This window comes from Malania oleifera, chromosome 5 (assembly GCF_029873635.1).
Source record: "Malania oleifera isolate guangnan ecotype guangnan chromosome 5, ASM2987363v1, whole genome shotgun sequence".
In the NCBI taxonomy this organism is placed as follows: Eukaryota; Viridiplantae; Streptophyta; class Magnoliopsida; order Santalales; family Ximeniaceae; genus Malania; species Malania oleifera.
The window spans coordinates 2981303-3053391 of record NC_080421.1 but is presented as its reverse complement, the minus strand read 5'-3'; the positions used below and the strand labels follow the sequence as shown (position 1 = coordinate 3053391).

General features: G+C 36.2%; 4 protein-coding genes across 9 annotated transcripts; 1 reads left to right on the top strand and 3 right to left on the bottom strand.

Annotated features, from left to right (window-relative positions):
• Window positions 1–15070: 15070 nt before the first annotated feature.
• LOC131156614 (uncharacterized) lies at window positions 15071–42555 on the top strand. Of its 4 annotated transcripts, none has more exons than XR_009137042.1 (5): window positions 15150–15529; window positions 27960–28655; window positions 28757–28939; window positions 42061–42147; window positions 42276–42555. XR_009137042.1 is itself a non-coding variant. In XM_058110428.1 (4 exons), exons 2-4 carry the CDS (start codon window positions 27969–27971, stop codon window positions 42079–42081), a joined length of 891 nt encoding a protein of 296 aa, XP_057966411.1. In that variant the 5' UTR covers window positions 15071–15529; window positions 27960–27968; the 3' UTR covers window positions 42082–42555. The 4 variants fall into 4 exon arrangements, 1 of the variants encoding a protein (XP_057966411.1); XR_009137041.1 differs by having other exon boundaries at window positions 42253–42555; XR_009137040.1 differs by having other exon boundaries at window positions 15151–15529; window positions 42268–42555.
• Window positions 42556–44093: 1538 nt separating this feature from the next.
• On the bottom strand, window positions 44094–49265 carry LOC131156613 (uncharacterized). Its single transcript, XM_058110426.1, has 4 exons — window positions 48912–49265; window positions 48538–48662; window positions 48290–48371; window positions 44094–44516 (listed from the first exon to the last, which is right to left on the bottom strand). The coding sequence occupies exons 1-4, from the start codon at window positions 49140–49142 to the stop codon at window positions 44403–44405; spliced, it is 552 nt and encodes a 183-aa protein (XP_057966409.1). The 5' UTR covers window positions 49143–49265; the 3' UTR covers window positions 44094–44402.
• Window positions 49266–50227: 962 nt separating this feature from the next.
• On the bottom strand, window positions 50228–53898 carry LOC131156611 (probable polyamine transporter At1g31830). Of its 3 annotated transcripts, none has more exons than XM_058110424.1 (3): window positions 53616–53898; window positions 53465–53534; window positions 50228–51974 (listed from the first exon to the last, which is right to left on the bottom strand). In XM_058110424.1, exon 3 carries the CDS (start codon window positions 51933–51935, stop codon window positions 50517–50519), a length of 1419 nt encoding a protein of 472 aa, XP_057966407.1. In that variant the 5' UTR covers window positions 51936–51974; window positions 53465–53534; window positions 53616–53898; the 3' UTR covers window positions 50228–50516. The 3 variants fall into 3 exon arrangements, with proteins under 3 accessions (XP_057966407.1, XP_057966406.1, XP_057966408.1); XM_058110423.1 differs by having other exon boundaries at window positions 53465–53523; XM_058110425.1 differs by having other exon boundaries at window positions 50228–53534; window positions 53616–53857.
• Window positions 53899–68615: 14717 nt separating this feature from the next.
• Window positions 68616–71552, bottom strand: LOC131156610 (pentatricopeptide repeat-containing protein At4g35130, chloroplastic). The gene has a single exon (XM_058110422.1). It carries the CDS (start codon window positions 71224–71226, stop codon window positions 68815–68817), a length of 2412 nt encoding a protein of 803 aa, XP_057966405.1. The 5' UTR covers window positions 71227–71552; the 3' UTR covers window positions 68616–68814.
• Between the last annotated feature and the right edge of the window lie 537 nt (window positions 71553–72089).

The window sequence follows — 72089 nt, the reverse complement described above, 5'->3', positions numbered from 1 at the left end:
ATATCATATACTATGAAATCATAATTTATCGTGTTTATCATGTTATTCCTGAAAATATTTGTAAACATGCTTTATTTTGTAAACCTAACTTAACATGGTATATTACACAAATTGAATAAAACCATATATTCCGTTCTGAAATCACATTTCCTGTACAATTGCAGTATTTTCCCAAACTTACATTTTCTCAATTATACTCATATATAATCATCACATGCTTTCTGAAAATTATTCTATGATTAAATAATGGTAATTTCAATGAAAAATAACTATTTTAATTTATCCCCTTACCTGGCAACTGAAAAGCCCCTCTATAATACTGGTCTTACACCCATAGGAAACCCTAAGCAGTACCCTGAAAATGATAATTCTCATAACTAAACTTTAGTATTTATTTGAATACATCATTTCCTTCAACCGTGGAAAGACCAAATTTCGAATAAAAAGCCTTACCTCAACTCGATGATGAATTTCAACTTGCTTCCACCAATGATCTGCTCCGGCAGATTCGGAGAAAACTTCCCTAGGACCATCATGGTGGCCTCAGATCGTCGATCCAGCGACTAACAGGGCCGAAATCGAAGAGAGAAGAGGGAGGAACCGTAGAGAGGAGAGAGAGAGGGTTAAGTGTCAAAATTCTGCTGGTAAAATGAAGTTTGGCCTTTTTATACACTGGCCCTCGTCGACAAGCCACGTCACCTCGTCGACGAGGTCAAGAGACAATTCGTCAACAAAATTCAGAGTCGCCCAAATATCCTCTCAGTATTTTCTTGTCGATGAAACATACCCTCGTCGACGAGACCCTATGTTATCCTCGTCGACGAATCCCCTGTATTCGTTGACGAGTCTTAGATTAAATTCCTCAGTTATTACCCACAAAGTGCACTGTCATGGATGAACGCCCTCCTTCTGTTTCTGTTTCCATTTCCCTCGCTCTTTATTATTTAAATACCATTATTCTTTGAGTCATTACATGTAAGAACCCGATCTGAGTAACATAGACTAAATAGGTAAGAAAAGGGTAAAAAGGTAAATTTAGCAGGCTTCGTTGACGAAGCCATTGTTCTCGTCGATGAAGGCCCTTATACTCTTCGTCGCCAAAATTCAGAGTCTCATCGACGAAGAGATACCGAACAAGTTGTAAAATATCGGAAAAGGGTTCGTTGCCGAAGGAGCCATTCGTTGACGAAATATGTGGATGATTCGTCGATGAAGGTGACGTTTCGTTGACGAGGTTGGTCAGATCAAATGGAATATATATATATATATATATCCTCCTTTATTGCTTAGTTTCTAAGAAAGCTAAAACTCTCTCTCTCTCTAGAACCAGCAGAATCTCTCCTTCTTTCTTCGATTCTTCGCTGTTCATCACTTAATTCAATGATCCGATGTGAGCGCGTGGATCAGGGGAGGAATCTCTACATTTTTAGCGGATCATAAATTTGTTTCGAGGATTTTCAGGTTTTGACCCAAAACCAAGGTAAGAGTCTGATTTCAGTTTTGTGTCGGTATATATGTAGTAGTAAGAATTATAGTAAAGTATAGTTCTTGGATATTTAGGATTTGGGAACTCGGTTCGTAGTTTTGGAGCCATAGAATTCGTATTTTAGTATTCGAGAAAAGGTAAGGGATTATTTATATAAGTTATTTTTGAAATCGGAATCAGTAAACATGTAGTTTACGATTGAATGTATGTTTTTGTTACTTATTTGGGAAAATCTATCGGATAAAAATGCGGGATTTTTGGGTTACAGTTTTTGAGAAAATTTGGGGTTTCAAGTATCATTTATTATTTCAGTTGGAAAATCAAATGTTGTATAAAATAGTAGTAATGAGATGACTGTACATGTATTTGTATCAAATTGTATTTCTCAAATTGAAAACGATATGATTGTTGTGCACTCAAATAAGTGTGGAATGAACTGTTGTATGTAAAATGTTCTAGGTTTTGGAAAACAACTAGAGGCGGTTAATTACCGTACGCTGATGGGTATAGGAACATGAGTTCCAAAATTGTTCCAGGTTTTGTGAAATTTTGCCACGTCTCGACTAATTACCGTGGGCATATGTCATGTCTCGGCTACATACCGCGGGCAAGAGTGTTCGGCTCTATATTTGAGGGTGTGAAATATCGCCTGCTTGTTCCAGCTGGTCATCGATGATTGTGAGTGGACACCGTATTAGCACGATATCGCTGTGAGGCTTTGGTTATTGCAGGATATCAGGTGCTTGAGTGTGACGACACTAACCATATGTTTGGTATCGTATGTACTGGAACTGGATTCTGAAAATACAGGAAATGCAAGGTATCAATTGCCATGGCTCAGTCCACCAGATCAGAGAAACTCTGAGTCATCAATGCCACCACCTGAGCGCGTATCCCCGACCTCAATCCTTTCTTAAACATTCGGGCTTTCAGTGGCTCGTCCAAAACCATGTGTGGAGCAAAACATGATAACTCCACAAACTTGGCCGCATATTGTTCCACCGTCATGCACCCCTGAGTCAAGTGTAGAAACTCCTCTCCTTTCGCCTTTCGGGTGCCAATCGGGAAGTATTTGCCAAAGAACACCTCATTGAAATGACTCCAGGTAATAGATGTATACCCTGGCCGCTGCTCCTCCACCAGTTTTGCCAACCTCCACCATATCTTAGCTTCCCCAATCAGTTTGAAGGTGGTGTATTATACCTTATGCTCCTCAGTACAGTGCATAATAGTCAGGAGTTCCTCCATCTCCTGAATTCAGTCCTCAACTACGATCGGATTTGCAACTCCTTCAAAAGCCAACAGATTCGTTTGGGTGAACTTCTGAAAAGTGCAGCCTCCAACTGCCAATGGGTGACCCTAATCTCTCCGAGCTTCTTTCCTAGGATGACATGTTATGCTACGCAGCACTGCCGTAACATCAACTTCATTCTCACTGGAGGTATCCACATGTAAATCTACTCCAACATCAACGCCCTTCCCCCTAGGATCCCTCGTGAAGACAAATTAGAAATAAGCTTGTAATTCCTCGTTTATCATATCTGAAACAAGTTTTAGCACACAAACTTACAATAACACATAAGTTCCAATCCACAATTCATTCATATCATCTCAATACAGAGTCATAACACCAACACAACTACGCGCTCAACCGACCTATCATTCCAACTTATGTGCCCAAATTCCAGTTTCTCAACCCATAAACGAAACCATTAATGGATTTACCATAGTTTTCCAGAAATCATCACCTATAGAAAAATACAGAAAACCATCAAGGGATTACTGTCTCCAAGTTTCCAAACCCCTATTCATCATAACCTACCCACTCTTATCCCTACCCTAACTCGAACCTATGCTCTGGTATTCATTATCCTTAAAAGTCCACATGACCGTTATGCTCTGATACCAATTGTAACGCTCTATACCTACCAAGTGGGGTCCAGGGGTCACGTGTCACATACACCTGCTTCTGATACCATACACCACAATTATGCAGCGGAATTAAAACATATAACCTCAAATTCAAATACCAGAGTCAACCTATATACATATATATACCCTATAAACATTCATCACCATTCGCTTATATTACATACTGGTATTTAAAAAAAAAAAACATAAACTTACATAACTTGTTTATATAGACTCTCCAAAATACTCAAAACTTTACCCTGCCCGAGTCCTAAACACGACCTCCTAATGGACCTGAAAATATAATCATCCACTAAGATGAGACACATCTCAATAAGGAAGAAGAAATCATAGCAGCGTGTGCGGTAGAGTGTTTAAATATTACAAAATATATATTTGTTTGCCATTCACCATCAACCGTAGCTAAGAAACACATCAATAATATCAATATTGGCCTCTGATTTCATACTCATATCTAATATGCATAAATATTGGTTTCTGATTTCATTCTCATATTCATAACTATTTTTAATAATATTACCTGAGAATAGGGAAGACTACCCGCCCATACAAGTAGCTCCCCTCTGCTCTAATACCAGTATTAGGGCACTCACCTTACTCGGTAAGCCCTTGGGCTATGTATATAGACAAAGTCTCTAAGAATAAGGAAGATTACTCACTCATACAAGTAGCTTCCCTCTGTTCTAGCATCAACTGAAAATACCAGGGCACTCGCCTTTCTCAGCAAGCTCTTGACAGAAAGTATCTCATCATATCACATTCCATATAAACGATACACGGTCTACACAGAACTGGTTCACGCAGGACAAACATCATCACATGGTCCATATAGGACTGGTCCACACAAGACAAACATCATCACATGGTCCACACAGAACTGGTCCATACAGGACAAGCATCATCACATGGTTCACACAAGACTGGTCCACACAGGGCAAACATCATCACATGAACATAACGTGGCTCACTAAGGCACCACTAACCACCCGTACAAATTCCCATGACCTACCCGTAGTATATCAGTAGAACAACCTCATCTGTCCTGCCAATAATCTACCCTAATATATAATGATAATATACGAACTCCTCAAGCCTGCCAACGTATATCGTGATTACATCTAGGCAATATAACGAACTCCTCGGGCCTACCAACGTCATATTGTGATACACATGAATAACCACAAAAAAATCCACACACGCATATCACATTATTTGTAACGTAGCAAACACAAGCAACAGTATTCACAATCAATCCGCATTCATCACCAATCAGTATTCAGATCATGCCAGAATCCACAATTAACCATTATTCTCAATCCAACAGTATATTCCATCATCCTGTTCTTACCCCAGCCAATTAAATTGTAAAAAAGTTGTATTCCAGCCACACTATTTTCTTTTCACTATATATATATATATATATATATATATATCAGAAGTTAATATTTTCCTAAATGTTCAGCTGTTCAAACAAATCATACTTAAATATATATCTTTTATATTCTCAAAGTAACCAGTTTAAACTTTAATAAAAATCCTACTATAATAAATTTCCCCTTACCTTTTCTTCTAAACTATGCCTGCGAAAACCCCAAAATGACGCCGACGGTACTCACCAGGACCCTAATTCAAAAAACCCGAGCTTATCAACCCAAATTTCAACAAAATGTTATGTTATCACTCCCTAAACCCTATACATTCCATATTAACAATATAACTTAAAATATCATACTTACCCTGATTTCGGAATGATTCTCAAACTCCTCAAACTGAAATTTTGTTATGGTTAAGTTGTAGAGAAACTCTCCAGGATCAACGTGGTAGCTTCTGATCGTCGAACTAAGGAGAAATAGGCTTGAAATCGTAGAGAGAAGGTAGAGGGGACAAATTTTAAAGAGAGAGACAGAAGAGAAATGTATTCCTCGCTAAAATTTTGATTTTTTCCTATTTATAAGCAACTTGCCCCACGGCCTCGCCGACGAGCCCAAGAATACCATTCATGGATGAATCCGGGAGCTTGTCGACGAAATTCAGAAATATGAAAACCTCTATCGATAAGTCCTCATCGATGAGACATGCATACTCGGCGACGAGGCTTAAAATATTGCTCATCGACAAGAAAATCAAGTTCGTCGACGAGCGCTTGCTTATTACCATTTAAAATTTCTTTTCCATTTCTTCTATTTCCCCCTTTACCTTTTATTTTCTTTCTTTATTATTTTAAATAGTTAAAATTTCCTGGGTCGTTCCACGAATGACATGATTAGAAACTTGTAGTGGCCATACCTAGTTCGAAAAGTAGTCTTTACCACATCCTCGGACTTAACCTTCACCTGATAATACCCTGACCGTAGATCGATCTTAGAGAAGACATGCGTTCCCTGCAGTTGGTTAAATAGATCATCTATACGAGGCAACATATATATGTTCTTAATTGTTACCTTGTTAATCTCACGGTAGTCAATGCATATCCTCATTGAACCATTTTTTTTTTTCACGAACAACACTAGAGCTCCCCAAGGCGAAACACTGGGTCTGATAAAGCCTTTATCCAGTAGTTCCTGCAACTGCTCATTCAAATTTTAAAGTTATGTTGGATCCACCCGGTATGGAGCTCTAGAAATCGATACCTTTCCTAGTAGCAATTCAATAGTGAACTCCACCACACGATCAGCAGGTAAACTAGGTAAGTCTTCTAGGGAATACATCTGGGAATTCATTAACCACTCGGATATCCTAGAGCTTTAACCCATCCCGCGGTGGCTCCTTTACACATGCTAGGTACCCTTGACATCCATCCAAGAGTAACCTTTTTACCTGCATTGACGATAGAATCTGTGGCGCCGAGCGCACGCACGATCCCACGAACTTATACTCCTGTCCATCCGGAGGTCTGAACACTACCTTTTTCCGATTACAGTCGTTGACAACAAAACTGGAGGATAACTAGTCCATCCCTAGAATAACATCAAACCCGTACATTTTGAATACCACTAGATTCACCGGTAGCGTCCTTCCCTGAATTTCTATAGGATAATCCCCCAACTTCTTCCTACATATCACCATACTCCCCGATGGTGTCGTCACAGACAATTTCGCATCCATCACTTGGGTTTCAACCCCACACAATTTCATTAAATTTGCAGATATAAAGGAGTGGGTTGCTCCATAATCAAATAAGACAATGACTTTATTTGAAAGCAATAACATGGTACTTGTCACCACATCGCCCGCGTTCTCCGCATCGGTAGGGGTAAGTGAGTAAACTCTCGCTTGAGTCATGTTTCTCTGCAAACTTCTCCAGGGCACTAGTTACCTCCCCCATATTGATTTAGTGCAGGTGTAGCACTCATCGACACACAACAGACTCATGCCACGTGGCCCTATTCGCCGCAACAGTGACAGTTACCCGTGAACGACTAGCACTCACCCTCATGCCACCTATGGCACCCGAAACACCGTGCTCCAAATGAATCCCAATGTGGACCTCGTGGTTCCACCTCCTGCCATTTACTAGCACTGTAGTTATTCTTCTTCCACTGCCCCTAATAAGCACCAGTCTGAGAACTAGAAGGCATTGGCCTCTTCTTCTGATCCTGGACTGCCACTTCCTCTTGAAGACTAGCTTCAGCCACAGTGGCTTTATCCACTAGTACAATGAATTCCCGAATCTATACGATTGCCACCTGCTTACGGATATCCTTCCTCAGACCCTTCTCGAACCTCCGAGTCTTCTCAAACTCATTCGATATCAAGAATAGAGCAAAATGAGATAGCTCGATGCACCTGGCCGCATATCTCTGCACTGTCAAGGTTCCTTGGGTCAGACTTGAGAACTCATTTGCTTTCACATCTCGAGTGGAAACCAAGAAGTATCGCTTGAAAAATACCTCCTTGAAACGGCTTTATGTCATATTTGAAGGCCCGGTCCTCTGCTCCTCTAGTAGACTCATAGGCGTCCACCATCTCTCAACTTCACTTGCTAGTAGAAATGTAGCATTGAGAACCCTCTATTCGTCTGTGCAGTGCAAAACTTTCAGAATCTTCTCCGTCTTCTCTACTTAGTTCTCGGCCACTATTGGGTCAGATCCTTTAGTGAACGTCAGAGAATGCATGTGGGTAAATTTCTTGATAGTGCAACCCGAAGTAGTAGGTGGACGTTCCCATCCCCTAACACTCTGCCCAATCTCCCGCAAGACCTGCTCAGTCAAGCCTCGAGGCATGGCAGGAGACCCATCGCTCGAAGTCCCCTCCGAGCTACCGTCCAAGTTGTTATCCTTGGGCTCTATTCCGAAAACAGGATAATAATAGATTAGTATTCCTATGTCATAACACAATTAACACAATCCTTGTAAATAATCATGTTAACATCTAAACTCTAGGGTCCAGGTCTGCCTCACCGCACCGACACAAAACTATCAATGGTTTGTCATGGTTTTACTGAAATTGTCATTTTATGAAAAACACATAACACCGTCAATGAATCCTTGTCTAACTACAAGAAAACCCTCGACCTATTCTACCCATATCTCAATCTGCCCATTCCTCACATTCCTATACTCTGGTATGTTCACCTAATCTAGCCTAACCAAGTCTACAAAACCTAACAATCTGGTTAGCTCAGATACTGAGCTATCACGCCCTAGGGTGTGATCTGAGAACCTAACCAGTATCTGTATCATACAAACATCCATGATACCAATAAATATAAGGGTCCAACCCGATAGGGCTCACGGATACCCTACTCATAACCACTATTCACATGAATAACGCAGTGGAACATATTTCAACCTATTACATTCATTCATACCAGAGTACTAAGTCTGTCATAATACAAAACATCAACCCAAGGTATCCAAAATAATTCAAAATGACATCCTGGCTACAGTTTAGTACTCACAACAGTACTTACAAAAATTAACAGAATACTACCCTCCATAACCCTCTAGAATGCTAGGTCCGGCTACCTGAAGGACCTGAAACAAATTTGTATGATTGGGGTGAGACACTTCTCAGTAAGGGAGAATTAGGTTATATCAGTGTGTGGGCACATGAGTGTTATTCCAATAAGAAACAAAGCATTTAGCATTTCCAATATTTTCACAAACAGTTCCAGTATATTTCACAATTATCGATATAATCCGGCAAACCAGCATGTCATTATTGACCCATGCTATTGAACCGGTATTCCACAACCCTCGATATTATCCAGCAAATCGGCATGTCATTATTGACCCCACGGCATTGAACCGACGTTTTAGTAACCATAATTCGGCAAACCGGCATGTCGGTATTGAACTAGCACAAATCTAGTGTTTTCACACTCTTCGGCATAAACTGGCAATTTACGACCATCGGTATTAACCCAACATGTCTTAGACCCCACAGTATTAATCTGGAATGTCTAGACCCCACCAAATCGAACTGGCATGTCATCATTGACCCTACGTAATGAAACTGGCATGTTAGTAACCACCATTCCTGAAAACAGTTTGGAACTCCAGCTCCTTTATTTCATTTCAAACACATCTCATCTCAACCATCACAAAATATCCTCTCATGCCACACCTATTTGGATAATTAAACAATCGTATGATAATTGATCCGAAAATACAGTTTAACATAAAATAAAGGTACGATCATCTTTATACTTTAGTTTTATTCAAATAAATGATTTTCCAAAAAAAAAACAAAGATGACACCCAAAGCCCTAATTTTCACGAAAACCGCACACCCGAAAAATCGGCAATCTCACTCGGTGAAATTTTCTAAACAGGTAACCAAAACATCCGTATAAACATAACCTACAGTTCAACCAGATCATATTTTAAAAATAACTAATATAAACAAATTGTAATGACCCGAATAAAATGATAGTTAAATAATAAAAGAAAAGGGATATGGAAACCGGAAACAAAAGGAGGCCGTCGACTTCGTCGACGAACGCGAAGGACTAAAGGAAAGGGGCTCAGCAGGGCCTCGTCGACGAATATAGGGGATTCGTCGACGAAGGCTTTAAAGATTTCGTCGACGAACACAGGGCTTCGTTGGCGGGAAAATACCGAGAGGGGTTTTGAGGCAGCCTGAATTTCATCGATGAATACAAGGTCTCGTTGATGAAATTTGTGAAGGACTCGTCGACGAAGAACGGGCTCATCGATGAAATCCCCTGTTTTATATATATATACGAAAATCCGGGAATTATTTCATTTTAAGAAACCTCTCTCTCTCTCTCTCTCTCTCTACGACTCTCTCTCCCTTCTCTTTTCGTTTTCGGCCCCACCAGTCGTCAGATCAACGATCCGAAGCTATCACAACGATCTTGACGGAGTTCTCTACAAGTCTGCCGGGGTGGATCGTTAGGGAAACGAAGTTGGATTCCATTCCAAACCCAGAGTAAGGCTTTTTACTTAATTTTTGGATTTGTGACAGTTGAAAGAAGTGTTGTACGCGTTAAAATATTAAAGTTTAATACTGGGAGTTTTCGTTTCCAGGGGTGTTGATTGGGAACGTTGAGAATCCTCCCTAAGTTGAGGTAAGGCTTTTAAGCCTAATTTGACTTAGTGATAGTTATAGAAAATGTTGTACGTATGAAAATACTGAACTTTAGTTCTAGTAAATTTCATTTTCAAGGTGTTGAGTTAGGAACCTTGCAGGTGCGGGGCAGTTTTATTAGGGGCTTTGCAGGAATCAGGTAAGGAAATAAACTAAGCTAGTACTGTTTTGGAAAATGCTTATATATATATGTATATATATATATATATATTTATCATTTGATTTATGGAAAATGTATATGTTTATAAATATATATGTTTTATATTTGCAAAATACTGTGAAAATGATCGTATGTTGAATATGTGGAAAATCTACTGTGTGGCATAAGTAAAAATGTTGTGAAATGCTGTTTTTCTGGGAATGTGGATGATATGGATTTTTATGATGGAAAATCGGTATACGGGCTGAGATGTATATATATATATATATATATATATATATATATGTGTGTGTGTGTGTGATTTGTCGGCGTACGGGCCGTGCTATGTGGTTTGCCAACGTACGGGCTGTGCTATGTGATTTGTCAGCGTACGGGCCGTGCTATGTGGATTGCCAGCGTACGGGCCGTGCTATGTGGATTGCCAGCGTACGGGCCGTGCTATGATAAAATGTGTAATACCGGCATACGGGCCGATGATTTTCATGATACACGTATATGTGTGAAATGATATGATTGATGTGAAAATGAATGATATGAGATATCTATGTATCACGATTTTAGTATATGTATATGATATCAGAATCTGGTCAGCTTGGTTTAGGCTAGCACTTGCACGGTACCGTTGCTATGTGTCCATGGTCCTCGTGATCATGATATCTATGTTAACGCCACTGTACGGAGTGGTGTGAGATTGGATGGTCGATGTGGTTATGTTCAAAAAGTGTGTTGTTATCGCCCCTAGTGTACGGACCAGTCTAGGTAGACCCATTGGACCTACAGACTAGACTATTGACTTGGTAGTGGTTGGCCAACCATTGTCAGGTCTCGCCTTCGGGCCACACAATCCAGTCATGTGGGGGTAATACATGACAACAACCAACTAACCTATCATGATTTTTTTATGTTATTATTATTATGATATGAGATGAGATATGTCATGAAAATGCAGTATGTTCTGCCATGTTGATTTATATATATATATGTTTTCCCAGATTTGATGAAACAGTACTAAATGTGTTATATGATATATGTTGAACACGAAATACTCATGTTGCCACACACTAGTATTAGTTTATTTCCCTTACTGAGAGGTGTCTCACCCCTAAATCTTATTAACTTTTTAGGAGCCCCGAATAGGAGAGCGGGAAAAGCCCCGCAGAATTAGTGTTGTTTTTCTGCCCTCTGCGAAGGGTACGTTTTTTATAGGGACAGTTAAGTTTTTGTGGGAATTGTCCCTAGATTCCATTTTTGGGATGTATATACGGAGAGATAGTGATTGTAGTACTCTGGTATGTGTTATGCACATTATGATGAGATGTATATGATTTTATACTTTCTGTTACGTAGGCTTGTGTTGTATGTTCTGATAAATCCTTGGTACCCACGGGGCCAGGTGGATTGTGACCTGCTGAACTGGAATGTGGAATATGAGATGTGTAATGTTGATATTTATTAATAGAAAAAAAAAATTTATGTGGAAAATATGCAGGTCGTTACACAAATCCCCTTACCTGTTCCTGAATACTGAATCACGATTCCAAATGGCTTGAAACAGCCACATGGATTCCCAAATCCTAAAACCGAAAGACCATAAGTTAATATCACTTTATTTAGTATAGATATACAAGTCACTAGGCTCATTTCGACCCTTACCTCAACTTTGGGGTAAAAGCCCGGAAATCCTCAAATCCAGATTCTACTTCATTGGACTTGTAGAGATTCACTTGCTGATCCATGTTGTAATGTTGGATTGTTAATTCGGGCAACGAGCTACCCGATATCTTAGAGAGAGAGAGAGAGAGAGAGAGAGAGAGAGAGAGAGAGAGTTATATAATAAACATAACTTAGCCCTTAAGTAATCTAAAAATATCTCCTTCAAGATATTTATATATAAATATATAAAAATATCTCCTCCAAGATTTTTTTTTGTTTGGGTTACTACACTAGGAATAAGGCAGAGATTGTGAATTTTATAGTGATATACTTAATGATCGCGTGATGGTTGAGAAATTTATTGTTGAGAACGATGGGGAGGGATGATTGTGAATTATGTGATGAGAATTATGATCATGTATTTTTTTAATTTATGTAAATTGCATTTTATGTTATAAGAACCTTAATGGACCAGTGGAAAGTTCGGTACTGTAGCTAGTGAGAAAGTCAGTGCAGCCACACTGTTGTGGAAGTGTAGGCCATGGAAAAATCGATTTGACCACAAAGAGTTGTTGTACCCTCCTAGAGCCCGGACCAGGTTGCGGTAAGCAAATCAAACTTGTAGACGAATTACTTTGACTTAACTTGGTGGTAGGCTAGTCAAGGTTAAGTTCATTATTCAGACTGCACAACCCGATCATGGGGATTATACATGATGATAGTCCAATCAGGGAGGTTCTTTTAGACATAATTGTAGATTTATATATATATATATATATATGGGCTATTATTGAGCCGAATGTTATAAACCTAGGGTAAATATATATTTTCAACTATACTAGTGTGAGCACAGTTTATAAACGTCATTTTCAGTTAAAGTTAAATTAATGAATGTGTTTTGCTTACACTAAAACTCATATTAGCCACACACTAATAATAATTTATTCCGTTTTATTAAGAAGTGTCTCACCCCAATAATTATTTCACATTTAAGGGTAAACAGGGAATCAAACTTAAGAGTTTTAGAGCGGGGTGTAAATAGTATTGTTAGGGTGAGTGTTTATATGAAACTTGACTAGTTATGCTTTTGTGTACCTTGGGATGTAATATTGTTTTTGGGAAAGTACCTATGTAATAATGGTTATGATTTTAGTACTCTGGTATGCTATTTGAGGTTTATTGTGTTTCTGTTGTTTGTTTTAAATTTTGAGATGAAAAGGTGCACCCTCGTACCCCACTGGGATTTAGGTAGTTACAATTGTGGTATCAGAGATACGTTACAGATGTGGTATCAGAGGTGTATGGTTTGGGGCGTTACAAAGATGGTCTTAGTTCAAGAGATCATAAATGTTATTACCATTTATGCTCTTAGGTCAAATCCAAGGTTTGAAATCAATGCTCCCAGATAGGGCGTATGAGTCTATTTGGATCAAGGATTTTGGTTGAGGAAATGAAAGAAAAGGAAAATAAGGAGGAAACTCATTTCCTCTTATATTTTCATTCTCATTTAAATACCATCAAAAATAAAAATTTGTTTTAATATGACTAAAAATAAATAAAAAACTAAATATTAATGATGTGCAAAATTAAAATTTTTTCTTCATATTTTGGTATATATATATTTATCTTATTTCTCATTTTCCTCGACAACCTAACATAAAAATGTGAACTATTTGATATTTTCTTTTAATCTCCATAATATTTTATGAGTTCAAAACGGGATCAAAAAGATAATTTTGAGAAGACATAGATATGGTACAAGGGATTTTTGGAAATAAGAAAATATTAATAGGAGTTGATTTGAATGAACACATTGAAAATGATACTAAAAGCTATGAAATGATACGTATAGGATATGAATACTGAGATAAAAATGATTCTCACTATATGATATTTAACTGTGCCTTGTCATATGATTGTAATAAAAGAGAGAAGAATAGTTGATAACCTTTAAGACATGACAAAATAAAAAAATATACTTAAAAAAAATTAATGCACTGAAGTCTTTTATACATGTGTAGGTAGTGTTGGACTTAATTGGATAGTATGCTTATTTTTTTTTCTTATATGAAGCCCATATATTCCACCAATTTTTTCTTTGCAAAAAATGACTTTAATAACCTTATTGAATTCATCAAATAATGTAAACAACATCCCACAAATTATATTATTTAATATCATAATAATTAATTTACTATAAATATAATAATAGCGTGTGATGTTACTGTGTTATCCCTTGTTCTCGTAAAATGCGAGATTATCATTATTTTACTTATTCATCCAAAGCAAACGTAAGGACTTAGCAATGTTAACACTTTAAAAGAGACAAGCTTTTGATCTCTAATGCACGTGGGATATTGACACGCTCTTGGCATGATCGACGACGTTAGGTATATTAAAGGACTTTTTGATATCATTGTAAACAATTATGAAAATGAAAATTAGAAACAAAAACTAAAAAATTAGAAAAAAATTAAAATAAAAAATCAGTATTCTGTTTTGTTAATATTTTTGGAACTAAAATAAAGTAAAAACTTGATTAAACAAATACTCATTTTTGTCTTTCAATCAAATAGTTACAAGATAAGATTAAACTAATATAATTAAGAAGTAATATAAATTAAAAATTTATAATAAAAATAAAAACATTATAATTATTACACTCAATAATTATATTTCAGAATTAATTTTATAAGAACAATCTTATTGTGCAATGACAATTGAAGTATAGTAAAATATTTTGCTAATAATTTTTATGAATTTTAAATTTTTTAAAAAATTATAGACCCTTTTATTTAAATTATATTTTAAATTCATGTGATTGTTTTATTTAAATTTTGATTAAAAAGTATGGAAAAAATGAGTGATTTAATTCAAAAATTTAATTATAAATATTAAAATATATTGACGAGAGGTTCTCAAAATAACTGAAAATTATAAAATTTAATTTAATTTTTGTTTACAAATAGATACAATCCATCAATAGAAGAAGACAATATAGACATATATATTTTCATAATTTATTTTTTGACTATATAAAAATAAAAATTAAAAATAAAAAACGACACCAAATTAGATATGACAAAATGGATAAAAATCCGTTAATCCAAACTGCATCCGACCCATTTTAACCGATTCATTATCAACCGCTTGCTAAATAAATTGAATATAATTTTTTATTTTTATATCTGCCTCCTTAGTGAGTCGGGTCGGATTTATCTGGCGGATACCAACATGCTTAAAAGCCTATTACTTATTAATCCATAAAAGCCCAACAGCCCACTGCTCAAGTGCCCAAGGCCAAATCCCAGTGCCCACACGTGACACGGCCCACAAGCCACTGTCGCCACACAGACGCAGCTGACAGCACCCAGCCCCGCTCGGCCCCAGCCACTCCCAGCCCCATGCCAGCCCAGTCCCACTGTCCCAGATTCTCAAATTGCCAGGCTCCAGAGCACAACGAGCCCTAGCCCTATTCCGGCACGAAACCCTTGGTCTTCCACACTTCGAACCAGCAGGAGCCCTTCGCGAGTTCGTCAGGAGCTTCGTGAGTTCGTCGTGGACCCTTCGAACCAGCAGCAGGAGCTTCGTGAGTTGGTCTTCCACAGTGCGAACCAGCAGGAGCCCTTCGCGAGTTCGTCAGGAGCTTCGTGAGTTCATCGTCGACATTTCGAACCAGAAGGAGCTCTTCGCAAACTCGTTTTCGAGCCTTCGTGAGTTCATCTGCTTCGAAGTTCGAACTTGTAAGTCTTCTTCTTCTTCTTCTTCTTCTTCTTCTTCTTCTGCAGATCTGCTTCTTCCGCGTCTCTGTTATTGCATATTAGGACATTACATATTTCTACAGAATTTTCTGCTTCTACATAAACAAGAAAAGAAGGTAGGGCAATGAAAATTAATTCTTTCGCTGGCCTTTATAATTCATAAATTTCATCTTCTCTTTCTGTTGGATGTTTTGGTGATACATGACATGGCTTTAACCAACTGCGGAAGCAGCAGAATGTAATGAATCTCCTAGTGTGAGCTAGATGATTGGATGAATTTCAATAAGAAAATGGAGTGAATGAAATGAATGGATGAATTTCAATAAGAAAATGGAATGAATGAATGAATATTGAATGCAATAAAAACGGAAATGAAGTTACAGGTTGGCTGGTTCGAGAGAGCCACTCTCCAAAGAAACAAAGAAACAAAACAGATTCCCAATTCTCTAGCTAACCCCACTATTCCCGCTGCTCCCAGTTTTATACCAACAACTAGTAACAAAAGCAACAATAAAGAAACTAACTAGTCCAAGGACTCAAATGGGCTTTGGCCCAGCGCCCAGCCCCAGTTATCCTCCGCTCACACGTGCACGCACGGACGCAAGCTTCCATTCAATCTGATTCACCTCCTGCGGACGCCAGAGTTTCCTTCAATCTGCCTCACTTCCCATATTACGAAGAGTCATCTCGGTCCACAATATTTCTGCCCAAGACCCACACAGTTCACCCAATGCCAGTGTCTTCCCCACTCCTGTTAACCATAGGTGGCCTCCAACGTCCTCCGAAGACACTCGGGTCTTCCTCCTACCTTATTCGAAATCAAGCCATAGCAATACCCTCCCCTCAAAGCACCTTGCCCACAAGGTGAGGAAACTGCTCCTTCAACGTATGATACCACTCCCACGTTACATCTTCCTTCTCTTGCCCCTCCCATCGAACCAGTACATCTGTTGCCAAAATTTTCCCCCTTCCCTTAATGCGTCTCTTTAAAGTCTCAGTAGTCGTACAAATTATTCGAAAGAATGTACTGTCAATGGAAGAATCATAAAGAAAAATGCCTCGAATGACCATGCACAGTTTATATGAGTATGGGATTGAAAAAAATGCATTTTTTTATGGCTTCAAGCACCTTCAACGTCACTTTCCAACGAACATCCTTTGCTTTGTATTCCCAAGACTCGTGATGAACTAAAACATATTGACGAGAGAATATGACGAGCAATGACAAAATCATTTTCAAAACCTGCATGGTGAACTCTCGCACTGAAGTAGTTAATGGGCAATAGTTGTCATTCTGCTCGCGGTCTATTAAAAGAAATTTTGCAAGTTTTCCAGAAAGCAACCATGAGGCACTTCTTGTAACATTACAGCCGACATCAAATGTATTCGTTGCTAAATTCACCTCAAATATATTTGTCTTTAGAGCCACTACAGTCACATGAGATGGTGAACATTTCAATATCTTTGCCAAAATGCTAAAACCCATGGACATTACAACACTGCCATGCAAATTAGGTGATAATTTTTTGATGAATGTGCATACAATCCCTACCACATCAACCCACAATTTTGTTTCCATCTGGCCATCTGTATGAGTTTCCGAAACAAGCAATGGGCTGCCAACATTTATCAAATTAACACATACAACTGTGTTGAAGGAAACTAGATGACAAAGCAGATTAAGAGTAACAAGGACTTCCTCATTGCTATCAATATGAAGCTCTTGAGTCAGGCGAAGAAGCAGTACAAGCACCCCAGATTGAGCATACTCCCATGAGTCCCACCATACAAGAGCAACATTTTGGTCAATTACTTTCAAAACATGGCCATGTGTTTCACTAGGAATAATCAAACCTTCAACTCCAGGATCGTGCAAAGGCAAATGTGTTTCGGAAATTCCAGAAGTATTATCCATCAAAGTATTGCTGCTAATCTCAAACAAAGATGATATACCAACGGATTTATCTAGAAAATTATACACACATTCTGCAGGCCAAGCTCCTTCAGAGAGGGCAGATAAAAGGCGAATAAATTCCACAATCCTGAATGGGAATTCACCCTCTAAATTCCAAAGAAGGCAGTGAATAGGCCCATCAATGAAGCTGTCCTTGTCCCAAGACTGCACACAAAGTAACTCCTCTCCTTGATAAACGCTACAAAGGAGGTCCAGAGTCAACTTGAGGGTATTATCTTCTACCTGATGATTGATCTCATAAGACGCTATGAATGTAAAAACAAATGTTCTCATAACACTTTTGTAACCAGCAACAGGTACATCAAAATCCTCCAATACATCACTTTGAAGGATCTCAAGAAAATTGTTCAATGATGCTGCCTCAAAAACTTGACGAACCAAACCTATATGGTCAATCTCCATTAGAAAATTAATTTCCTTTTTTCCTGGAAGTGATGAAATTAAACACAGAAACACTGCCCATGTAAGAATTGAAGGCCCAGCTTCTTTTGTTTGAAACACATCAAAACCAGAATTTATAGCATCCAACTCTTGCATATCAGTCACAGAAGACACAAAGGAACCTTGCGTGAACGGTTTTTCATCATGAATCATTTGAAGAAAATTGCTCAGGTCCAAGTTTTCTATAAAGATAGGTGAAAGTCGAACTTTGGCATGATAAATTGACAGTACTACTTAAGTGGATACTGCCAGCTTTCCACAGTTAAATGACCCAAATATGATTCCCTTATAAATTGAGCATAATTTTTTCCATTGCTCACTATTGCAACTGCAAAATGACTCATAATAAGCAAGGAGAAGATGTCCAATACCAAATTTTCTTCTATCAATATCTCCTCAACCCACAAAGTGAACAAATCAACATCCATATGTTCAGGATGGCTAGAAGATAGAGGGTTCTGGAGAACACAAGTTGCCTTCCAATCCATTAGAAACCAAATTCAGTACCTCCTTTTTAATGGCATTGTTTTCTTTGGAGCAAATTCCATGATATAAAGCATGCATAAAAATCTGCCTGGTGCATTCCACCGCTAAAAAGGAACGAAACAATAGACTCACAGTCAAAGCTGTAAAAATAGCCTTCACGTCCTCCCAACAAAAATTCAGCAATCGCGCAAGCCAATTGCTCCTCTCCAGTCCCTTTCGACCAAACTTCTCAGAAATCTCAGCGAACTACTAAAAAATCTCTTCATATTTCTCATCATCTTCATCCTCATAACACCCTGTTCCCCCTTAATCCACTTCCTCAACTATCGAAACCTTTAGCAGGAAGCATAGTAGTCAGAGGCGCAAGGCGAGACGAGGCGCAAAGGGTCTTTGAAGCCAAGGCGTTCGCTTCGTGAGGCGCACAATTATTAAAATGTTGTAAAATATCTATTTGGGGTAATTTATATATGAACATATGAATATCTAGTGATATTAGAATTTAAAATGCCAAAACATTCAATAAAAAAATTGGAAATTTAATAAAATTGCCAAGATGAAGCCCAAAAGCATCAACAATTCAACATAGTTCAACATCAAAAGAAAAGAGTACAATAAAAGATTTCAAAATATAAAATCTAAAAATCGTCCTCAATCATCACTCATCACTCATCATCAACTAGGTCGGTGAAGATATCATCATCTTCCTCTTGATCATTAGAATTGTTTTCTCCAACATTTTTTTCCTCTTCCGTTTCCTCTGCACTATCCACTTGGATTTCATTCTCATCTACAAGTTCCAACATTGTGGTCCGACCCCTACCAGTGGTTGCACTACTAGATGAAGCCCTTCCTCTTCCTTTAGACGATGATGGCATATTTGTACTTATTCTTGATCTAGTGTGATGCGGGGGGTTATTTAGTCCAGCAGCTCTAGCAACAGAATCCCAAGTCAAAATATCATCTTCAAACACAAGTTCATCATCCTCATCAAAATCACCATCCATCCTACCAATCAACCACTCATTACTATCATCAATGTCCTTCAGGAGGATGGGATCAATGGCGTCACGTTTGTCGTATCGACGCCTCAGAGTTCGATTATATTTCACAAATACCAAATCATTCAAGCGTTGCTGGGATAGCCTATTTCTCCTTTTGCTATGAAGCTGCAAAAAGTTTAAAGTAATATGGTTAATAATGATTCTAAAAAGCAGTAGATTGGTAGTTCTTGTTCTTTAATAATTAATCCATGATATACTAGTGACTTACATGTTGGAATATGCTCCAATTTCTTTCGCAGCCGGTAGCACTACACGTGAGGCTAAGAATTTTCACAGCAAACTTTTGCAAGTTTGGAGTTGTTGATCCATATGCCATCCACCATTGCGCTGTTATAAAATAAATTTTAAATGAATACCTACTAGGTAAATAGCAAAAATAATTTTCAAAAATGAAGAGGTAGTACAAATGCCACTTTACCTGGTGCTTTTGTCTTCCTTTGTCTCACTGCCAAACTAATTCCAAAGACGCCACTAGCGGCATTGTATTTTTCCAACTCATTTGAAACTTTATCTTGCATTTCAATAGTTGGCAGTAACCTTCCAATACATTTGTACAAACCCGTCATAATTTCTTCATCTTGCAAAATGTTGGGGTTTGAATAGAAAAATTCTGGATTCAAGTAGTGTGCAGCTGCATGCAACGGTTGATGGAGTTGGCATCCCCACCTCGTATCAATAATTTCAAATGCCTCCTTGAATTTATCCTCTCTCTCACCAAAAGCCTTAGCTATGGCTTCCTTAGCCCTATCCATTGCTTCATAAATATATCCCATTGCAGGCTTTCTTTTCCCCATCAACCAAACGGAGTACACGAACAAGTGGACCTGTTAACTTAAGAGCATAGACGATGGTACTCCAAAAAGTAGGCATCAAAACAATAGTAGCTGCTCTTTTGCCAGCCGCCTCCTTTGCCCATTTAGTAGTATTCCAATCTTCAGAAGTAAACATCTTCCTCAAGTTATTCTTTTGAAGATGGATTGAACGAAGGGTGATGAAGGCAGTTGCAAATCTTGTAACTGCAGGTCTTAGCAACTCCTTTCCTCCAGTGAATTGTCTCATCAAGTTGACAACGCCAACACGATTATAGATATAGCCATTCAAAAAAATTGCCCTTTTCAAAGTTGCATGAATTGAAGGCATCTTCCCAATATCCTCCAAAATTAAATTAATGCAATGAGCAGCACACAGTGTCCAATATAAATGTGCCTCTTCGCTTCCAACAATCTCCCTGTTGAAAAATCAAGGAATGAAGCCATTAAAATATTAAAATAAACAATATATACACTATAGAAAGTAGTTCTAAAAATAAGTTCTTACCTGCTGCAACATAGTTTGACGCATTGTCAGTTACCACTTGAATCACATTTGATTCTCCAATTTCTTCGACCATCTCATCAAGTAATCTATACATTCTATCTGCATTCTTGACAATATTAGAAGCATCAATAGACTTGATGAATACTGATCCCCTTGGAGAGTTCACTAAAAAGTTGATTATGTCCTTATTAGCAACTGAATCTCTCCAACCATCAGACATAATTGAGCAGCCATATTTTGTCCATTCCTCCTTATGGACCTTCAACAACTCTTTCATTCGACTGACTTCCTCCTTTAGGTAAGGAACTCTCACTTCATGATAGCTAAGTGGCTTTATTCCAGGACCATATTGTCCAATCGATTCAAGTGCCACTGCAAAGCTGCTTAAACGTACAGCATTAAATGGTATCCCCGCATCATACATCCACCTAGCAAAATCTCCCATTGCCTTTTTTCTAAGTTCTTTTTTGCACGCTTCATTTATTGATGTTTGCTTCATCTTCCCTTCTTTCCTAGCTTGAATCGCTTTCTTTGGATCGGGAGTAAAAACCAAGTCTATAGGCCCCTTCTGTTTTGGTTTCTTCAAGTTGGATTGGTATGATCTTTTACTTCCATCACTAGTAAACACTCTCTTGCCACGAATGTCAATTTCTTGAACTTCATCTTCTTCATCTTCATCGTAATGATCTATATCATCAAAGTCGGGCAATAACTCATTTTCCTCCTTTTCCATATCTTTCTTCAACATATACTCTTTAATCTCCTCACGTACATGAGCAGGGCACTTAGAGCATTCTTTCACATTTCGAAATCCTCCGACAATGTGTTGTTTTGCTTGAAATATTCCTCCCCTTGTGACTTTAGCACAAAAATTGCAAGTCAAATTATTTCTATTTTTTTGATCCTCCAAATGTGCATACTTCCATTTAAGATTTTAGACTTGGTATCCCGTATCCTAACTGAAAAAACAATGCATCATATATTTAAAATTTAAGACTTACATAATGCATTTCCAAACAAATTAAAACAGTACCTAAATTTCAATAAAAAGAATAAATGTTATGTATTAGTTATAATTTATAAACTTACATTAATTAAACTAAATATTATAAATTAAAAAACAGTAGCTAAATTTCTGTAAAAAAAATAAATATTATGTATTAGTTATAATTTGTAAGCTTACATTAATTAAACTTAATATTATAAATTAAAAAACAGTAGCTAAATTTCTGTAAAAAAAATAAATATTATGTATTAGTTATAATTTGTAAGTTTACATTAATTAAACTTAATATTATAAATTAAAAACAGTAGCTAAATTTCTGTGAAAAAAATAAATATTATGTTATTAGTTATAATTTATAAGCTTACATTAATTAAACTAAATATTATAAATTAAAAAACAGTAAGCTTACATATAAAGAAGAAGAAGAAGAAGAAAAAGAGCAGGCAGCAGTCAGCAGCACGCAGCAAGCATGCAGCAGGAAGAAGAAGAAAAAGAAGAAGAAGAAGAAGAGAAGCAGCAGGCAGCAGGAGCAGCAGCAGCAGAAGAAGAAGAAGAAGAAGAAGAAGAGAAGAGAAGCAGCAGGCAGCGGGACGCAAGCAGCAGCAGCAGCAGAAGAAGAAGAAGAAAAAGAAGAAGAAGACTTACAAAGGTTCGAAGGCTTAAAGACGATCTCCAGCTGGTTCGAAATGTTGAAGGCGACGTGACGAACTCACGTCGTGCTCGAAGGCAGTCAGACGAGCTCACGACTGCTTCGAAGGCAGGCAGACGAACTCGCGAGGGCTCCCGCTGGTTCGAAACGAAGTTGCGCAGGTCGTGCTTCTTCAAAATGTCGAAGATGAGCTCACGATCCTGGTCGAAGCTCGAAGACGAAGTCGCGAAGGCTTCCGGCTGGTTCAAAGGCTCGCAAACGAACTCACGAAGGGCTTTGAAGGGTCGAAAGGGGCTAGGGCTCTGTTCGTTTGAGTCGAATGAGGGGTAAGAGTCTGGCTTGGGCTATTTGTCTCCTTTAAATGGCTTAAAAATACACAAGGCGCGCCTCACTGCGCCTCGCGCTTCACTGCGCCTCGTCTCGCCTGGGGTCGCCTCTTGCAGGTCGCCTCACCCCACCTGGTATGAGGCGGCAGACTCATCGCCTCACTGTGCCTTGCGCCTGAGGCGCGCTTTTAACTACTATGGCAGGAAGCAATTTCAACCCTTGCAAAAACTCCATTATAGGGGGACTCTTGAACGAAGACATTCCTAAAGCCCCCATAGAACTCACTTTCGAGACACCCGCTGATGACTTCATCAGGGAAATCAAACCAAACACAAGATAGTGAGATTTTATGTGATTGCAGCCCTAGAACAGGCGCGAGAACCTCGTCTTTTTGGTCTCAGCGTAGCTCGGTGACTTGGCGAGCGCTTCTAGGGTTGTGAGTTGGTTTCCGTGAGCTCGCATGCGCTTTATCAGATTGACATCTTGATGAAATCCCTTTCCGCAGATCTCGTAGAAATGGATGTGCTCGACAAGCGACTCCATAGCGTAGAGCTCCACGATTTCGCACTGATCGTCACCGTCCATCTCATCAACCGCCTCCTCGTTGACTGCCTCACCCTTCATCGGAATCTTGTTTAGAGCACCGGAGGAGTTACTGATAAGTTCGCAGAGGATGATCTCCGCCCGGAACGCTAATGTCTCTGCCTCTGCTTTGTCTATAATGTGTTGCTCCCCATTGAAGCTCTCACGGTGTTGGTATCCGAACTCGTGGCTTGATGTCTCTCCTGGCCCTTCCTGGTCAAGTTTCTGCTTGTTGAGAAGCTTCACAGCATCGAAGAGAGCTCCCAACAGTTGAGTCACGGTGATGAGTAGCTTTTGCTGTTCGGCTTGAGTGATTTGCATCTCCTCCTGAGCTTTCTAATGCTCTTCTTGTGATCTCTTTAGGGCAGCAATGGACTCCAACATCTGGTTCATGCGAGTTCCCTCTCCCATGGTGGTCGGAGTTTGGTTCTGATACCAATTGTAATGAATCTCCTAGTGTGAGCTAGATGATTGGATGAATTTCAATAAGAAAATGGAATGAATGAATACTGAAGGCAATAAAAACGGAAATGAAGTTACAGGTTGGTTGGTTCGAGAGAGCCACTCTCCAAAGAAACAAAGAAACAAAATAGATTCCCAATTCTCTAGCTAACCCCACTATATCCGCTGCTCCCAGTTTTATACCAACAACTAGTAACAAAAGCAACAATAAAGAAACTAACTAGTACAAGGACTCAAATGGGCTTTGGCCCAGCGCCCAGCCCCAGTTATCCTCCACTCACACGTGCACGCATGGATGCAAGCTTCCATTCAATCTGATTCACCTCCTGCGGATGCCAGAGTCTCCTTCAATCTGCCTCACTTCCCAGATTACGAAGAGTCATCTCGGTCCACAATATTTCCGCCCAACACCCACACAGTTCACCTAGCGCCAATGTCTTCCTCACTCCTGTTAACCATAGGGGGCCTCCAACGTCCCCCGAAGACACTCGGGTCTTCCTCCTACCTTATTCGAAATCAACCCATAGGACAGAACTGTCCGTGGTTGTAATCTGTGCTAAATCAGTTGTTGTATTAAATTGGGTATGTTCTGGTTTATATACGTACATGTACGCAGATGCAGTATGCCTGTATGTACAGACATGGTCTCTTTCAGGATACTTCTAAAGACTACGGATATTTCATAACAACTGATATTTCACAACTCCCTATCCAGCATAAAAATCAATTTCAATGTTTGCGTTGAGAATTGATATCCATTTAAATTATATCATAGTTTAGCCTAACATAAGGAAAGAAAAAAAGTATACAGGCATGGCACTAGATTTTCAAAATCTGTTTAAAAAAAATGCTGAGTAGATTAGTGGGGATTTTCTCAATCCAGCACTTGTGCAAGCACTCGTTCTAATTATCAAATGAACAGAAATTCTTCAATATTGATTTCTTCAAAATTTCATGAACATTATATGTATGCATGGTGCCATATGCGTAAAATGGATGAGGAGTCATATTTAGCCTCACTGCCTTGGCTTCTGGGGAGCTTTGGTTCCTTAATTGGCAGTGGTTCAATGTTATGTGGGTTGTGCCAAACTACCTTAGTTCTCTTGTTCATGGCAGGAAAGGAGAGGATCAACAATAAATCGAGGAAGGTTTAGGCTGTGTGTTCTTGTGTTTCTGGAGGGAGAGGAATGATATTGTTAGATGGATAAATTGCATGGGAAGAAAGTTGAAGACATTGTATACACTGATTTGTTGTGAAACTTTTACCCTAGGCCTCCATTTTTGGTTGGATTCTTTTGATAATCACCCCCTTTTTGTCTGGTACTACGTCTTGGCCTGGTGCCGTTAATACTTCTCAACGCAATCCATTACCTTTATTTTTCTTTTACATGCTTCTTCCTCATTGTTCTACCTACCGCGAATTCATTCTGCAATTAGCACTCATGATAAGAGTATACTCCAATGCTTTGAATTAAACAAGACCTCAATTTATATTGGGTGATTGCTTTAAATTAAATCTGAACGTTGTGTTTAAATGCTATGTTATATATAAAGTACTCTCAGATGCTTTGTAGCTCAATCCAAGACACCCATTTTCTGTTTCCATTTGAAGTTCTTTTTGGGGTTACCTATTGATTGCTACTGTTTAATGTAATTTATTTATGTTTAAAAAAGTTTTGGTTAAACTCATTTTACCCAATATTGGTTACCTTTTATATTAATCTATGAATTATTTTATTGTGTGGTAATTTGTTTCTTTGAAAAATTATGTCGAAATAAATTATTAATAAAATTATATTTGAGAATGGCGGATTATTTGCCCATCCGCCATGAATTATCTGACCCAAAACAGCCTAATCCGCCACTTAAATGAGTCTAATATGAATTATGATTTTTTTACCTGATAATCTGCCTTATCTGTTACGGATTATCCGACCCGATCCGCTTTGCCAAGTCTACACTAAATAGATCCTAATTTTATTATTTTTATTTTTGGTTATTTATCGACACGTCTAGACACGCTTGTACAGAGGTCGACATGCTCAGGACACGTTTTCCAACCAAACGCCGCGTTTCACTTCCTTCCTTGGGCTATGCCACCCCCCCCAAAAAAAAAAAAACAAGGCAGAAGAGACAAGCAGGAGCTTCGTCGAAGCCCTAGCTTGACTCTCAACCACATCCCCCCCACTCCTTGCCGTTGAACTAGCCTCCCAACCTTCTTCGCCGGACATATCAGACGTCCTACCGTCTTCTCTTTAAGTCCGTTGAAGGGTTGAAGCCTTTTCTTTCTCGAAGGCTCGAAGACTCTTCTTTGTTCAACATGAGCCCCTCCGTCCTCCTTCCGACCCTCTTGTTTATCTACTTAACCTATTTTTTACTAGTTCGCACTCACAGGAACCATATCACGTGTCTTTGCTAGTCTGATTATGCAACTTTACCCACCCCCCATGTTTTTGTACCATTGTTTTTTCAAAAAATTAATGGTTGATGATATTGGTGTATTGATGTCAACAATTTAATACTAATATCAAATTATCAATACTATACTTTTATCATGTTGTGGAAGTATGGAACTTGGATTGCTGTTGTTGGTCTCTTGATTCTCTTGTTTAGTTGCTACTTGCTTAACATAGTTAACTTGATAAATGGACCATAATATGACATTAGTTACAAAGTACTATAATATTAGTTTGTTTTCATTTTTTTAATTGCTTGTGATTAGATTGAATTAGTTTGTTTTCATTGATGAATGATGAATGTGTTTTGAGTTCTTCAATATGAGTATTGTTAATTATTATACAACAATAACAACAAACCAAACTTAAGTCCCACAAGATGGGGTTGGCTATGTGAATCCCTTTTCGCAAACTTGTGGGATCATGGACAATTTTCTTTGACAAATTCAGAGTTATGAAATCCTTACTCACTATCGCATCCTATATTTTAGGTATATCCTTACCCCTTCTACTACCCTTAACAGTAACTCATTCATCCTCACAGACGTGCTATTTGACCTATGTTTTAGGTGCCCAAACCATCTGAGCCGCCCTCCCCTATCTTATCTTATATAGGAGTTATGCCTAACTTATAATGAATGTGCTCATTCCTTAATTTATCTTATATAAGAGCTACGCCTAACTTACCGCGAATATGCTTATTTCTTAATTTATCTTTTAACATTATACCACTCATCCATTTTAGCATTCTCATCTCAACAACTTTTATTTTTTGGATATGTTGTTTCTTAGTCGCCCAACATTCTTATACATATAACATAGCTGGTCTTATAGTTGTTCTATAGAACTTCCTTTTTAATTTTAAAGGTATTTTATGATCACACAACATGCTCAAAATGCTTCTTCATTTTACCTAACCTACTCTAACTCTATGCATTACATCTTCTTCAATTTCCCTTTTAGCTTGTATAATAGATCTAAGGTATCAAAATCTACTAGTGCTATTGATTTCTTCATCATCAAGTTCAACTTTGTCTCTAATATTCCTCTTGCTATGTTTGAAATTACATTTCATATATTTAGTCTTATTTCTACTCATCCTAATACCTCTAGATTCTAAAGCTTCTATTTAGTAATTCTAACTTAGATTCTACTCCACCCCTAATTTCATCAATCAAGACAATATCATTTACAAACAACATACATCAAGGAGTCTCATTTTGGATACTCCTAGTAAGTTTATCCATCATTGGAGCAAAAAGGCAAGGGCTCAAAGCAGATCCTTGATGTACACCTATTGTGATTGAAAATTTCCTAATCTCTCCACGTGTAGTCCTAATGTTGGCCATTATTCCAACGTACATATCCTTAATAACATTAATATACCTACTGCATACACCCTTGTCAATGATTTCATAATTCATAATTGAGCATGAATGATGTCTATTTCATTTAAATTGAAGTTACCTCAATTCAGGGTTTATTGGTGTTGAAATTGCACGTCTTACCTAGCCCCAAAAACAAGTAAAATTTTTATTTGAATCTCTTTTAGTTTGTTTAGATCTGGTTATATTTGATTTGGAGCCATCTTCTTGCTGAAAAAAAAGGGGAAAGAATTTGAGAAATTGGTATTTGAATCTATATCTGCAGTATCGTAACATGCTGCATAAAATGGAAGCTGAGGTTGATCACTATAGGGTTTTGGGATTACCTTCTGGTGAGGAAGGGGCAAAGCTCTCAGAAAAGGAGATTAAAACAGCTTATAGATCGAAGGCTTTGGAATTGCACCCGGACAAGAGACCAGATGACCCAAATGCTCATGCAAACTTCCAAAAGCTTAAATCATCTTACGAGATTTTAAAGGATGCAAAAGCCAGAAAATTGTTTGACGATCTACTCCGTGTCAAGCGTGAACAACAGCACCGCCAAACTCAATATGATTCCAAACGCAGAAAGATGGTGTCGGATCTTGAAGAAAGAGAGCGAGCGGCCTTTGCTCCAGACCCCATTGCAAAATCTCGAGAAGAAGAAGAAAGAATTGCTAGGCAGCTCAAGGAAGAGATTGCAAGAATCAGAGCCATGCATGCAAATAAGTCAGCATCTAAAACACCAATCTCAAAGAAAGAGACTGCAGGTGTAGGAAAAGAGAGCAGCAGGGTTGGCGATGGGGGCGGCTTGGATAAGGAGAAGGTACTCAAGGTGTCGTGGGAGAGGGTTGGTGAGGACTATGATGCTAAGAGGTTGAGGGAATTATTTGAGAAGTTTGGAGGGGTTGAAGATGTAGTGATCAAGAGTTCTAAGAAAAGAGGTTCAGCAATTGTTGTTATGGCGTCTAGAGATGCAGCTGTGAGTTTATGATTAGATTATTGACTATATTTAAAGTATATTGATTGTTGGACTAAAGAGTTTATCTACGGCTAATGTTAGCTGTCTATTGTGCTTGATAGGTTGCTGCCACAGGGAACGTATTGGGAGATGTTTCGAATCCTCTCCTTGTCCTACCTCTTCAACAAGCTGTAACAAAAGAAGTTCCTAGTGTCCCAGAGTTTGTGGAACACAATCACTTGAATAACCTTGTTGGGGCTGGATATCAAGCATTTGAAGATTCTGTTTTGAAGAAACTCCAAAAGGTTTGAAATTTGTTGTGTGTTATTCTTGATTCTTTGTTGGACCTGGTACCTTATAAAAAATGACTGGTTTAATTTTTTTTTAAAGAGGTTTTAGTCAATTATCTAAAAATATTTTTGCAGTATCATGTTGAGAGACTCTTCACTGTAAGCATAGTGGCTAATGGGAAAGTCTGTAATATAAATTATATATTCGTACATGGTCTTACAAGAGATAGTGATGTCTTATTGTAATAGAGTTTCAACTTCCAACTATGTAAGAGGAATGCATTTTTTGACATTGAGAGGGTTATTAGCATCAAATGCAAGGTAGGGCTGCATACTATAGATCCACTGCCCCTTCCCTAGATCCCTGCATGCCCTTTTATTGCATATAGTAGTCTCTACTAGTAGATTGGTATTACATGGATATATTATGCAGGTAGAAGAAAATTTGAAGGAAAAATGTGTTAAATAAAATTAGAGTAGGCTGGGTATAACGGGGAAGTGTATTTGGTGTGTGATATGATCATAGAATACCCTTAAAATTAGTACCATAGTCACCATGTGTGTTATATGGATAAGAATATTAAGAGTATAAAAGAACACATCCAAAAAGTAAATGTAATTGAAGTGAGAATGTTAACGTGGTTGAAGAGTACAAGAAATTAAGACCATAGGGTGTCCCCGGGCCATAAGATCACTCATTTATAGATGGATTTTAGTGTTAGAAAATGTTGAATAACTGGGTAAAAAGGAAGACCTAAACTCAGTGATAGGGTTCTCTCTATTTATAGTATATGTCAAGTACAATAGGAATGACCATAATACCCTTACTAACTCACACTTTACAAACCAAACTCAAACAATTAATAATAATGCTAAATGACTAAATAATCATTAACACTCTCCCTCAAGCTTTAACATATATATCATATGCTCCTAGCTTGTAACAAATGAATTTCACATGAGTACCTTCCAAGGCTTTAGCGAACAAATCAGCAAGATGAAACTCTTGACTTCACATGAGTGGTTGTAATGAGGCTTTTGGACAAGTTTCTCTCGAATAAAATGACAATCAACCTCAATGTGCTTTGTCCGCTCATAAAAACAGGGTTGGAGGCAATATGAATAGCAACTCAATTATCACATATAAACTCCATAGGTCGAGAATGTGGAAAACCTAGTTCTTTCAACATGTTCTTTAGCCAAACAAGTTCATATGTAGTGTGCACCATAGCCAAACAAGTTCATATGTAAGATACAATACTCGGTTGTGGATCTTCGGTTGGAAGGTGACTCAACCCAATCTGTATCTATACGTCCTTAAGTATGAGTGCGACTCCAATCCTGATATAAAAGACATCTCCCTAGTGCACTTTTAAGATATCTCATAATGTGAATTACTACATTCCAGTGATTTGTTCTCGTGGAATCGAGAAATTGACTTACAACACTTGTTGCAAAGGATATATCTGGTCGGGTGACTGTAAGATAAATCAACTTTTCGACAAGTATTGTATACCGATTTGGGTTAAGCAACAAATAACCCATATCTAACATTAACTTACTATTGGGATCCATGGGTGTATCAACCAGTTTGGATCCCAACAGCCTCGTCTTATTGAAAAGATCAAGAACATACTTTCTGTGTGGCAACACAGAGAAGTACTTCAATGGTCCCAAGTCCTTGGTTCGGAACTTACTCTGTAGGAAAAGTTTTAGGTCTTGGATGCCTCGTTTATCATCACCAGTGATCACAATGTCATCCACATACACAATAAGCAAGATCTTGCCGTATAGAGTATGACGATAAAAAACAGAGTGATCTTCTGCACACCAATGAAGGCCAAACTAAGTACTATAGCACTAGAACGGCCAAACCATGCCCTTGGTGATTATTTTAATCCATACAATGATTTCTTAAGTCGACATACTGAGTCTAACTCCCATTGAGCAACCAACCCAGGTGGTTGCTTCATATATACCTCCTTATGAAGAACACCATGTAAGAAAGCATTCTTCACATCTAATTGATGTAAAGGCCAATGACAAGTGGTGACTAAAGAAATGAATAGACGTACTGTGGCAAGTTTAGTGATCGAAGAGAATGTGTTTGAATAATCCAAACCATACACTTGAGTATAGCCCTTAGCAACAAGGCATACCTTCAAACGAGCCACGAAACCATCAGGATTGAGAACTCAAGGAATAGTATGGTGTAGATTCAAAGAAGATGACATTAACAAAGACAAAAAATCGATGTAAAGTAGGACTATAACATCGATATTTTTTTTGAGTATAAGAATAGACCAAAAAGATACATTTGATAGCATGAGGATCCATCTTATCTATTCTTAGAGTTAACTGATGGACAAAGGACACACAACCGAATATACGAGGAGGAAGGGTGAGCAAAGGAGCCTTAGGGAAGATAACTGAATATGAGATTTTACTGCCAAGGACAGAGGATGACATTTTATTGATGAGGGAGCAGCACAAAATCACTCCAAAAAACTTTGGGGACATTCATTTGATACAATAGGGTACGAGTGTCTACAAGAATATGTATGTTTTTCCACTGTGCAGCCTTATTTTGTTGTGGAGTGTGGGCACAAGAGGACTGATGGATCATACCAGAGCTAGTCATATAAGTACTGAATTGGGTACTAAAATACTCCTTAGCGTTATCACTATGAAGTATCCGGACTAGCATATCAAATTGAGTCCTTATTTTGGGAACAAAAGAAAAAAGATATCAAAAAACTTGGAACGATCTTTCATTAAATATAACCAAGTCATCCTAGAGTAATCATCAACAAATGTAACAAAGTATTGAGACCCTAACTTTGATGTGACATGACTAGGACCCCAAATATCGGAATGAATTAGCATGAAAGGACTAACTACTCGTTTGTCAGCATGAGAAACAAAGGGAACACGATGATGCTTGCCCAATTGAGAAGACTCGCACTCAAGATTAAACACAGGACTCAATGTAGGAACTAGCTGTTTCAACTTGTCCAAGGATGGATGGCCAAGGCGACGATGGATTTGAAGTGGTGTAGCTGCGACTATGCAGGCATAGGTGGACAAGGCAACTCAAAGTAGTAAAGTGTAGCGACCCTCAATTTCTTAACATAAAATATGACATAATAAATAAAATGGTCAACCCGAACCTGTGGGTAGCGGGGACACCTGTCAAACACAGCGGAAAACCTAGCAGCAGTAAACATAAAATCTCAAACATTCAATCATAAAACATAATGCCAGAGCATTCTATACATCCTCACATACATCAAAATATCTATAGGGTCAAACACAAAATAACTCTGACCCTATTACAAACTCTTACCCTTCTCACAGAGTAATCTCACTAGCTCAACGGCGGCCCTGACCCGCCGGTCTCTCAGGGGTTCCTGAAAAATTAATTAAGTTTGGGGGTGAGACACTTCTCAGTAAGAAAAAACAAACTAAATACAGCTGTGTGGCAACATGAATATTTAATGCATTTATACGTATACAGTACATTTCATAATTCTATAAACATTATCATATCGTACTGGGTAAACATATATTTTCACATCTGTTAATAAATCATAACATACATAAAATCATCTGTTATAATTGTCGTACTAAAAATAAACCTAGGATGAATAGCTAGCTGGTATCATGTATTACCTCCCATGACGGGTTGTGCAGCCCGAAAGCGGGACCTGACAATGGCTGGTCGATCACTGTCGAATCAAATATGTCTGTAAGTACGATGAGCCCGCCACACCCTGGCTCGGACTGCCAGGTGGACGTCCACACTCTACTGAAAGCCACATCGACTATCCATCTCCCACCCTCTCGTGGGACGGTAGCACTAATAAGGCCTCGTGCCAAAATTAACCTATAGCTACGGTACCGAGCTCCTGGTCTGAACTAAACTAACATCCTGGTTGTGAAAACATATAATACATGATCATACGTAACATCATTACGGCCTCGTGCCGAAAACATAGATACGACCTAGCGCCGAAATCATACATATGGCCTCGCGCCAAAATCATAGTAAATATGGCCTCGTGCCAATAATATAAATACGGCCTCATGCCGATAGCATAAATACGGCCTCATGCCGATAACATAAATACATGGCCTCGCGCCAATAACATAAATACGATCTCGTGTCGATAACATAAATATATGGCCTCGCGCCAAAAACATAAATACGGCCTCGTGCTGATAACATAAATATATGACCTCGTGCCAAAATTGTTTTAGGTATATATATACTGAAAATACATCATTTATCACATAATCGTCAAAACCATCACAACATAACTCATATTTTCATAATACCTGAAATCATGCTTGGTTCGTAAAATCTTTCACCTCGTAATACATTTCACATAAAATAATATTCATGCCACACATATGCTGTTAAAAGTCATACTTCATATTCTAAAATTGTGAATTCCTTACATCTCATACATACATATACATTTTAATCATCATAACAGTATTTTCCCAATCGTACATTTCATTCGTAATACACAATATAACATATGCTTTTCTGAAAATAAATTTACTCATAATCAATAATAATTTGTATGAAAAATTACTGCTTTAGTTTATTCCCTTACCTGACTATTGAAAAATTCTTTAGGACCCAAATCTTACGTCCTTAGCGTCCGAAATTCAACTCCTGAAATTTACATTTTTCCCCAGATTAATTAATCTATTTCTCCAAAATAATACTCATCTAACCTTCCTTAGGTTCCATATACCTCAAATTAATATTTAAACTATTATTTAATATCCCTACTTAATTTTTCAAATTTTGCCTGCGGGTCCCAAAATTACACCCGCGGCGCTCACCCGAGCCCTAAATTTCAGAAATCCTACTTCAGTCTTAGATGCTTAATATTTTAGCATTTCTAAATTAATGCTAATTAATTAAAAATAAGTCCTTTAATAATCGCCGCACCCCAAATTTGGGGTTTTGGCCCGACACCCCCACGAGAATTCCGTCTCACTAGACTTGTAGAGAATCATCTCTAGATTCTCGTGGTGGTGTCCGTTCGTCAATTGGACTTATATTTTGCAAGAAATTAAAGAAAAAGGGAGAAATGACTTATCCCAGGGAATACGCTTACACCGCTCCTACCACTGATCCGCTTCGGTAGAAATGACGGCAGCGGCGAATGGAGTCCAATAGTATCTTCGGATTTTCGATCGGTTGAAAATCTGTCACAAAATCAAGGAGAGAGGGAGAGAGAACGTGAGGAGAGAGAGAGAGTTCAGAGAGTTGCATGAGAATAGAAAAGAAAAGAAAAGAAAAGAAAAGAAGAAGAAGAAGATGAAAATAATACTGCGCGTAAATTTAGAATCCACCTGAAGCTTCAAGAAGCTTCAGGTGGTTATAATAATAATAAAAATAATAATAAATTTAATTAATATTAATAATAATATATTTTATAAATAAAAAAAAATAAATTTTAATTAATTAATTTTTTTTTCTTTTTCTTTTAAATTCGATTAATTAATTAGTTAATTAAATATTTATTTATTTATTTATTTATTTATTTTTTTTGAAATCAATCCACTAATCTTTTATATTTCTTTTTGGGGTTTTTACATAAAGTCCACGAGCCTCACGTCCTGTGCCAATTGTCTTTCTTGTCTTCAGGTCTTGAATAACCATAGAATCAGGAAAGAATGTAACGGAACAATTTAGTGACTTTGTAAGCTTACTAGCTGACTTGAGATTGAAAGGAGATCTAGGAATGTATAAAGAAAAATAAAGAGAGATGGAGGGAGTAGAATTTACTGTTCCTATCCCCTTAACAATAATAGTGGAGCTATCAACAAGGGTAACTTGAGGTAGATTTTTAGGATATTGGAGATCAGAAAGGAAGTTTGTTGCACTTGTTAAATGGTCAGTGGTAGTAGAATCAATAATCCAAGGACTAATAAGTAGGATATCAGATGACATACAGACTGTAGGATTAACTTTATGGGCAAAAGATGCAATGTGATAAGATTCTTTTTGAGATGATTGATACTGTAGAAACCTTGAATACTCCTCCTCTGATATAGTCACAGCACGTGGTTCACTCAAACAAGTGACTAATGAAGGAACCATACTTTTGGGATTTGCAAACTCTGTCCCAACATTCATAAACTCAGACCAATGGCCGTAAGATTAATTGCTGGAACAATCAGAACAGGGTGACCAACCATGAACAAGTCATAAATAAATCAGTACAAGACTGCCACAGCACCAAGAAACTCAGACACAGCCCAAAGAAAGCAACTCACAGCACTGGAACAATTGGAGAAGTGGACCACTGAAGCTACCATGGAGAAATCACCAACTAACTTATATAACACTGCCACAGCCTCACACAAACTGCTTATGAGCACTGCCTCTGCTCCATGAAAGTCACCAATGACTGTTACTAACACCGAACAACAGCTAACGAATTATCACGATTGTTTGGTCACAACAAAGATTGGATCTTTGAGCGAAACACGTGTCCAACAACTTGATATTTTGATATATGGAAGGAATTGGAACATTGAATAAAAAAAAATGCAGCAAATCCCACTGTTTTAGACCCAATAAACTCAATAACCATTGATAAACTGCTTCAAGAAGCATCAAACAATCATTCCTTGGGTGCTGCACATGAGCAATTAAAAAAGGTGAGATCTTTGGGCAAAAAACATCATGAAAAAATCCAATAACGTGTTAATAGAGAGATTGATCACTGCTGGATCATTTCAGGTCAAAGCCATGCCTGAAAGTGGCTTCATGTGCTGGCACGTGGGGTCAGCCCTGGCAGCCTTCCTCTGGTTTGTTGGACACTGCCTGGAGGTGGGATTTCAGTGGGTGGCATATCGGCAGTGTCTGTGGGTGACTACGGTGTTTGTTTTGTCAAATTTATAGTGGATTTGATGTTCTTGAACGGGCAGTGTTGCCCAGAAAATTCCTGTGACTGGTCTGATTTTCTGCTGTTGCTGGCTGTTTTCTAGGGTTATAGTATCACTGAAAAATCTTTTATGATGATAGGCATGCAGCGAATTTTGGGTTTTAGGCTTCAGTTTTGATGGTGGTGGTAACACTTATGGTTTAGGTTTCCAAAATTCTCTGATACCATGTTGGATAATTGGGTAAAATGGAAGACCTAAACTCAATGATAGGTCTCTCCCTCTATTTATAATATATGTCAAGTACAATTGGAATGACCATAATACCCTTACTAACTCACACTTTACAAACCAAACTCTAGCAATTAATTATACTGCTAAAGGACTAAATAACCGTTAACAGAAAATATAGGCCTTGTGTGACGCCCCGATTTTCATACCATTTTTTTTCTCCAATAAATAATAAATATTAATCAAATATTGGTCACGTCAAAAACTTGGATACCATTTAAACATAACCCGACCCGAAGTGGGTTCCGGGTAAACAGTCATACAAATAGCACTAACAGCGGAAGGCAATATTTATAAACCATTCAGAATACAAATAACCAGAGTTCTAACCATCCATATATATATATATATATATATATATACACATATCTAACACATCCCCAAAAATCAACCATAAACTCTAGGGGAATCATACATCCTTAGCTCAAAACACTCACCTTGTCTATCAGGGTTCCAACTCCTCTTTATCTTAGAGCTCTATCTCCTGGTCTGTTACGATTTCCTAAAATATTAGATATTTGGGTGAGACACATCTTAGTAAGACGGAATAAATTATTTACAGTGTGTGGCAATAAGAGTTTCGTTATATCATAATATTCTTATTTCAGTGATAATACCATCCGAGAAAAATATACAATTTATACTCATAATTATATAGATATAAAACACAAGCTTTTATAAGTTTTAATTCCATTTTTCAACTCATTCGCATGCAACCCATATTTATAAACGAAAGCTCCCGGGGATAGGGGAGATTACACGCTCATACATGTAGCTCCCCTCTGCTCTGATATTGTTTATAAGCCTGCCTGATTAACTCAGGCATGACTACAACTGATGCTTATCAGAGCACTCACCTTACTCAGTAAGCTCTTAGGCGGAGAGTTCTACTTCGCCTTATTTATTTATGTTATTAAACTCACACTCTTTCTTTTCTCATTTCCATTTCATCATCTAGCACATGAGTGTTCTCGGTAACCAATACATGTGCGTCTGCAACTCATGACTGCCCTGAGGATATTCTCCACGCCATGCTTCGCCCCATGGTTGATCGAGGTTGTGCGGCCCGAAGGCTGGATCTAATCCGCGGTACCCGGTTAGATCAAAATAAACAATCCATATACCCATCTGTAGTACGAATGACCTGCCTAACCTTGGTCCGGACTCCAGGGGCCAAAACTACCCTTCTCACTGGCTCATTCGAGTGTCACGCCACACTCTCCATGAGACCGTGTGGTTGCACTTATTATCCGCTAGCATTGGTATCGTGCTTTCTATCACAATCCATCCATCAGGGTTCTCATTTTCACATTTACACATTTACATTCTAGTATTCCCATTTCAACATTCACATTTCACTATTCACAATTCATTATTCACATTGTAGTATTCGCATTGCAATATTCACATTTCAGTATTCATATCCCAACATTCACATTTTCATATTCTCATTTCAATATTCACATTGTAGTATTCACATTTCCATATTCACATTTCAATATTCCAAATTGAGTATTCGCAATAGGTTCTCATTTCACGTATTTCAACTTTTCTCAGTATAAAACATATCATTATTTCATACTACCACATTTATCATAGAAATCATTTCTTAATCATGTTCCATCTTTTTTCCAGTACACATCCATGTTTACATATTTCATCATTTCTTAGAAAATACTCTTCGATATATCAGTTTTTCATTGTTTCTCAATAAAACAATTCTCTTATCATTATAGTTCAGTATATAAACATCACTGGGTTTCTCTTATATTCTTTTCTGCACTAAAACATTTCAATATGTGTTTGTCTCATATTCTCATAATTCACCATGCAGTTCACGCAACTCAGTTTCAAACATGTTCTCAGTATAACTCATATGTCACACAGTTTGGTCTATTATTCATATCATAATATATACAGTCAAAATATCATATCACCATTTTCACATATTTATTCAACCCATAATTTCTAAAATACAGCTATAATTTATTCCCCTTGCCTTACTTACTGAGAGATCCACTTACACCCTAAATCCTATGTTCCACGGCGTTCGTAGTTCAAAAACTTGAAATTCACATTTCCCCTAATTAATCAACTCAATTCCTAGAACAATTCTCATTTAGCACTTCTTAGGTTCCGAATACTTCAAATAATTCATTAAACCCTAAAATACTTTACTTACCTTGATTTTGGGATAGTGTCTGGTAGGGGTGAGCAAACGGTCAGTTCGGCCAAATTCGGTTAATTAACTGAATTAACCGAAATTTTCGGTTAATGAGAACTGTTAACCGAACCAACTAAATAGAGGGGCCTCACTGAACTGAACCTGACCGAATTAATTTGAAATTAATTAATAAAAACATAATATAATTGTAGATTTTTTTTACCAAATATTAATTAACATATTAACAAATTAACATATACTAATTAACATATTGACAAATTAGCATATACTAATTAACATATTAACAAGTTAACATATATTAATTTATATTTAAATTTCAATTAATTATTAAATCAGTTATTTCGGTTAACCGAATTAACATTCCTCTTAACCGAACCGATTAACCGAACTTTGTAAAACCATAACTGAACCGACCGATCTTGTGTTCTTAACCGAACCGAACTGACCAATTTCGGTCGGTTAATTCGGGTTTCCCTGAATTATGACCCCTAGTGCCTGGGACTCCAAATTGAAAATCTGCCCCGATTAAGTTACAGAAAATCTTCCTACGAATCTCGTGGCGGTTCCTGATTGTTAGTCCCGGCTATAACGAAGCCGAAATCGAAGAGAGAGAGGAGGATTGAAACCCTCGAGAGAGAGAGAGAGAGAGAGAAAATGAGAGAAATTACGCTGAAAATGACCCGGGGTCTATTTATAGGTCAGCGTTCGTCGACGAGTTAAAGTGATTCGTTGACGATCCCAAGAAGACACTTCGTTGACGAGGAGGCTAGTTCGCCGATGAACCTGAAATTCCTTGAATCTCGGGAGGCTGGTTCGCCGACAAACCCCCTGACTCTCGGTATCTTCACGTCGACGAGACACGTGTACTTCGTTGACGAGTCCCATAGGGACATTTGTCGACGAAGACCATTGATTCGTTGATAAACCCTTGCTGATCTCCCTTTTACTTTTTCCTTTTCCTTTTCCTTTTCCTTCTCTTTCATTTCTTTTTCTTTTATTATTTTCATTAATTAAATTTTCCGGGCCTCTACACCTTGTCTACTTCCTCCCGTCGAAGTCTTCATAATTCACCCATAAAGCTGTCTTCTTCATCTCTTTTTCTCATCTTGCAGGAGTTCTATTCCTGCTGCTCTCTTCATTGTTGCTTGGTCCATCTGCATCTTATTTCCAAGTCCATTAGAAGCTTCATGACCTCAATCCTGCAATAGATACCCCCAGGAATTTTCCTAAGCATTTAAATCTGCTCTTAGCCGATCTCAACACATCTGCCTGCTGCTGTTCTGGATCTGCATGCAAGTTCCCCGTCCATTAGCCCAGCCCTAAGGCTCAGTCTGCACTTTGGCATCCCAAACTCTTGCCCATGGAAGACTTTGCAATTCCCAGCCTTTGCCTGTACTCCTCTATCATAGAGAGTGCCCTGATCTCCAATCATCCTCTATATCAGAGAAATTAGAAAACTTATCTTGCCCTCCATCCAGGTCTTGGATATCCCTAGTGGCTGGTAATTGTCCACCCTCACCCATTTCCTTTAATCCTTCCATGTCCATTGATTGTTTTGCATCTTCCTTTTTCTTGCTTCATAGTCCAGATTGGAAGTGGTATCACATTAGGCCTTTACCTCTTGACTCTGCTGAATGGACCGGCTCTCTTCTTCAATACTTTCTTCGAAGTCATCCTTGCCTAGCAGCGTAAAGTGATTTTTGTCCACCTCTCACCTGGTATTGGCTCTAAACTGGGTGATCTGAAGAAGCCCCTTTCCCTGATTTGGGCTTATTTGAACATTGAGTCTGAGCTGTGCCTAATGTCTTGCCCATCTCCTGCCAATTAGTGGGATGGATTTATTGAGTGCGCATCAAACTATTGGAATTAGTCTTGCTCTAGTGGAGTTCTTAATCAGTTGCCATTTGTTTGTGATCTCATCCAAGGTGTAATTGAGCGTTGACCTCCCTTCTTTCCATCAAAATTTTCCTATTGGTACTAGCCAGTGTTTTAAAAGGCGTCTTGAGGCGCGCCTTGATGCTTTTTGGGCCTAAAACGCCCGAAAGCGTTAGTGGAAATGCGTAACTTCTAAAAGGCGCACGCCTCAGGGGAGAAGGCGTACGGGTGTAAAGTCTCTCCTTTTACACCTCAAATGCCAAGGCATACACCTTTCGGGATTCTTGGTTTATAACATAAATTAAACAGGGCAGAACCCAGAATGCATCGAAAGCCCTATACTCCCTCTCTCCCACGAAGCTTCCTATGTTCTGCTCCCTCGACGAAGCCTCCAGTGAGTCTTCTTGACAATAGCCTCTGCTCTCTCTCCGACTATTCCTCCAACACCTCCTCTCTCTCCGACGACTTGATTGCTGCTTCCAACGATTCCTCCAAGCTTCTCGTCTCTCTCCAACGAGTCGACGTTCCCTTCCAAACTCTGATCTGCCTCCGACGACTCCTTCTGAAGTATTTTTTCCCTTCGATGAACCCTTAGGAGCTGTCGTCTCTCTGCAGCGACGCTATGCAGTCTGTCGCCTCTCTCCACGACCCTCTTACCCTTTCGGTACTCTCTGCCACTGTGTTGGCTGCAGATGGCTTTTAGAAATTAGAATCTTGAGACATTTTTAATTTGACTTTTTCTTATGGCGCATGCTTATTTTTTTAATATATATTGTTTGTGTTTGTTAGTTAAAACTTAAAATTGGCCTATATGATATTTAAAAATTATGTTTTTTTATTTTTATCTATTATTTTAAAAAATTTCACATTTTTTTATTATATATAAATTGATTTTATTTATTAATTATTTTAAAAAATATAGTCCCAAGATGCTTACGCCTCGACGCCTTAAGGCTTACGCCTCACCTTGCCTCGCGGAGGGTAAAATGCCTCGCCTTACGCCTTTGCCTTTTAAAACACTGGTACTAGCCTCAATGCAGAAGAAGCTGTGCTGTCGACTTTGACATGTGTAGTGAAATCAGCACATGGACAGCACGTTGTTGTGCATTTGTTTGTTATTTGTTGTTTTCAGCCCCCCTTTTTTCTTCTCTATTTAGGATTTTGCTACATGTTTGAGAGAAAAATTGCCCATTTCACATGATTTGTATATCAGTTATTATAGATGATTGATTTTCACATTTTTTAATTATATATAAATTGATTTTATTTATTAATTATTTTAAAAAATATAGTCCCAAGATGCTTACGCCTCAACGCCTTAAGGCTTACGCCTCACCTCGCCTCACAGAGGGTAAAACGCCTTGCCTTACACCTTCGCCTTTTAAAACAGTGGTACTAGCCTCAATGCAGAAGAAGCTGTGCTGTGGACTTTGACATGTGTAGTGAAATCAGCACATGGACAGCACGCTGTTGTGCATTTGTTTGTTATTTGTTGTTTTCAGCCCCCCTTTTTTCTTCTCTATTTAGGATTTTGCTACATGTTTGTGAGAAAAATTGCCCATTTCACATGATTTGTATATCAGTTGTTATAGATGATTGATTTTCTGTCTCAATTAAAAAAAAAAACAATGAATAAAAAAAATTATATTTGAAAAATAAGATGTGACAGCGTTACCGTTTGTGCTCATGCTATTGTGCCAATGGTCGTCACACACAGTCAAGTTGCTTGATTGCTATAGCAAATAATTATGCTTCCTTTTCACTGGATTACTTTGGTTTAGGTCACAGCAGATAGAGTTGCGTCTTCTAATGCTCCACCTTTGACCAATTATGTTTTCTTATTTTCTTTGATTATTATCATTGCGGTGGGCAGGCAGCAGGAAGTCAAAAGTAACGTGCAGAAACATGGAAAGAGGTTTCCAAGTGTACTCCAGAGCTAATGATCTCACTTGATCCTGAGGTAGAGCAAATTTTATGAGTAGCATTCCCTATTTGTGCCCTCTTTGCATTCTTATTGTTTTCTTTATACACCTGCTTTTCTCTATTCTTTCCCTGACTTCTGAAGATTGAGTTGTACTAGGACAACAGTGGATGTTCAAACCTCTTGACAAGCATGCTCCTATGCCGCTCGCAAATATGAATGCTTTATACCCCCCCATGGATTCACAATGATCCAGTCTAACTCTCTTTTGGTGGTTCTGTTGTAAAACATGTTCTACTTTAGTAATATAATCTACTATAGTCCAGTCTAAATTTGCTTACTGGATTTAAGTTTTTTTTTTTTTTTTCTTTTTTAAATAAACAGTTATACTTTTTGAATTAGATATTCTGTACAATATCAATATATAGTTTGAGATTGTTTAGCAAACATTACGAGTTATATTCATCATCTTCTGTAGCTATAGAACTTGAATATAACCCTAGTTCAAAAATTTCAATATCAAGCTTTCCCCCCTTATTTTTTGTGTCAATAGTATTTAGTCATTTATCAAACTCACGTTTGTGCAGTAGTGCTTTCTTTTGTGCCAATTAATATTCTCACAACATGTTTGGTTGGCATGAGTCAAGGTTGGATCGGAATTGTATTTCTAAAGGAATTGTAATTCCAATCCCAATTCCTTTCTGCTACTTAACCAACATAACGCTAATTGCTTAATCTTTTGTAAGCAGTATTCCACTTGCCCATTTTTATTCTATTCCTCCATTCGCGAACCAAAAATAACATGGTGAAGCTTATGAATCGTACCGAGAATTATTAGCCAAACAGATCATTGGGTAAATTGGCTCTGTATTCTCATATGTTAATCATTTTTCTTTTTCTCATTTGCGTTTTTGAGGGTAGAAATCCAGACCAACAAAAGACCATTGCTAATATGGCAATGGAAGGGCACCTTTCCTGCCTCTGTTTTGAATGTCTTGAGCAGAACCTAGTAGTTTAGAAAGGGTATCACAGTTCACTTTTTCTTTGTTCTACGATCATCCCCTCTCAGAAATAAGGCTGCTACATGAAGATAGTTTCACAACAATTGCACCCCAATTGTTTAAAGTGAAATCACTTTTAATCATTTTAAAGAAATAATGCAAACCCCTAGCATTATTCTCACATCGACTCTTTTTTTTCACTAGCGTTTTTTTTTTCTCAATTCCATGCTCTCAAACAGCGGGTAAGAGTTCCTAGCTTCAGGCCACAATGAGTAAGAGTTCCCAGCTTCAGGCCACAATGTGTAGGACTGCAAATAAGTCGAGTTGCTTGTGAGCTGTGTGGTACTGGATTCCATAAGGGGTTGCTTGAATTTGTTCATTGAGTTAAATGAGTTAAGCTTGATATCAAATTTTGAGCTTGTCAGGTTGTTAGACTTGGGAACTGACTGTTTTAAACTCATTTATGAGTTTGTTCACTAGTTTATTAATAGCTTGTGAACTAACTCAATATTAGCCTTGTGAACATACTTGATATTAGTCTCATTAAATATTTGATTTAAAATTTTTTAATTTAAAATATATTTTTCTCTAACTATCTTTATTGATCCTAAATTAATTTATAATTTGTTTATCGACTTGATTCATTTATTAGTTTGAAATGAGTTTTAATCAAATCGATTTTGAGATTGAGGTTGACTAGGTTTATTTATGTGAAACGAGTTTTAGTTGAGCTGATCTCAAGTTATTTATATGCTAAATGAGCCGAGCTTGGGAAAAAGATTTAAGCTTAGAGTCGAGCTCAAGCCAAGTTTGAGCTCTCCTTCAAATAAACAAGTTGAGCTTGAGCTTGAGCTGGCCATAGCTCTACTTGGCTCTTATTTGTACGGAGGATACAAGGAATATGTGCCAAGTTACACAAATTTAAATGGAAGTGCATGAAAATATAATTGAGCAAAGTGCACCCTAAGGGGCAAAAGTCGGCAATTTTTGGTAGTGCAGATTTTTTTTCCTTAAGAGTTATCAATACAACTTCCAGCAAAAATATATTTTCATCAAATTTGAGAAAGCACTTTGAAACTGTTCATCGCTCTCCCTGAATCAATTTTTAACTTCATAACCATGTGTTTTTCCCCTATAACCTTGCTCCAAGAGTTGTGCAAACACTACCGGTTATCGAGGGGCAAACAGACTTCCGCCTACCATGATGATGTTGACATGGATTGATCAGCATCTGCAGTTTTGGCGAGCAGGACCATGCATTAAAAGTATGTCGTTCACAGAGTGTCAAATATGTCATGGGGTTCGCCGGAGAAGCAAAGCCAACAGATAGCTGAGGGCAGAGTCAACTGAGGAGAGAGCAACGATAAGCAGTGCCACAAGAACAAGAGTGAGAGTTGCCGTCTTCAGCTGGGGAAAAATGATAACAAAATGTCATGTTTTTATGTTCTCAATTTACATGAAAGTTGGACACTACTCCAAATTTAAGCTAGAGTAGCACGTCAAAGATCTCATAAAAGCTATAGGCTCTATTTTGAACTTGGACAACATGAAGGAAAGAAATGGAAAATATAAAGGAGGTAGTCATGAAACAAAACCAAATATAGAGCATATCAATAAACAAAAAATTTATTTTACATGTCATTAACCTTAAAAGTACTTTTAGTTTTCTATCATATTCAAACAAGTATTCATTCTTAATCATATTTGAGATAGAAAGAAAATACAATGAAAACTGATTTCTATCGAGTTTCATTTTCTTCTTGTTTCTCTAGCAAAATATTTAATCCAAAGAAAGCCCTAAATATTTTCAAAGACATATGAATTACATATACAACACATCTGCGCAGAACATATATTGACTGCAGTGATCAGCTTGATTTTGCAGGATTCAATCCATTGGCCTCACGGGTTAGACGTCCACAGAGACACCAGTAGTATTACACCTAAAGCTTATGACTTGAACTCATAAACATCCAAATGCAATGTAGTGCCTCAGGCAGGGACATAGGGTGATGTAGCGTGTTATATTCTGGCGTGGTAATGATTTTGTCCTACAGGGTAGTATCTGTTCCTTAATTGGTAGCATTTACACAAGATAAATTTACTTAAATGACTCAATATTTGGACTTAGCATTGATATATTCTAGTGCAAAGAAAGAAACATGTGTTCACGCCTGCACACATGTGTTACAATTTATCGATTTATTCAAGCCTGACATAGCATATTTTGAATTATGTTTACCTTTTGAGTAAAAAACATTGACCTCCCTTAAAGTTTGACAAAAAAATCCTGACTTCCCCCTAAGATTTCAAAAATTCAAGAACTTTCCCTAAGGTTTTAAGAATTCTATAGACCTCTTCTGATCTTTGTCAAAAAGACAGAAACCTCCCCCTTATATTTTGCAAAAAAAAGGCAAGTCTTTCGGGGGGTGTAAGTGTCCCAAAAATCATTTTTCAAAGGGGATCTATGAGATTTTTGAAACCTCAGGAGAAGTCTATGATATTTTCAAAATCTTAGGGAAAGTCCATGTCTTTTTGCAAACCTTTGGGGAGATCAGTGTTTTTTACTCTTACCATTTCCACTATTTTTTTTTTTTTTTTTAAAATAAGGCTCTATCTTGGCTTATTAGGCATGGCAAAGAAAATTATGGTGGCTTGAACAAACAATGATTTCAAGGAACAAGCAGTAAATACAAACTACTCAGCACCAGAGAAAAAGGCTACTCAAAACCAGAGTCAACAAAGTCTAATTCAATCCTTAGATGGTTCAACAAGTGTTGACCTAGGCCACAAAACCTATGGAAAGTTCAAATATGATTTTTGTAAACCAATTTTGAATTTTAATTTAAATGGTCACTGATCTATTTTAACTGTTTGGTATCTAATTATGTATTATTTTTCAATTTTAACCGTGTGAATGTATGTTTCTTTTGAGTGTTGTGTTTCTATGAAAGGCTAAAAATGGAAAAGTAACTTGTGAATTTTCCACTAAGCGAATCAGAATTAGAGGTATTTCTAATTATATTAAACTAATTTTAGAAATATTTCAAAGCTTGTATTTGACCTATTTACTTATTTAGTGAATTGATTTACACAATCTCTATTCTATTTAAAAACTATTCAAGTTAAACAAAACACCATCTTAAAAAATGTGGAGAGAGAGAGAGAGAGAGAGAGATGACAAGAAGATCTTATTATAATAAAGCAGGTGGGGTGGATATAAGAAAAAAAAACATATAAACAGATATAAGAAGGGGGCTTAAAATAAGATGGAAGCATGTGGCTAAATTTATATGGTGTGTTGTGTTGGGCTATGGATGAATCTATTGCCACAAACTGCTCCTTGCAGGGTTTTGAATATTTTATCTGGTTGCATGAATATTTTTTTTGGCCATTTAGTTCCATCAAAAGCAATATAATCTAATAAATCCGTTTTAAAGTATGTCATCCCATAACTATATAAATAACTTTGATTAACGAGATGAAACAATAGACAGATGTTCCAAACATTATACAACAATGAAAAACATTGTTTATTCACTGAAACTAGAAAAGAAAATGCAATTTCATGCTATCCTTCTCTGTCAAAAAGTTACAAAAGTGACCAAATGGCCTTCGCTGCATTTTCAACATGCTATATATATATATATATATATATATATATATATATATATATATTCATGCTATCATGGAATTAAGATTGTGAATCATGTGAGAAATATTATGGGAAAGAGTAATTGAACATAGAATAAGATTAGAAACAAAGATTTTGGAAAATCAATTTGGTTTTATGTCTCAGAGATCAACAATAAAAACTTTTATCTTTTAAGAAGTTTAATGGAAAAGTTTAGGGAAAAGAAGAAGTGCGTGCATATGGTTTTTATTGATCTAGAGAGAGTTTAGGGAAGTGCTTTGGTGGGTATTAAAAAAGAAGGGAGATCATTAAGGATATGTATGATAAAGAAATGACTAGCTTTAGGACTATAGAAGGAGATTCTAGAGAGTTTCCAATCACAATAGGTATATATCAAGGTTCTACTTTGCGTTCTTATTTTTTTTTTACTTTAGTAATTGATAAAATTACTAGGAATATGCAAAATGAGATCCCTTGGAATATGTTGTTTGCAGATGATATCGTGTTAATTGATGATAGTAAGAGCAGAGAGAAGTCTAAACTAGAACTTTGGAGAGCCACATTAGAGTCTAAATATTTAGGATAAGTAGAAATAAGATAGAATATATGAAATGTAATTTCAGTAAGGTAAGGAGTAGCAACAGAAAAAATATTAAACTGGGTAATCAAAAGATTAATAGCACTGATAGATTTAGATATCTTGAATCTATTATGCAAGATGAAGGGATATTGAAGAAGATGTAACACATAGAATTAAGATAGGTTGGGTAAAATAGAGGAGAGCGTCAAGTGTGTTGTGTAATCGTAGAATACCCTTAAAATTAAAAGGAAAGTTTTATAAGACGGCTATAAGGCCAGTTATGCTTTATAGTTTAGAATGTTGGGCAACTAAGAAACAACATGTACAAAAAATGAAAGTTGCTAAGATGCGTATGTTAAGATGGATGAGTGGTTTAACATTAAAAGATACAGTAAGAAATGAACATATATGAAATAATTTAAGCATAGCAATGATTGAAAACAAGATAAGGGAGGGATGATATAGATGATTTGGGCATTTCAAATGCAAGCCTAGTAGAGACCTATTAGGAGTAGCAAGTTAGTTATGATTTTTGACATGAAAAGGGGTAGGGGTAGAAATAAAATAACTTGGAATGAAACAGTAAGGAAAGATTTAATAGCCCTTAATATAATAGAGGAAAATGCTCTGAATCGGGTGAATTAGCGAGAAAAATTTATGTACCCAACCCCACTAGTGGGACTTGCGGCTTCTTGTTGTTGTATATATACATTCATGCACATAGCCTGATAGCCTATTCCACACGCCAATCATATTTTGATCGATTAAATGTTTTTCTTTGATTTTTTAAATGTAATATGCCTCCTCTCGATCTTCAATCCTCCACCTTAATCCAAAAAAGCAGTTTATCATGCATTCATTTCATTGTTTTTCGTTTTCTTAATTAAAACTTAAACATCGGACTGACTCTTAACACAAATGAATCAGAATTTACGAAGAATGCATTCAAAATTGGGAGAGACAAACCGTGCTTTTGAAGCTTGGCCATTCAATATATTTAAGCTGACTTGGCTGCTCCACCAGAAAGACCAATAAAGATTTCAAACCCCTGAAAGGAAGATAAATACCCAACATGCTTCATGCTTTCTAACTTTTTCATATGAGCATATGAATTCCCTAGGGTTCTCAATGCACTTCCAGCAAATGGGGATATCATCTAAGCATGCCTACGAATAAATCCAACATAATTAAGAAAAAGAACACAAGTAAAATACCAGATTGCTTCTTTGATCAAACTCAACCAAAAGGGCTCATCACGAAATTCATCGCCGTAGCTCAATTCATCGTGATTTCTTCCTGCAAACGCAGCATATATGGTGCCAAAGCGCCCTCTAGGAATCTGCAAGAAAGTCCAAGAATGAGTGTTTCCATGCTAGTGGGAAAAAAAATTCATATAGAAAGAACTAATTTTGGAGTTTCCCTTCTTATTAGTAGCCGAGCGGCATCATAAATCCCTAATCTCACATACACACATACACACACAATTGGAAACATGATTAGCATAAAAACAACTAATTTCGGAGCTACCATTCTTCATCTTAGCTGAATAGCCGTAAATTCTTAATCAGAGAGAGAGAGAGAGGTTTACAAGAAGGACAAGAGGGGAGAAGTGGGAGGCGGCGTTGGGAGGTTGGGCTTTGGGGGAAGATGCTGTGAATTTGGGGATTGGGAACTGCGAGAGAAGGCGGCGGTAGGCTTGTTTGCTCAGTGCACATTTGGGGAATAGCTTTCGCTGTAGCGGTGGCGACGGTGGCTGTTGGTGGCAGCCGTGGAGGGTATGGCTGGACGACGGCGGAAGAGAGAGTTGAAGAGTTCCCATAGTCGTTACATACCGAGTGCTTGCAAGGTGAATGGTAAATGGTAATAGTCTCCGGCAACTAACGAAAATTGCAAAAACGACGTCGGCTTAGCTGCATCCGTGTTATCTGCACTAAAATTTTGTAATATTTTTTTGAAGAAAAGGGAATATCAATTAGTTGGAGCAACATTCTCGAGTGCAATAAGGAGAAAATTTATTTATTTATTTTTTGAGAAAAAGGGAATATCAATTAGTTGGAGCAAATTGATACTCCAAAATAAGGAGAAATTCATTTTCTATTTTATTTTTTCAAAGGCATATCCACTCCGACTTGTCGAGTTAGTTCGTCTCCTATACCTATGTCCTCAAAAAACTTGATAACACCACGAATTCATAAGATCCATAACAAATTTTTTAGCATTTTTTTGCAACCATAGCTTCCTCATAGCTCACAATCTAGTAAAATTTTGTTGATAATTTTTTGCACTTTTTCAAAAGTTAAAAAAAAAGGACCATTAGAAGCATTCTTAATTAACAATATTTTAGAAGAATATCATTTTAATATGTTCTTTTTATTGAGATTATACAAACCTTGTGCATATAAATAAAATAATCAACAAGTTCAATCCTATCGAAAATGAATTAACACTTTTAGTGGCGACATAACATCTTTGTAAATTAAGGAAAAAATTATAAAGGAAACATTAATTTGATTATGCTCTTGTTATGAGAATAAACAATAAATTAATAAAAGCTTATAAAACAAAATTTTGTGTTGTTCTATCAAAACACCACAACCATAATGCCCAAAAATTAGAATAAGTATCAAGCTCAATTTTATTAAGTGTCAAAAACATCTTACACCATTTTAAATTTATATAAATTAACCCAACAAAAATAAAAAAAAAGGACAATATTTTGATCACACTCTTATTTAAACGAACAAACAATAATTTTAGTTTTGCCCGTGAAAAAATTTGTGTTACATTGTCAGCAATAGTTTGAAAATTGAAAAAAGCTTACAATATGAAATTGATTTAATTTTATTATATTCTTAATTGAAAATAACCACAAACAATAAGCTAAAAAATGAAATAAGCAATAAATTTAGTTTTTGCAATGGCAATATTTTACTTTCAGAGGCAGGATCCTTGTTCTAATACAAGTCTCCCGTGATCTTGAACATATTCAGCAACCGGTGTTAGCTTCTAAAGGGTTAAAAAAGACAAGCATCACACTTAAATATACAATACGATTTAATGTTTAACTTCTCCATGATTATGCTTCATTTGTGCTTAACCTCTCCACCTACCTATCTGCAAAACAGTTGATATCGACAAAGTTTTCAGGCAAATAAAAGCTGCTTCCATAACATGTTAACGGGAAAGAAAGTCGTCATTGCGGTGACGATTCAGCATCCTTGTGATGGAGTGGACAAAGATCTGGAAGGTCAGAACTCGTTGAGAACCTGAACCATCTCTTTTTTTCAGTGTACTTCAAACAAGGCTGCATGATAAGCCCAACTATAACTGCAATGAGGCTAATCACCACGACTTTGAAAGAAGCAAGAGCTAAAACCACAATGATGAGTAAAGTTGGAGGTATACACATCAAGATTGCCCCAACTGTACCAACAGGTATCTTATATGGTCGAGATGCTGCAGGATTTTCTATCCTTAGCTTGACAAATGCTATGAACTCCATGATCATTCCAAAACAGTATAGGAAGTTCTCTGCTGCTACAATCTCTTGAAAGCTCAACCATGACAGCAAAATCACGCCAGAAGCAGAGAAGAGAATTCCAATAAGAGGGGTTCCGTAATGAGATCTCCTGCCGAAAAACTCAGGAAGCATCCCACGTTCTGCCATTCCCAGAAGTTGAAAGGAGTCGCTGCTCATTTCAGCCACAAACATTCCCATATTTGAGAGAGCAGACGCTGCTTGCATCCAACTTCTCAACCATACACCTCCAAGCATTTTAGCAATATCTGAGAAGTACCCATCACTCCAAAGCTCGCGATTGAGTGGCATAGCTCCTGTACCAACCAGAAGGGGCAAAAAATAACCCATGACAACCAAATTTACAGCATAAAAGAGTGCCCTTGGAAGCATTTTATTTGGGTTTTCCACCTCTCCTGCTAGAGTGCTAATAGAATCCCAGTAATTGAGATTCCAGAAAAGAGTGTTTAAGTACAATCCCCAATCCACATTGTGCAGGTCTACCGCAAGCCATCTCGAAGGCTGCAGTTTGGGGAAGGCGACCAGTCCCATAACCACAAAAGGTAGAAGCGAGAACACCCCCAACAACACGGCAACCCATCCCACAATGTTTAGGCCCCTGTAGTTCATATAAGTAAGAGCGACAGTCAAAACTAGCACAGTTATTACCCTTGGGAAGCCGCTGGTTAGAAGGGGGATAGCAGATTTTAGGTAGTCCAGAAACAGAACTGGGTACAGTGCATTATCAATAACCCCGCTCAGCCATTTCATCCAACCTTGCTGGAAGCCCCAATAGGGACCCAAAGCTGAAGACACCCAAACCACATATCCACCATTCTCGGGGAACATTGTACCCATTTCTGCAGTTATAAGGGCCTCTGGAATGCTCCATACAAATGGGAAAAGCAGAAACCCAAGAAGCGCTAGAAGAGGACCGGCTGCCTTGACGCTGTCTTCCACACCAAATGGTCCTCCAGAGACCTCATAGAATATCAGGAAAATAAGAGGTATAATTGACACCTTTTTGAAGCTATCAAACCTGTGAGAAGCTGCTTCCCCCAATCGCACATATTCGGTATTTTTGTACTCCAGCATTTGCACAAAAGTTTGCTTGCTTAGTGAATTATTCTGTTTCTGAGTCATAAAAAAATGTGGTTTTATCAACGTGAAAACCATTTGTGGCCGGATTTGGTTAAGAATAGATACTTTGCCCCCAAAATCACAAAAATATGAATTTTCTCGAGAGCCTGGAAATGATGGGAGGAAAGGAACACATTTGGGGCAATATCCTATTATAGTTCATGTAATGTATGATTTTATCATACTCCCCTTTTTCTATGTTAGGACTCAGGACTAAAACCCTAATTATGTTCTACACACACACACACACACACAGACACGGGCTATTTTATTTTATTTAATTGGTCACTCAAGATCTGCATAAAAGTTTGCTTGCTTAATGAATTACTCTCTTTCCGAATAAAATATATGCTTTATCAGTGTGAAGACCATATAAAAAGAAAGAAAAAATGCAATGGTAGATACTTTCTTTACTCCCAGTCTTCCAAAACTCACAGAAATATGAACCTTTTTCAAGTAGCCTGGAAATTGTGGGAGAAAAGAAAAAACACATTTAATCCAATACCATCTAACAGCTTATTTAGTGCATGCTTCTCTCATCCTAATCCTCTTCGTCTATCTCAGATCAAGTTCCTAATTGAATTACACACGCGCGTCTTTATTTATTTCATTACACACCCAAAACAAGATAGACAGAACAGTAGGACTGAACAATATGATCATCACTCAAAATGCGAGCTGTTAAAACTTTAAAACTGAAATTCTTTCCCCATTTCACAACCAAAGATTGAATTTTGTCTCTCTTCCCCGCAAGCATGCTATCAATTCATTAACAACTGGATTTTTTTCCACTCACCAATAAATTTATATCTGCAAGAATGCCCCAGAAGGGCAGGTCAAAATAATCACACAGATAACATAAGAATGCTTTATTTATGTATTGTTTGTTTGCTTGCTCGCTTCCCCCTCCTCCACAATCACCCCACCCCCCCAAAAAAAAAGCCAATTTAAGGCGTAAATTCTACTTCCAGAACTTATAGAGAAGGGAAAATAACAACCAGGGACCATTTTCTTTCAGGTGAGTAGATTACAAACAAACCCAGAAAATTTCAAAACAAACTTCGTGCTTGTTTAAGATTTGTTAAAGCTTGATATACATTGTTGGCCCACAATCTAACAGTTAAGCTTTTAGGTAAAGTGGTAATGTAATAAGATTAAACACATTAATTAATAACCATAAAAAATATTTCATCTCAGAATTGAAAAATCAAAATTTGAATCCAAAAACTGCAATGTGCTATATTCAATGGCGATGACGGAGACCCAACCGTAGGCTGAAGGCCTAAAGCAAACACAACGTTTTTACCTCTCTTAATTTTGAATCCAAAACCTATAGGGTGTTCTTGCACACTACAGCAAACACAGAAAATTCCCAAGTCCCAGATAAGAAAAAAAAAAAAAAAGCAAACCCGTATATCGAAAGGATACATTGGGCTTGTACCAGGAAAAAAAAAATCAAGCAGTAAACATGAGTCAAGTTTTACCTGTCACAATTGAAAATTCAAAAGAGAACGGAAACTTCTTCAACAGCGATAATGGCGACCTAATAATGGGCTAAAAGAGCAAATGATTAGTACCGAATTCTACCGAAGGGCTTGAAGAAGAATGACCACTATACATGGTCACTGTACTAACCATTGAGTGGAGGGGAAACAGAACAAGCTCGGAAGTCGGAAGCTAATTCACGGCAATATCATAGCAAGGAGCGAGAAGGAGGTTGTCCTTCTCTGGCTCTGACGCTTTGGCACTACCCTATGGCGTTTTGGAAGATTCTGCAAGCGGCACAATTGATCCCAGAAAACGCCATGGACGGTTTCTCGAATTGAAATCGTTGCGGGGCTCGCTCTCCATCGTAGATAAGGAAGAAATCTCAAATCACTGGATAGAGAGAGACGACGTCGTTTCATATGCCTACTGTGGCAACCCTATGCGGCTCTTCCTCTTTTATTCAAGGATACACAAGTTTAATTTTTTTAATAACGTTATTGCATATGGTCTGTGGCCATGACAGAACAAATGTATACCATTAAATGTTCCCATAAGTAGCGATATTTGTTTAATATATATATATTTTAAAAATAATAAATCAGGAAATAAATTCTTCTATGTAATAAATAGGAAAATAAATTTTTTTAATATATATATTTTAAAATAATAAATTAAAAAATAAATTTTCTGCGTGATAAATTCTTTTGCGTAATAAATCGAGAAACAAATTCTTTTATGGTAGTGAGATTTATCACGTATCATTTCAGAAATTATTTTCTCAAAAAAATATTATTTAATATTTTTTTAAAAAAATAATAAATCAGAAAATAAATTCTTTTGCGTAATAAATCGGGAAATAAATTCTTTTATGACAATGATGAATCTGACAAGAGTAATAAATAGATAATAAATTTTTCTACATAATTTTTTTTATTTATTCGTTTGCTTTTGTTTTTATTGTCTTGTTCCAATATCCTGTTCAGTCAGAAGTCATTAATGGACTCAACGCCGAAGACGGCGGCGCCCTTATAGGCAGTCATCCTACAACCCGACTGCTCCTAAGAAACAAAATTAATTATAGTGATGACTAATGAGTACTAGTTAATAGTTTTAAATAATATTTATTTATTTTTTAATTTTTGAAATGATTCCTATTTTGGTTTGATCCACATCTTCCAATTTCGCTTCATTTTTTTTTTTCCTACCATTTCGATTTGCATGTCTATTCTCCACAACATCACAGTTTTTCACAATTGGTGAATCTCCATCACTCCTATCTTTGTGCATGGAAGCAGTGACTAGAGAGATACTCTCTGATAATTTCAAGGTCGTTGCTCTTTGTGTGCTGCAATGAAGCGTGCGATATTTTTCTTTTGTATTTTTATTTTTGACATTGTGGTTGTAGGTGATGATGCTTTTCCGGAGATATATGACCTTTCCTCGAAACTGTTCGATTGCTTATTAATGCGCTCGCCTCTTTTGGCCTTATAGAAGTTATAATAACAGTTTAGACAAATTATTGAATAAAGAAATTATAACTCATATTAAGTTAATTATTACAAATGATGGATAATCTTTCATTCTCATTTTAAGTTCAAGTTTTTTTGTTACTATCAAAATTTATTTCGTAATATAATAACTAAGTTATTTTTAAAATTATAATTTAATAAAATGTTAAGTATTTAAAAAACTATCACAAAAGTTTTATATTGTGATGACCTAAAAATATATATACGATTAAAGTATAATAATAATAATAAAATAATAAAAATTGTCATTAAGTTAATATTAATACAGAATTATTTTTCTATAAGATCTTTGATTCCATATTTGATACCTAAGAAAGACCTTATCTTAACGAGTGTTTAGAGACCATTGCGGCTCAGTCACTCCTTGAAGGTCGGTCTTGTCAAAATGGAATTTCATAAGATAAATAAGATAGACACTGTTTGTACACGTAAATAAGTACATATACATAAAATAATATTTTGACAGACATAATTTGTAAAAATATATGGTAAAATAATAATAATAATAATATATGTATCCTATGCAGGTCCCACAAGACTGTGGGTCTCACATGAGTCTAGAAATCGTGTGGAGTTCACATGAATCACGAAACTGTGTAGGGCTAATAAAATTGTACGAGAACTATTGGAATTACGTAAGATCCATTTGGATCTCGAAATTGTGTGGGACCCATAAGATCATGTGGGGCCTATATGAGTTTTCAAAATTCGAATTTAATTTTTTTTTTCAAAAAAAAAACCAAAATATAGTTTAAAAATAATAACAATAATAATAATAATAATTTAAAAAAAATTTAAAAAATTAATTAATTAATTAATTAAGTAAATTAATTACAAATTAATCAAATGGGAGTGTCGGCAAGGCTCCCATTTCTCTCAAATGATTCTCATCCCCATCTCATACCTAACCCATCCATGTCCATTCCTTAATTTTAAAAAAATTATAATTTCACTTATTTCCCCACACTTTTACAAATTTAATTTTCTTTCCCAAAATTTTCTTATAAATAGGAAACTCTCAACATTCATTTTTCATAAAAAATATTCCAAAAGAAGATAAAGATTAGTGACTGAAAGAATTAGTGGTGGAGGGAGAATTTTTGTTATAATTAAAATTCTCACTCACCCGCTCTTTCCGATCTCATTTTTTAAAGATATTTGTTGTGATCGTAGTATAAGATTAAGTAAGAGGTAAGTAAATTCGATTATGTTAAATTTTTATTTAAAATTATTACTCGAATTTATTTGTAAGTAAATTTTGATTATGTTAGTTATTTTCATAAAATTCTCCCGAATTTATTTTTACTCATACTTAATTATACCAGTTGTATTTTTAATATACTTATATTTATTTTTAAGTCAAGAAATATTCTAAACCCTCGAGTATTTTATAGTATTAATTTTTATTTAAAAAATATTTTTAACACGAAAATTATGTGACATGAGTTTATTTTTATGTTACATATTTCACGAAAATATGAGTAAAAATGAAAATTTCATGATATTATTATAATTTTATAAATTTTATAATAATATATTTTCAAAATCCCTTGTGGCACAGACGATACAGAAAATTACGAATGTTCGGTACCACAACTTAAAATTTAAATGGATCAGAATGCATTCACGCTATTTGTAGAGTACTTTTATATGGTAGTAGATTTCTCTTGAATGTACACTTGGGTCGAATCAGAATTTAATAGGGAAAATCTCACTTAATGATGATGTACGTTGATTTAGTTTGACCGGCCAGCCAGTTAAGTATAATTTTTAGGCCGCACAACCCAGTCATGAGGGTGAGCATGACTTAAGATTAACATGCCTAATGGTGATTTTTTTATAGTACGTGTCTATAGATATTTATTTACGTATACAGAATTATTGATAAATTGAAGGAAAAGTATATGTTTATGTGAACAACGACATTTCTTATGCCTAAATAATGATTTAATAAGGAAAAATATATATACATGATTGAGTATTATAGTTATAATTTTAAAAGTTAAAAAGTTCAGTTTAACAGTTATAATATATGATTATAAAATTTTACTACTATAAATGATAGTAAAAGTTTTATATAAAAATTTTTAAATTTATATTTATTTTTAAAATAATTTTGAAGTTATAATATTAAATATTATTTTATGAAATTAAAATATTATGAAAACTTATTTTGGTTACACACTAATAATCTTATTTACTTATTGAGCGTCTTTTAACCTCAATCATTATTTTACATTTCAGATCATTTTGAAGAGTATATCAGAAATCTGGCGTAACAAGTGCATGAGCGGGAATAAAAAGAACAGAATAGAATAAAAAAATTAACATAATACAATTTAGAATATATTTGTATATTTTATAATTTTAGAAATTTACATTTTAATAGTTGAGATATATATTTGTAATAAATCTAATTAGTACTGTAACAACCTGAAAAATAAATTAATTAAAAAAATAAAATTAAGCGTAATTATTAATTAATTAATTAAATATTATTAAATTAATATATTAAATAAACAAATAAAAAAATAGTATAAAAAAACTAATTAATATATATATATATATATATAAAAGTTAAGCTATAAAATATATATATACCTTATTTGATGCTTCTTCAGGAAGCAATCAGAATCCAATTTCAAATTGGATTGTCCACTTCCTCTTTTCTCTGCCGTCTTTTACCCTCTCATCACTCCGCTGTCTCTGTCTCTATCTCTCTCTCTCCCCCCCTTATTTCTCGATAGATATTCGATCGATCGGGAAATGGAAGGTGTCATTGGATTCCTAACTCCACCACCAACATTTCTGTTGGAGCATATTTTTTGTGGGAGTGATTTAAACACCATTCCTATGGTAAGATAACTTTTCCTTAATTTCTCAATTTTTTATTAAATTTGCTGTTAAAATGACGATCAGGCACCACCATGAGGTCCTAGTCATGATCGTCGTCATTTTGGCGTAGGTAATTTTTCAATTGAGATTTTCTAGACTTCATTCCAAAGTAAGGGTGAGATTTGAGAAATTTGATAATTTGACTATATTTAAAGGTATATTTATTTATTTAGAATTTATGAGTTTAGAAAATATTAAAATCATATTTTATTTAGGATTGATTTAATGGAATTAGGATTTTTGATTCATAATCCGAGTGAGCGCTGCAGGTATTTTTTGGGATTCCTATTGGCGTAATTCAAGAAACCAGGTAAGAGAAAAAATATATATTAAATCAGAATTTTTATAAATTTAATAAAAAAAAAAATTGTATTATATATACGTGTATATGTTTCGGTATGAGTTTAAAATGTCAATTATTTAAATTATATTTTTTTTGAGTTTAAGGCTATTTATTAAATATGTATATGCGAAAATAAACTGATGGAAGTGGAAAATATTTTTAGGATAATTATGTAAGAAATCAAAGGTATTTTTCCTAGCATATGAATGTTAAATGCAAGTTGACTTATTGTATGGAAAATACATATATATGAATTTTACTACTAAATTGTGTGATATGAGTAAAATAAAATTTTGTGTGAAATTATGTTATATATACGAGATGGAAGATATATAAAAAATGAATTGAGTATGAAAATGATATATGAAATATGTTGTATGTGAGTGTTAATACAATCATGGAAACAATTACGACGGAAAAGATGTCGACCACGGCTGAAAGGATGTCGAAACTAACCAATCACGGTTAAAAAGATGTCGACCACAACTGAAAGATTGCCAAAGCTAACCAATCACGGCTGAAAATATGTCGACCACAGCTGAAAGGATGCCGAAGCTAACCAATCACGACTGAAAAGATGCCAACCGCTACTGAAAGGATGCTGAAACTAACCAATCACGGCTGAAAAAATGCCGACCATGACTGAAAGGATGCCAAAGCTAACCAACCACGGTTGAAAAGATACCGACCACAGCTGAAAGGATGCTGAAACTAACCAACCACGGTTAAAAAGATGCCGAGTATTTATGAATTAAAATAAAAATGATTATGAAATGAAAATAAAATGGAAAAGAACGAAATGGAAATGAAATGTAATATGTGAAGAATGCAAAATGGGAAAAAATCATATAAAATGAGACGCTATGAAATGTCAACGATGAGAATATGAACAGATGTGTATGAATGAATAATGATAAAAAGAATTATGTATTATGGTATTAGCAGTATTTATGCTAGTAGAACATGTTATATTTTGGCGAGACGAACTTTTCGCCTGAGGGCTTGCTCAGAAAGGTGAGTGCACTAGTAGTTTCAGATGTGGTAGTAGCTGCATAACGTACTAGGGCAAAGGGAACCTACTTGTATGGGCGGGTAGATTTCCCTATCCTTAGGGCCTTTTTCGGTAAGTTATTGTTAAACAGTGTGAGTACGAGATCAATTTAACACTTGAGAGCTTATTGAATAAGGTGAGTGCCCTCGTATGCCTCAGCTGTAATATTCGAGTTGCCAAATGTATCAGAGCAGAGGGGTGTTACTTGTATGGGTGGGTAATCACCCATATCGTCGGGTAATCTCGTGGGTTAAATCTTTTGCATGTGTTTGATTAGGATTAGAAAGTGATTTCAGAAATTATATTAATGATTTTCAAATTTTAAATGATATGTTGTTATATAAACTCATGTTAGCCACACACTATTTTAATATATTGTTTATTTCCTTACTGAGATGTGTCTCACCCGAATATGAATTTATCTTTTTCAGGATTTTCTCGAGATCGAACTTAGAGAGTTCAAGGTGTTATAACATTTTTTGGGAAATATAAAGAAAACGAGTATATTTTTATAATAGTTTGGGGATGTAAATATTTTATGTTTTATGTTTTTACGTTTTAAATCTATTGAGTAAGGAATGATTGTGAAAACAATGAAATGTTTTGAGAGTTATGTAGGTTTATGGAAATGTAGGTGATGAATGATTTATTATGGATTATATTTAGAATTAGTAAACTCTGGTATTTTGTTATATGGAAATTATGTTTATGTTTTCCGCTGTATATATATATATTGATTTATGGATTATTAGGATTTTATTAAGTATAACGCACCGGACTCGAGTTTAAGGGTTCAGGGCGTTACAAGTACTCTTGTAATAAAAATAATTTAGATTTATTTGCGTCCACTGAAAAATTTATATGTAGGAACCCACTCGGGTTCAAATCCTTACATATATTATATATATATATTCTAAGTCATTTAATGCATAAATTAATTTATTTTGATTCTAATTAACATTTTTGTATTTGTATGATTTGATCTAAGTTTTAAATAAAAGTTTGCTCTACATTACATGATCGAATGAGTAACTTTTTAATGTTGAAAACAAAAGCAAACGAATAAATAAATAAAAATACGCAGAAGATTTTATTTTCCAATTTATTATTTTTTAAAATATATATATTAAAAGAATTTATTTCTCGATTTATTACGCAGAAAAATTTATTTCCCAATTTATAATTTTTAAAAAATATATATTTTTTGAAAAAATAATTTCCGAAATGACACGTGATAAATCTCGCTACCATAAAAGAATTTATTTCCCTATTTATTATGTAGAAGAATTTATTTCCCGATTTATCATTTTTTTAAAATATATTAAAAGAATTTATTTTCTGATTTATTACGCAGAAAAATTTATTACGCAAAAGAATTTATTTTTTGATTTATCATTTTTAAAAAAAACATATTAAAAGATTATATTTCCTGATTTATTACGTAGAAGATTTATTTCCCGATTTATTATTATTTTTAAAAAATATTAAATAATATCTTTTTTGAAAAAATAATTCTCGGAATGACACGGGACAAATCTCACTACTTCAAGTAGTGAGATTACGTTAGAGTCATTTCGGGAATTATTTTTCCAAAAAAGGTATTATTTAATATATATATATTTTTTTTAAAAAAAGATAAATCGGAAAAAGACTTGGTTGAACGGAGTGGGGCTAATTTTTTGAGAGATTTAGTTTAATATTTAGATTTTTTTTTTGTGTTCTAAGTTAAAAATATTGTCTATTTTGGTTTTTTTTTTTTTTTTTGTAATTACAGCATGCCAAATAATTAATTTTTGATCTTATGGGTCTTCTTGAGTGTTTTTTTTTTTTTTTTTTAAGCTAAAACTTTGTACATGTTTGGATTAGTAGTCAAATTGTAAGGAAGAGGAATATTAACATTGATGATTTTTATTTTATTTTATTTGTTTAAATAATAACATGCTCATAATAATATTATTAATGATATGGGAGAGTAGGTTGTACAATCTTGATTTACAGGTCGATTAAATAACGCTATTATATTAGAGTGTGTTAGTGTGCCTTAATGTGTACGTGCTATATGTTGGCTATGCTTTACTTGCATTGATTGGGTGACCTTTTTAAACTTATATGGTGGATATGTGGCTTATATTGAGTGGAATACATGCATCGAGAAAGCATGGTGAAGTAAAAAAATAAGGAAGTAAGTTTTAGGAAGAAACCGTTGATTGTTTGATCAATGGTATGATCGATGGTTCACCCTCGGGAGATAATCGTCTACGGTTTCAGTCTGTAGGAATCAACTTTGGTATTAAATCGTTGACGGTTGTGTTGAAACCTCGACGATATTGTTCGGTGCTAAACACGAATTTTGAATCAGGAAGATTAGTAGATTGGGGGATTTGGAGGATTTTTCTCTGAGATTTATGATAGGAATATTTTAGATAGTTTCTAAGCCTTCTAGGTAACGACTCTAAAAATAATATGTGAGCAAGTGTGATCCTAAAAAAAATAAAAATAAAAAAATAAAAGATTTATTAATTAAATAATTAAATAATAATATAATGAGATCTTCTCCCCTATGGTCAGACACACTTCCATCAAGGTAGTGTTGAGATTAGTGGCGCATTACGATATACATCTGGAGTAGATGGATGCAAAGACAACGTTTCTCTATGGTGATTTGGAGGAGCTGATCTACATATCACAGCTAGAAGGGTTTTGCCAACTTGGACATAAACACTTGGATTGTAAACTGAAGAAGTCACTTTACAGACTCAAGCAGTCTCTGAGATAGTTGTACAAACTATTTGACACCTATGTGATCCATATAGGCTACAGGAGGTGCGAGTACAATTGTTACGTCTATGTGAGGAGTCTTGAGGATGATTCACTCATATTTATATTGCTTTATGTTGATGGCATGCAGATAGCTCTAAGGAATATGACTGAGGTAAATCAGTTGAAGACTGTTGAGTAAAAAGTTCGACATGAAAGACTTGGGTATGGCTAAGAGGATACTTGGGATGGAGATTTGCAGGGATAGAACTATAGGGAGTTTGTGGTTATCTCAGGGTAGTTTTGTGGAGAAGGTGTTAGAGAGGTTTAACATGATTAATGTTAAACCAGTGAGTACACAGTTAGTGAGTCATTTTACGTTGTTTACGCCTAGCGCCTAGCGCCCAAAGATGGATGATGAGATTCATGACATGTCGAAAGTCCCCTATGCCAGTGCAATGGGGTGTATGATGTATGTCATGGTATGTATAAGGTCGGAACTGGAACAAGTAGTCAACATGGTGAGCAAGTTCTTTTTGAATCTAGGTCAACAATATTGGGATGCAGTCAAGTGGATTCTCAGATACTTGAGGGGTACAACTGGATATGACATTATGTTCAGTAGACAATAGAGTGATCATTAGTGATAAGTTATGTGGATGCTGACTACGCAGAGGATTTGGATGATAGGAGGTCTACCATAGGGTACATATTCACCCTTGTGGGAGGACCTATTTATTGGAGGTTTATGATGTAATCGCTCATTACTTTATCTACTACTGAATCGGAGTACATGATAGTAGCTGAGCCTGCAAAGGAAGGGTTGTGGCTCACAAGATTGGTTAAGGAGTTAGGTATCCAGTAAGGTGGAGTTCGACTGTAGTGTAATAGTCAGAGTGCCTTCTATTTGGAAAAGAATTAGGTGTATCATGCGGAGACAAAGCACATAAATGTGCAGTTTCATAGGTTTAAGGAACTAGTTGCTTCAGGTGAATTTCTACTTGAGAAAGTTTACATGTCTGAGAATGCAACATATACATGACAAAGCCTGTCGCAATGGATAAGTTCAAGCATTGTTTGGACTTGATCAACGTCTCCGGGTGCTAGATGGGAGACATCCCAATCTACAATCCCAAGTGGAGTAGCAGGTTATGCTTTCATATGTCTCATAAGTGGTGCATATTCGCCATGGTGGAGATTGTTGGATATGTGGCTCATATTGGGTGGAATGCATGCACCAGGAAAACATGGTGAAACAAAGAATAAGGAAGTAGGCTGCAAGAAGAAACGCTTGACTGTTTGGCTAATGGTATGATCAACGGTTCACCTTTGGAAGATAACGATCGACGGCTTCAATCTGTAGGAATCAACTTTGGTTTTAAAAAGGTCGATGGTATTGTTCAGCGCTAAACACATATTTTGAATCGGGAAGATGAGCAGATTGGGGGATTTGGAGGATTTTCTTTCGGAATTTACTACATGAATATTTTAGATAGCTTCTAAGCCTTTTGTATGCATAAGGTTAGCATATAAATAATATTTGTAATCCTTGATGTAAGTTTTGATGATTGATAGTGAAAATCAACCACTTGCTCCCGTGGATGTAGGCACATTGTCAAACCACGTAAATTCTTGGGTCTTTGATTATTTGCTTTCCTTTATTTTTTTTTTATGATTGATTGTTTAAGTATTATTCATAATTGGTTACTGCATTACTTGTTTCGATTCAATTTGTAGTTTTCCCTACGCATTGACATTCAGCACTTTGCACAACAATAAAAATTAACAAGTTAGTTTTTTGTAAATGTCAACATTTTTTATGATATAGTTATAAATTTTTGTTATTAAGTGTGACATAATATGAAACCTAAACCTAATTGTGCTCAACCCCTACCGTTAAAATAAATTAACCCTTTGTCAATACATTACCAAAAAAAAAAAAAAAAAAAGAAGTGCTAGCTTCAATAGTGGACCTTGGTTAAGCCTAGTTTCCCCCACTAGAATTTTAGAAAATAAAAGGGGGCAGCCTAGTGTACAAAGTTCAGGCGTATGTGGGGACCAGGGAAGGGGTGGACCACAATATTTCTATAGTATGCAACCTTATCTTACATTTTTGTAAGAGACTGTTTTCACACCTTGAACCCGTGACATTCACAAATATATAATTTAAATTATATATTAAATTATAAAATATCTAATTTAAGGTATGAGTATGCTCCCTCTAAGATTATAAAATAATAGGATTATACTAATAATATTAATCTCAATTATATGAAAAGGTAATTTTTCAAATTAGCGAATATAAAAATAATCAAAATGTTCCTTATGGGGCACCTTGTTGGTTTGACTTCTATGAGACTTCTACATTACACATTAGAGATTTCAAGTTTAGACTATTAAAAAATTAATATTGAAATTTCTGTTTTGCATATTTTTATATTTTTCTTTGCTTCTATGCAAAGAAACAAAGAAATATTCTTTTATATAGAACATTTTTACATTACATTGACCTAAATGCTTTACATTACATTGCATTGTGTCAACCTTAGATGGGATGACTCAAATCTAAAACTTTAAATCGAATATTTTACATTGCATTGACCTAGATGCATGACCTCATGCTCTACTTGTACTTTTATAGGAACAGTGACATCGAAAAGAAATATTAAGTATTGTGAATTGGCCATCCAAAGTTATTTATCGAACAAAGAGATGACAAAACTCAAACTTATGTGAGTTTAGTTGTGAGGCCTGCACTTGTGTCTACTAGAAATTTATCCCGAAATGCCACGTATACTACTACTTCACTCGACAATAAGTGATAATAGCATTATATCATTAATTTTATAAACAAGAGAACGCTAATTCTAATCTTATTAGATTCTAGAAATATTATTTCATGTGAGAAAATGCTCAGGATTTTAATTAGCATTAAGATTAATATAAATACAAGAATCAAACATAGGTGGTGGGCCCCACATTTCTAATTTACAACTAAGACACAAGTGGTAGGCTTCACTTGATTGGACCCAGCTGTTGTGTATTGATTGCAATTAATTATATCTTCTCATTATCTAAAAGTACATTTCATGTGAGCCCTTTGTTTTATTCTATATTTTGATGATAAATTTATAAAGTTTATCATCAAAATATTTTAATACATAGGATAAATACGTCTTTAAATTCACTTACTAAGTCTTAATTTAGTGATCGTGTGTTTAAAACTTTTTAAAGTTCAATATTTACCTTAATTCAATTCTTCATTGAGTGCGATCATACCAACACTATTGCATCGGATCCTATTAGAAGTCCGTAATTAAGCGTGTTTGGGCAATAGTAGTACTAGGATGGATGACCTCTTTGGAACTTGGAAGTCCTCATTTTACACTCCTCTTTTTTTTTTTAAGTTCAATTCTTTATTTAGAGATCCTATCAATTGTAAAATTGAAACCGATTAAACTATTATAATTATAGTTTTAAAGAATAAGATATAATTCAATAAAAGTTATTTTTAAAATTTTTTAAGTAATGATAAAAATAAACCTTAGGTTACATTTGATTCTTGAAATAGTTATTATTTTCTTGGAATAAGATAAAATACAATGATATATTTGAGAGTAAAGATTTTAGTTATTTATTATATATTTCTTATTATTTCAGTCAACGTATAATTAAAAAAATATTCATTATATAGTGAAATATAGAAGTCTCATTGATTCATACTAATGATATAATTTTTTATATAATTAATTTTAAGTAATTTATTATCACTAATTTATTCTTAAGAATGTGCATTCCATGAGCTAAAATGTAATTTTTATTTTTTTATTTTTCTAAATTTGTATAATAAAGTTAAAAATGTTTTTTTTGTCATTTTTTAAATTTCGTTTATGAATCTTAAAAAAGAAAGAAATAGGATGCTATTATAATTATTACAAATTTAAAAATAAAAAATAAAACATAATTAGATGAGTAGTGAGATACTTTTCCTAATTAATGACTATTGTAAGTTTGTAACAAGATTTTCTCGGGAAAATTCTATTTTCTCTCTCCAAGATTACAAAAATTTTACCAAAATGTTCATTTCCCCATGTGCTTCACCACAAGCACGTGCATCCCTCGCGACTCGCCAAACATAAACCACAACCCACCAGTCACTCTCGCGGGAAACAGGAGAAACTTAGACGGCCTCCTTTCCAAGTCACTGTTGTGACAAGATTCTCCTAGATCTTCTCGGGAAAATCCCCTGTTTTCTCTCCCCAATACAAAATCTGATCAGACATTTTGAATAAAACAATAGGGATTCAACACACTGATGAAATCCTGATAAACCCTTCTCCCTCAAAACTCGATTTTCCATGGAAACCGCAAAAATCAAAGACACCCACCTTGAGATTACATCAAATTCGGAGTTTTTATTCGCAGCAAAGGGCATTAAATCTTACTCTGCTTTTCAAATCAGAGATGTAGAGATGGTGGCCGTCGGGGCTCTCACTTACACCAGCCTGAAGGACCTCTTGCCGGCGTCGTCGCCGACGGCGGCGCAGGCAGCGCAGGGGGGCGTCCTGTCGCCGACGTACAGCCAGAGCAGCTGGAACGAGATACCCATCAAGAACCCGCTCGTGAAGCACGCGGCATGGGCGTACTTGCAGCCAATGCTGGCGCCGCCGGAGTCCGACGACCGGAGCTTCTTTGCGAAGCTGAGGGAGAAGTGCTCCGGCGAGTGTTGCGGCGGGTTGGGCTGCATTGGGTTCTTGAACGCTGTCGTTTTTGTCGCGATCAAGAAAGCCTTCTGGAGAGTGTTTTCGGTACAGAGAATAATAGCAGAGAGTGTCAAGGAGGACGATGATGGTGATGAAGAAGACGTAGTTGACTTTTAGAATTTTGGGTTTGACTGGCAGTTGGGTGGCTAGAATTTTGAATTGTAAATATTTATATTTTAAATTTTTAATGATTTTATTGGTGGGTGATTTGTGAATAGAAAATGGAGTTTTGAGGACAATATTTATTTACTATTTTATTTTATTATTTTGATGAGCAATCAAAGGAATATGAACTTCTATTCTTAATTCATGGGAGGTGTGTTTTTTTTTTTTTGGGTATATTATTGCACAATAATTCAACTAATATATATATAATTTGTATAATAATTCAATTAATATATACATATAAAATAGTACTTATACAGTCGTACCAAACAGGGCCTTCATATTTGTGTCCTTGGTTTGGTGAACAGAAGAATGTTAGAGCTCCATGTGACCAGACCAGACTAGATCCACCCCATTCTTCTGAATTCATTTATGAATGAAAAAAAAATCTTTTGTGATTCATTTTTTAGGGCCGAAGCATAGTGACCTCATGAGCTTTGACAAAAATAAAATTCTAAAAATTACAAACCTCTCTCTTTAATGTTAAAAAATTTCATGAATCTTTCTTGAAGTACTGTGAAAAGATTCAAACCGTTAAAAATATGTTCAAGAAAAGGGTATAAGTTTCGCAGGTTCGATTCAGCTGCTGGGCTCCTGAAAATTTACCCTTTCTATGGGTTGTGGGGCCAGCTACACAGGGCGTGGGATTAGTCACGGACCGTAAAACGGATATGGACACCCAGGACGTACCTAAAAAGAAAAGGGTATAAGTTCAAAAAATCAAAGGGAGATCGGTGAAACCTTAAAACTCCAAGTAGGAAGGATGTATGTAATTTTTGAAACCTCATAAAGAAAAAGAGGTCTTCGATTTTTTTTCAAACAAGATCTTTGGGCAATGCAATATATTTAAACAGCACTCTTTTCAATCTACATCCATATAGCGACAAACGAGTTTTCTTAAGTCAGTATTTTTGCTTGTTTAAGGCATTTACGTGCAGCATTCGATATAGGTAATCCAGTTTTAACTACCATCCAATTATAACTCCGAACACTGAATTGATATATTGAATCCAAGGTACTTCATCCAGCCTGTTTGGCCAGAAGGAAATTCATGAACCAGCTAGGAAGAAATAGCATCAGTTCACCAATGCATGAATCTCACTACCCTTCAACAGTTCTGGTTTGTTGGCTCTTAACATATGAACTGAACTCTGTTTCAGATTCACCCCCCATATCTGCCTTGAAATTAATCTGCTAAGAGGATCATGGATTCACATGTTTGGCATTTCCAGATAGAAATGAACCAATGATCTGGTCAGCCTAGTTTGTACAAGTGACTTTTTTCCGATCACTATGATTTTTCAGTATCATGTCAGTCTCCGACCCCGACATTTCTGGATATGTCCAAGGTTTGCCAAGGCCACATGACAAAGCTTGTGCATTGGCGTGTCTATCTCTCATAGCCTTTTATACTATTGGTAAATCACAATCAATATGCTAGATGTTGTGCAAGACAGCTTAATTTGGGTGAGTGGCCTCCAAAATGCAAATTTTTTAAAAACATGTGGTTAATAGTGTTATTCAAATCATAAAAGCAATTTCTTCATAGAAACAGTTTCTTCAATGTGGAGGTAAGAATGTGTGCCTTCCAAGAACGCAATGGTGAGCCTTGGTTAATTTTGATCCAAGCTCGAGTATAAGAAGTTGTTTGAACATATTGAGCAATTTTATTACTTGGCAGTAAAAATATACAAATGGACAAGAGATGTTTAATTGTTTACATTACAGATCTGATAATCTGGTGCCTGCAATGTGTTCATCAAAAAATCAGGACAAAAAAGAAAAAAGCTTACAGGTTAATGGGTTTTACTATTTTTATCAAGTGTATTTGGAAGTTCTGTAGTCACCAATAATCGCTGCATGAGCACTGACCATCTATGAAATGATGATATATCTTCGAATCTCCCACAATTATCTCTCTTTTGGTAATCTCTGAAATCTTCTTTGCAGCAGTGTGGCAATATTTGCATATTCTGATGTTTTTCCTCACAAGAACGGGTTTGCCGACTATTGTGGAGATCAAGCCAAAACAGATTGCCAATCTTACACTGTGACTTTTTGGCGAGTTTGCTTTTTTCTTCATTATATCCAGCGGTATGAACTTGGTGGTATGGTGATCATCAATGTCTTTCGCGGCCTTTCTTGATATAATATCCAGCACATTGTAGATCGTGTTGGTTTCAACATGGGACATATCTTGATTGATGAACCTGTAAGATTCACTGTTGATCTCAATCAGGGTACATCCACTGGTTCTCTCAATCCCTTCTTTCTGCATAAGACCTTTAATTTGCTCAACATCTTCCCATCTCCCAAGTTCAGCATACATGTTAGAAAGCAAGACAAAACACCCTGTATTATCATGTCTCAAGGATAAAATGTGCTTAGCTGCAAGTTCGGCCAGTTCTATGTTTTTGTTGTTTCTACATGCAGTCAGAAAAGATCCCCATATTCTAGCCGTTGGAACCACCGGCATTTCTTTGATGAATGAATTCGCTAGATCAAGATTTCCTACACGACCGAGAAGATCAAGCATACAACCATAGTGCTCTACCCATGGATCAATAGAGTAGTGCCTTTTCATGGAATTGAAGTATTCCCAACCTTTGTCAACCAAGCCAGAAATGCTGCAAGATGAGAGCAGCGAAACAAATGTACTTCCGTTGGGCCCAATCCCCTTTTTCTCCATCTCACAGAACAATTCAATGGAGATTCTCCCAAACCCGTGAATGGCATAGGCCATAATTATCACGTTCCATGAAACAACATCCTTAAACAACATATGATCAAATATTCTTCGTGCAGTTTTGAGATAACCACATTTCGCATACATGTAAACAATCGAATTTGAGATGAAGATGTTTGAACCAAACTCTAATTTCACAATGTAACCATGGATTTGTTCGCCCTCCCTCAGTGAGGCTAATTCAGCATAAGCTGGGAGGATGCTTGCGATTGCGACAGCATCAGGTCTGAAAGGCTCATTCCATAAATCGAGGAACAATTTCAAGGCCTCTTTATTCCGCCCATTTTGCACATAAGTAGATATCATGGAATTCCATGATACCAAGTTCATTTCAGTCATTTGACCAAAAACACGTTCTGCTGGCTCTGTCTTCCCACACTTCCCGTACATGTCAACCAGAGCAGTCTCCAGGACTAGACAAGGAAGAAAACCTTTCCTAATGGCAAAGCCGTGGATAGATTTACCCTGCATGAGGGCTCCTAGTTGTGCACAAGAGGGAAGCAAGTTTATCATGGTGATAGTGTCAGGACTCAAGTCATCAGCTGCCTGCATCTTTATCAAATAAGCAAATGCCTCAAGGGGGTGTGCATTTAGAGCATACGCGCCTATGATAGTATTCCAAGTTACAATATTTTTTTGAGAAATCCCACCAAACACCATTTCTGCATAATCCATTCTGCGACACTCGCTGTACATGTTGATAAGTGATGTTTGAATCTTGATGTCAAGTTTAAACTCACTCCTGATCACTTGAGAATGAATTTCCTTCCCGATTCTCAGAGAATGCTGAAGAGCACAAGCACCCAGAGCACTGATCATGCTGAAACTATCAGCTTTTAGCCCAAATACCAGCATCTCCTGAAAGCACATCAATGAGCTCCAACCATCCCCAGCCGAAACATAGCCTGAAATCATAGAATTCCATGAAACCAAGTCTCTAACATGCATTTCGCTGAACACCTTCTCTGCGTACTCAATACACCCGAGCTTCGCATACATAACAATAAGGGAATTGCAAATGTATATATCCCACTCTAAACCAACTTTAATAAGCTTTGAATGAACCTTCTCTCCTTCTATCAAAGAGCCTGACCCAGTGCACGCCTTGATTACAAACGGGAAAGTGAAATTGTCAGCCTGAACGCCCTGGATTTTCATTCTATGATAGAAATCAATGGCTTCTAAAAAGAACCCATTATTTGTGAGACCTCTAATTACAATATTCCAGTCAAAAGTTTTCTTGTGTGACATTTTCTCAAACAGATAGAGTGCATTTTCTATGCACCCAGATTCCAAGTAAGCTGCAAGAGCCCTTGTCTGAGCAAGATGATGATGGTGTCCCCTTACCAGAGATTCTGATGAAGGCTTTTCTCCATTTTTACCACTTCGAGTTGATTCGGGGATTGTTTGGTTTGCGACGAGGCGATGTCCCCGCTTTGCTTTCGCTGCTTCGACTCTATTTGGAGGGTCGGATTTTAAGAAGCGGAGGGGAGATAAGGTTGCAGCCATCTTGAAAATGGAGGCACGCTATTTTTAAATTGCCGTTGGGATTTAGAAAACTAACACGGGTTCAATATTTTGCTCTTGGCGGGTGGTGGTTAGTAGCCGTTATCTCGTTACGTTTGAAACTAGAGAGGCCCAACTGTCGCCTTATCTCAAAACACATCAATGAGTGGTAGAAGAACCAACTGAAATTCATCAGGCCATTCTTAAATCTTCGTTGACTTCACTTTTGATCAATTCAATCTATTTCTTCTCACCAAACTCTACATTAGTTTTGTTTGGTAAACGTTCTTCAAATTTATTGACAAATGTTTGAATTGTTGCAAGCTCTTATTTGTGAATTGTATATTCTTATCTCTGGGATATAATAAAAAAAATAGAAAAAGGAATAACAATTTTTTAGTTATAAATTTAGAATAATTATTTTATTTATTTTTTATTTTGAATTTATTAAAAAAAATTGTGTTTGCAGTTACCTTTTTTTTTTTTAAAATAAATTATCAAATATATATATATATATATATATATATATATATATATATATATAAGTTAATAGCCAACTATACCTTTAACATATGTGTGCACACAATAAACATAAAAAATAGTATAAAAAAAATATATTTTCATAATGTGCTTATGTTGGTAGAATTGTTGAGAAAATGCGTACAATAAGTGTCAATGTGCTTTTGTTCCTTCGAAATATATTAACTCTGTGATTGGGAGCATAAATTTTTGACCTTAAATTTAAATCTATGTAAATTTTTTGGACAATATTGTATAAATCAAAATCCAAGACTTGAAATACATGCTCCAAAACACTCTATTATATTGTATTTGAGAGCACAGTTTTGGAGTCATAGACTTGAATT

Coding starts and splice junctions, on each gene's coding strand:
- LOC131156614 (XM_058110428.1), top strand. CDS start 27,969: ATGCTGCATAAAATGGAAGCTGAGGTTGATCACTATAGGGTTTTGGGA. Junction 28,656..28,756: donor TGGCGTCTAGAGATGCAGCT/GTGAGTTTATGA, acceptor TGTGCTTGATAG/GTTGCTGCCACAGGGAACGT. Junction 28,940..42,060: donor TTTTGAAGAAACTCCAAAAG/GTTTGAAATTTG, acceptor TGCGGTGGGCAG/GCAGCAGGAAGTCAAAAGTA.
- LOC131156611 (XM_058110425.1), bottom strand. CDS start 52,016: ATGGTTTTCACGTTGATAAAACCACATTTTTTTATGACTCAGAAACAG.
- LOC131156610 (XM_058110422.1), bottom strand. CDS start 71,226: ATGGCTGCAACCTTATCTCCCCTCCGCTTCTTAAAATCCGACCCTCCA.
- LOC131156613 (XM_058110426.1), bottom strand. CDS start 49,142: ATGGGAACTCTTCAACTCTCTCTTCCGCCGTCGTCCAGCCATACCCTC. Junction 48,372..48,537: donor TTGATCAAAGAAGCAATCTG/GTATTTTACTTG, acceptor TCTTCCTTTCAG/GGGTTTGAAATCTTTATTGG. Junction 44,517..48,289: donor GGCCAAGCTTCAAAAGCACG/GTTTGTCTCTCC, acceptor ATTTTTCCCCAG/CTGAAGACGGCAACTCTCAC.